The 72089-nt window shown below is 44.4% G+C and overlaps 1 long non-coding RNA gene and 1 pseudogene across 1 annotated transcript; both read left to right on the top strand.

Moving 5' to 3' along the window:
• Window positions 1–24687: 24687 nt before the first annotated feature.
• Window positions 24688–24893, top strand: LOC144684181 (small ribosomal subunit protein eS28 pseudogene; annotated as a pseudogene).
• Window positions 24894–38321: 13428 nt separating this feature from the next.
• On the top strand, window positions 38322–48631 carry LOC144684180 (uncharacterized). Its single transcript, XR_013577433.1, has 4 exons — window positions 38322–38464; window positions 42031–42090; window positions 47144–47230; window positions 47753–48631. It is a non-coding gene; the product is annotated as an uncharacterized LOC144684180 (long non-coding RNA).
• The last annotated feature ends 23458 nt before the right edge of the window (window positions 48632–72089 follow it).

The raw sequence follows: 72089 nt of genomic DNA, 5'->3' as shown, positions 1-72089 counted from the left end.
AATGCCATGACAACAAGGCTATGGGCCATGTGCTGGAAAATGGGATTAGAATAGTTAGGTACTTGTTTGACCGGTGCAGACTCGATGGGTGAAAGGGCCTTTTTTTGTGCTGTAGACCTCTATGACTCTCTAACTCTATAATCATGCAAGCCAATGTCATAATAGAGTGGTCCTAAATAGACAGATAGTAGGAAAATTACACACTCTTTGCTGTTAGGCTGTGAGGTTTTACCAGTATCGCAGTTCACAGTTGCTTAGTGATCTGAACCTATGCTTGTGGATCTGGGTAAGTGGGGATATGTGAATTCCACATCAGGCAAAAGAACCTGTAAAATTTACCCCTGCAATATTAAAGTGACAACATCTTCATCGACAATTTTATGTCTGTTTGCAATCATGCAATAATACACTGTCAGAAACACACAACCGTACCATTTTCTGCATTACATCAGCATAATGATATATGTGCAAATCTCTTGGGGCTTCCTCCCTTTGTAGAACAAAGGTTTCCTGCACTTTTATGTCTAGGATGATAGTGACAAATAAAACTGGACTGCGAGACACAGGCAGACCATTAATCAATCATTCTTAACACCAAGCAAGTTGCTTTGGCAACCTTGGTGGTCTAAAGAAGTAAACACTGATTTTTCTGCTTAGAGGAAGAAGAAACAGTCAAGAGAAGATGAAAACGCTAAAGTTGAGTGAATAATTTAATGAAGAGAATGGATTAAGTTGGTGTTTGGTTGGCTGCTTTCTCTGATATTTTCGTGCTGTTGTGGTTGGTTTCCTCAGAGAATTGGAATTTTTCTTTATATATAAATTTGCATAAATTCAATAAAACTAAGTTGTATCCTTTTTTCACATTTGGGACTAACTTTCAGTGCATCAGCATCAATCAATTTGAACCAAAATTGCATCAGTAGAGAATCTTTGTATTAATAACTAGTCACATCAGCCTTAAGTGCTTTGACAATCCAATAACTTTATCCAATCATTGTTAATTGCAACCAATTTTGGGAGACAAAGTCCAATTCATGTTGAATACCCAAAGCCACCGCAAGGAGTGAGTGAATCCTGCAATCCTTCTCAAAGCAATTATGTAAACTAAGCATGTTCTCAGTGGAAAAGAGACTGAGGTACTACGGCCGTTTTTAGGATTTTAAAGACACTATATAATGGAGACTGTGACAAGCTTGCTCACCTTGTCCAGAATAGTAGGGCCAGAGGACACAGTCTGTGCTTGAAGGATGACAGCTGGCAGGCTGGGGGGTGGTGGCAGGGACACTGAATTCAATTTCGAGATCTGTGGAAACATTATTTCAATGAGCAGGTTCGATTGGAAAGTGGTGTAAGCAGATATTCAATCAAATGCAAATGAAATAGATTTCTTCCAGAAAAAAATATTTTGTGATATGGGGAGGGGGTGGGTTAGTGGTATTGTCACTGACTGGGGTTTGAATCCCACCATGGCAGATGGTGAAATTTGAATTCAATAAAAATCTGAAATTAAAAGTCTGATGATGACCACAAAACCATTGCCGATTGTCATAGGAACCCATCTGGTTCGCTGTCATCCTTTCCTGGTCTGGCCTCCATGTGAATCCAGACCCACATAAATGCCCTCTGAACAAAGGCAATTAGGGATGGGCAGTAAATACTAGCAGTGATGCCCACATCCCATGAATAAAAAAAAAATGTAAGACATAGGTAATTTGAGACACATGACATGTGGTAAGTGTAGCTTAATTGCTTTGGAGAAAGGGTTACTGAACCGATAGTTCCAAAAGTTCTCCTGCATCACTGGTGTTTTCTTTATGTAATGTCGAGGTTTGTTGTAAATTAATTGATAGCTATAACGAGACAACTTCCTGTACTGCAGGATCATCAGGATGGTAGAAGGTCAATTAAATGGACCTCAGACATTCTTCATCTCGCAATTCACATGTCCCACTGGAATGTTCATTAGCTTCAGCTTTTGAAGGATTCCAGAAGTGCACACGTTGGCACATGTAAGATTATAACATTCAGTTTATTGTTACAGTCCTCCAGGTCATGCCATTATATCACTAGATATTGAACACTAATTATTGCAACAAATATGGGATCAATGTACATAAGATATCATTGACTAAGTAGAAAAATTAGAGAAGTTCTGAAACTCGTGACAGACAGACAGAGGATTGTTGAATATAATTAGAGACCTTACCTTGTACATGATGTTGGGCTCTGTCATAAAGTAAATAAGCCAATAGAAAAGGGAAATGCACCAAACAAATTGCACCATTTAAGATGTACATTGCCAAATATTCCAAAAGGGATGCCTGTCCTCGACATCCTAGAATATGAGGCCATTTCTTCATTTCTTGACTACCACACTCGGAGGCGGGGGAGGTGATCTTGCAGGAGCACCCCCTAACCCCCAAAATCCTTGAACTCATCCTGGACATCAGCAACCTTTGGTGTGCTCCAACAGCTTCGCAATACTCAAATGTGATCATGCTAACTTCTGTGCTGTGTATTGTGACACAAATAAACTTATGTGAATACATTTTTAAAAAAATCCATTTTCTGTTCATTCTTCGAGACTGTAGAGGAGCTCCAGCGGAGACAGTGCAAGTCTCATTTCCCCAGCTACTTTGAAGAACCAAACATGAAATTTGAATTGCAAAGTCCTAAGCTGTTTCTCACAGTGGTAAAGCTTAGTATGCTAAAATAGTAAACTATATTCTGTATAATAATAAACTTTATTGAGTATTCCCATCAATTACCTCCTTAGACTGACTTTAAAAGACTCAAACTTAAAATAAATGTCCTTTAAGTTCATTTTAGAGATCTTCTGAGAATATTTAGGAAAAGAAGGAATATTTAAAGGAAATTTCCCCAACATTTAAGTTTAAATAACACATTAAAGGTCAAAAGTAACAATGCGGAGAGATTACAGGCATGCTGGAAGTCTCCATGTCGGTACTGACCTCCAGTGTGAGCAGATCTCCAGGCTGCACTCCTCTAGTAACCTTCCTGGAGCCTGTAGTTGGGGGACTGGCCTGCAACCTCAAGGGTTATGGCCATCACAAATTATGATCTTACAAATCTCTTATGTAACTAATAACTCTTATGTAACTGGGGCTGAGTTGGTGGGTGATGGTGGGGAGGGAGAATGAAATTCCATGTCAACTGGGGGAACTTCATGAGATTGATATGCTGCCAAATCCAATGAACTCATGAATCGTTGTGAATACTGAGCATCTCTGCCACTTTGGATTTCACTATTCCACAAACTGAGTTTTAAACCAATCACAGCAGGACACAGCAGCGTATCATTTTGAGGGAGTCATTTGACATAGGTGAATTACCAGTAGACCAGAAACAGACTAAGGTGATATCCATATTCAAAAAAGGGTGATAAATAGACTATAAACCCATTAGCTTTTCTCGCTATGTAAATTATTCAATCAATCGCTATGTAAACAGCAGTCAGCATGGATTCAGCAGGAGATGCTGCTTGACCAATCTCTTCAACTTCTTTGAAGGGTGCATCAATCCAAGTTGACTGTAGGAAGCCCCATGACATGGCACATTTCAACTTTCAAAGGGTTTCAGACAAAATTCCACACAGAAGGTTATTAGTGCAACTCAGCTATATGGATTCAGGGTAAACCCTGGGAATGGATAAGATATTGGTTGAAGAGCAGAAAACTATGAGTTTCCATCAGAGGAGCTATGTCAAGGTTCGGGGGAAGGTGGGGTTGGGGGAGGTACAGAGTGGGGATTCCCAGGGCTCAGTATTGGGACAAATACAGCTTTTAATTTACATAAATGACTTGGATCCAGAAATTCAATTCGAAATAAACTAATTCACAAATGATACCAGATAAGATCAGATGGCTCAAATGAATCATCGAATCATAGAAGGATACAGTGCAGAAGGAGGCCATTTGGTACATTGTGTCCGTTCCAGCTGTTTGAAACATCTAGACAATTCCCTGCTCACTGTTCTTCCCCCATATTCATTCTCCTTCAAGTATTTATCAAACTTTCTTTTGAAAGTTATTATATTGAATTTGCTTCCACCATGCCTTCCAGATCATAACAGTGCCCAGTGTAATTCCTTTTCCTCATCTGGTTATTTTACCAATTACATTAAATTGGTGTCCACTGGATCCAGCTCTTTCTCTTTATTTACAGTATCAAAACCCTTCACAATTTTGAATATCTTTATCAAATCTTCCCTTAGCCTTCTCTGCTATAAGTAAAACAGCCCCAGTTTCCCATGTCTCTCCACACCACTGGATGGAATCTTGCATTCCTGCTGCCATTGTGGTAAATCTTTTCTGCTCTGTCTTCAAGGCCTTGACATCTTTTTTGAAGTCCAGTGCCCAGAATTGACCAGAATACTGCAGCCTGGCCTAACTGGTGTTTTATAAAAGTTTAGCATAACTTCTTTGCTTTTGTACTCTAAGCCTTGGATTAATAAAGCCAAGGATTCCGTGTGATTTTTTTTCAAGCAACCTTCTCAACTTGTTATGCCACCTTGAAAAATTTGTGCACAGACACCCCTAAGTCTGTCTGTTTCTGCACCCACTTTAAAATTATACCATTTTGTTAATATTGCTTCTTCTCACTCTTTCTAACAAAATGAATTACTCTGCATTAAATTTCATCTGCCATGTGTCTGCCCATTTCACCACTCCATGTCCTCTCTTTTTTAATTAGTTTATGGGACATGGGTGTCGCTGGCAAGCCCAGCATGTATTGTCCATCTTCAATTGCCCTTGAGAAGGTGGTGGGGAGCTGCCAACTTGAATCAATGCAGTTCATGTGGTGTTGGTACACCCACAGCGCTGTTAGGAATGTAGTTCCAGGCTTTTGACACAGCGACAGTGAAGTCAATACAGTCAATATAGTTCCAAGTCAGGATGGTAAATGGCTTGGAGGGGAACTTGCAGGTGGTGGCATTCCCATGCATCTGCTGCCCTTGTCCTTCTAGATGGCAGAGGCCACAGGTTCAGAAGATGGTACACGCTTTTGCCATTGTGTGCCAATGGTGGAGAGAATGAATGAAGGTGATTTGCGCATTCATTTTTTTTTTGAAAAATATACTTTATTCATAAAATATCTGAAAGAACATTACAAAACATTTCTAAATCGCCATCACAAAACGAGCAATCATATTCAACTTTTGCACATGGATCACGAGGTGTTTCAATACAATCAATGAAAATTACAGTCATTTCAATTTGGTCATTACAGACAGCCAGACAGTGCAATGGTATTGGAGTTATCAGCATACATCATGTTGCACTCTGAGATGCTTCAATAAATTATAATACAATTAGTATTCACTACATACATTTATTGTGAGCCGTACAGCCCGAGTCTATACCTTTCCCAGCCCCTCGGTGCACTATGGCAGAAAGGTCTTAGACAGCGACCTTTCCCCATTGCGCCTTTGTGGCGGCTACCCCAAGCTTTACTGCGTCCCTCAGCATATAGTCCTAGACCTTGGAATGTGCCAGTCTGCAACACTCGGTCGGTCGATTTGCGCATTCATTTGAAACCGAAGTGTTAACCTGTTTATTTTAAATGGATTAAAGCCTCATCCAAAAATGTTTAAATGTCAACCAATTGTTTGCACATTAGTGTCACAGTGTCATTTTAGTACCAATGAGATCAAACATACTGTATCGTCAGAGCTGGATGAGCTGGGTAATGTAGCCTTCCTGCTCGGTGTGGTGCTAAGATTCTTATACAAAAACTGATTGCACAGTAGCAATCATATCACAAAGAATAATTGACAGTCAATTGCATAGAACTGTTCCCAGTGCATGTTATAATTGATTCATTAATTTTATTCCAGTGTTGGCTGAACCAATTGCATCCTTGCCTTCTCAACAGTTTAACTTAACTCTTCTATGATCTCTCCTTCTCAATTTTCTTTCTTCCTCTTCCTCTCATCCCTGCAGTTTACCTGAAGAGTAATTATGCTCTCATTGTTCTGCATTATAAAGTAGCACAGTCTGTCTTGTGTAACTCTGTTCTGGTCAGATCTTCAGTGGCAGGGCATAGAGGAACTTACTTCCCAACACTCGAGTGTTCACCTAGCCTGATCCCATTGACAAAGCCCAACAATCCTGGCTAGAAGCTCTGTAGAACGCCAATAAATTTATAACACAATTTCTTATTTAAATTCCCTCAGCACCATACATATCAAAGAAGGCAAGCATCTCTCAGGAATCAGGATGCATGAGAGGAGATTTCTGTTCTCAATAGCAACTCTGACTTTAAACACAGGGTTAAAGAACTACTGAGAAAAGGAACATTTAATCAAGCTACAAGTGGTTTGCACAGTATTCTGTCACAGAACAAAGTGAAATCAGAATCCTCACTGAGGAAACTTGTCACATCTGGACTTTAAATAGAGAAAATTACCATAGGAATCCTTTTAAAAAAGATCAGAATCTCAGCACTTCCAATATTTAAAAAAATACCAAAACAGAAAGTTGCAGCTGAATTGAAAACTAGCAAGTGGGGAATTGCTTGTGTCTTTATCATTTGGATTGCATTCTAACTGCAGCAGCTACCTCTCTGTTTGACTTTTGAGAATAGTAGCGAAATTGGGAAAGAATACATTATTATTCAAACTTGGTGAGAGCTTCTGAATAAAAGTTACTAACTTAAAATATTTTGCCAAAAGAGTATTAAAGCAGAAGCTAAAGAATTATTGCAGAGATATTTGATCTTCACTATAAAGTACCAAACCCAAAACAGGTGACCCAAAGGTTAAAAAAAGTCGGTACTTTCATATTGCATGCAATGACATTTATTTACATACAAATGTAACATATGAGAGGATACTCTTCGTTTCTCAGTGATTAAGGTGATTACTTCCCAGGAACCAAACAAATGCATTTCACCACCTTTGGCAAGATTTTCTTGCAAGCTTCTCTCTGAATTCTTTCACTGATAATGTGTGCTCCTGTCCATTACTTTGATCTTTTATGTAGGCCCGCTCCCCACTCTTCCCTTTGCAAAGGGGCAACTACCAACTTACCATGATGCATAGCACAGGAAGTCTGCTAATGTACAATAAAATTTGAAATATTGGAGCCTTTTTCCTGTCAGGTCCTGGAGTTTAGACATTGGGCATGAAAGACTTTAGCCCAAAACCTGGGCTGGAGGATTTCTTGAGGCTGAAAGAAATATAAACGATTAATTTCCCTGGGAGCTCTCCCATTTGTCCATAGTAGCATCAATAGAAGGGCCATGGAAACCTCCGTAAAATAGCATAAATCGCATCTATACAACCTTGTGGAGTTTTCATACCTTTCCTGCTGAAGTTATGGTGGGTTAGAAAGGGGTGGAAGTAATCAGTTGTACAAATTCTCTCCACCGTGTGTATTAATTTCTGCAATTTACAGAATTTTGGCACTTGAAGAGTGCTTTAGAGGCTAGGCAACCTCTCCCAGTCAATAAGACCAAACTTTCAAACAGTCAGAGAGAGAAAGAAATATGACTCAGTAAGGCTCATGCATAAGTCACAAACTACCATACAGACTGTACATGACTGGAACATAAGGCAATACCTAATCAGTATCAACTTGCATTTGTATGGCATCCTTAATGTAATAAAATGACTCAAGGTGCTTCACAAAAGCATTACTAAACCGAGTTTGAGATACTGAGTCACTTGTGGAGATAGTAGGATTGGGACCAAAAGCTTGGCCAAAGAAGTAGGTTTTAAGAACAGAGGGTGGAATCACCTGCTCCCACTTCCAGCGAGTGTCAAGGCAAGCAGGAATGGAAAATATCGGGAGATCACAAAGATCGGTTTCACGTCATTATAAAACCAGTTTATGATTGTGTACTCTACCTGTCAATAGCAGGCCCTGTTTCCTGCTGCCACATATTGGAAACCTAATTTCAATAGCTCTGCTCGCCAGAATCATCCCCCTATGCTGGATCATCTGAGCACGTCAGCGTGAGTGTCTGTTGACGTGTTTCACAACTGTACATAAGTGAAGTGCACCTGGCGAGCTGCACTTCACTCAGAACTTTGAGGTTTTGTTGCCTACCTTGCTTCGGACAACACTCACGGTCATCAGTGCCAGGTTTCACAGGCAGCACCACATCACTTTTAGGGGGGGCTCATGGGCAGTTCTCTACCTACCAGACCAGCTGTAAGGCAGGGATGGCTCTTCATTGGGTGCAGGGCTAGGGCTTGCTTGGGGAAGGGGGAAGTGGCCTCAGACAAGGGAAGAGGCTGCAGGACGAAGGCTGTTCCGGAGAAGGGAGGTATCTGAGGATGTGTGTGGGGTATATGTTGACCTGTGCAAGTGGCCTCAAGATGGTGAGGGCTGAGGACACAGTCTCCAGAGGAGATGAGGCTGGATGTAGATGTGAGGGTGCATGTGAGAGAGTAAGTGGTGATATCCCTGGAGTTGGCAGTGAGTGAGATGCCAGTGAATGCGTGATGGGCTTGTGAGTGTGTGAGTTTAGAGTGATGAGATGGTTGTCTTACCCTGGCAGCACAGGTAAGATCATTCATCCTCTTTCTGTACTAGATAGCCAACCTCTTCTGTGCAGCATTGGCACTGACTACCACTGCCACCGCCTTCGAAGCTGGAGTGGTGAGATTGCTGGACCTATTGCGGCCAGAGTGGGGGTGGAGGACATCACGACGGGACTCCAAAAGGCATTCCAGTCACAGGTCACTGAACTTTTCTTGGCTTCCAGGGCCATGTCTTCACTGGGGCATTCCTGTGCTGTAAGCATTGAGAACTGCATGCATGGCTGCAGTTGAGATATGGCACCCAGAGTGATGGGCGATTCAGAGACTGGCCATCAGTGAGACAGCATGTTTCCTGTGGCTACATAATTAATGAAACGAGAAGCAGGCGATATGGCACGAAAACCCGTCATTGCAGCTAGCGGGTAAAATGCTTTTCATGCCTGCTACCGCACTTAATGCAAATCTGGGACAATTCCGCCCAGAGGTAAAGAGGTGGAGCGGACTATTCCATGCCCACTGGTGTCAGGCATCATGGGGGGTCTGAGTAGACAATATGGCAGGAAGGCTAAAAATCTGTTTCACGCTGCAGTGAAACATGTTTGCAGCTGTTCTCTTCGCCCGTCAATGGCGGACCATGTTTCCCATCATCAGACATTGGGAACTTCATTGTAATACATCTGCATATCATTATAAGCCCAGCTCACCGGAATCATCCCCCCCCATGTCAAATTTACTACCCACATCGGCGGGAAAACATGCTGTGCAGAACACGTCTTGACAAGTGTGACTTACAGTCAGGACTTACTGTTAGTGCCTTGCTCACATCGCGGATATTCGAGGAGCAGAAGATGCTGGAGCCCGACAGCAACCGGATCTTGGAGGAACATCCATCGCCTGCTGGGTGGATTCTCATGGACATGCTTCGCCACGAAGCAGCTCACGGAAGGTGGAAAATCACCATTGAAGGTCTGCTTTGGGACTTCAGTGTCTTGGCCTTCGTCTGTTACGAACAATCACCGAAGGTGTGGAGAGGAAGGTCCAGCTGTGAGCGGAAGAGGAAAATGTTCCAGGAGGTGGGAGAGGAAGGTCTAGGATCGACTGGGAGAGGAAGATGTGTCAGGGGGGATGAGGTTGGGAATGGGGGAATAAAGGTGTTGGGGGTTGAGTTTGGGAGGAGGGGATCAAAGGTGTCGGGAGTGAGGTTGGGAGGGGGGGGAGTACAGGGTGGGAGGAGGGTGTGACGGGGGAGAATACGGCAACTGGTGAGGTAAGTGTAAGGAGGAAGGAAGGTGCAAGGGAAGGAGTCTGGGGAAGAAAGGAGTCCAGGGGGAGTAAGGAGTCCGGTGGAGGGAAGGAGTAAGGGTGGAGGAAGAAGTAAGGGTGGAGGAAGGAGTCGAGAAAGGGGAAGGAATAAGACTGGAGGAAGAAGTAAGAGTGGAGGAAGGACTAAGGAAGGGAGAAGGAGTATGGGGGGGAAGGGGTTCCATTGAAGGAAGGAGTTCTGAGGGGAAGGAGTTCCAAGGGGGAAGGAGTCTGGAGTGGGGAAGGAGTCTGGAGGAGGTAAGGAGCAAGGGGGAGATGTCCAGGTGATCGTGCAAGGACGTTGGGGCCTATGGAGTTGATGACTGCCTCCTGGTGAGTGAAATGAGGGTGGGCATGGTAGGAGGGAATGGTGAGAATGAGAAAGGGCAGAGTGAGGTGGTAGGCTGGGAGGATGAGGGTGCGACAATATCAGTAGAAAGGATGGTGAGGGTTGTGGTGGGAGCTCGGAGGCAGACACGGACCCTGGAGGTGGAAGGGAGGAGGTTGGGAGGTCAACGTGGATGGGGATGAGAGTTTCAGAAAGGTAGGGAATGTCCACGTTCAACTGGACATCCCAGAAAGAAAAGGGTTGTGGCTGGTAGGTGACGGTGGGGAGGTGGAAGGTGATGCCAGGAGGGTCAACAGTGATGGGGGAAAGGAAATGAGTGACCGGGGGAGGGGGAACTATGGGGGAGCTGAAGAATAATGTTAAACGCACTGTGCTTGCAAATCCAAAAGTGAAAGGAGACTTGTGGTGGGAGGGAACAGCTGCTGCATGGGTGTGTGATCAGTGGGTGGGCGGAGATGTAGGGTCAGCTCAGATGGGCAACTGAAAGCGGACCCCAGCAGGCAGTATTGAAAATGCTCAGGACAGTAAGATGAGTGTGATGGAGGAAGGATCTGCGTGTGTGGGAGAGTGCTTGCACAAGGCTCCGAAAGCCCAGTCACACACACACTTCTCCCTCCAGAATCACTCATGGGCCGACTGCACGCAGCTGAACTGTTAGCGTGGGGGGAGGGGGAGGATACAGGGGGAGGATTCGGGAAGCCTGTCAATGAAACTGACAGACACTATTACACATTATTCAGAGAAAGTGAATATAGTTTCAGAATATAAAGTGTCAAAATGTATTCAACCGTGCAACCAATTCTGATCAGAATTTCTTAACTTTTCTAGGGTTAAAACTTTTAGGTGCTGCCCTGACATCAGCATCAGGAGTGGAGACAGCCTGTGCAATGGTTGGCCTTGTTGCCTCTTTTGGCTTCGGCTTGCACCCTCTGAAGAGCTGAGGCCTTGAGGGCCTCGGCTTGCTTTGGCTGTCCTCCTAGGGCCAGCTGCTCCCTTTGCAGTGATAGAGGATGAGGTTGAGGGGGTCACAGGCAAAGGGGACTCGGAGGGAGCAAGAGCCTGAGATTCCTGAACTGATGACCCAGGGGTATCCACCTGCCACTCCTCCTCCCTTCAGCTGCTTGAGCGCCCCGGCCTGACTCCTTGAGAGGAAGGAGCACCTAGGGAGAAGTGGAGGTGCCCCGTTTCCCTCTTGCATTGCTACTCCAGGAAGGCACCCATGGTGACTGCAATGGAGTGCAGGTTTGCTTGCATCTCCATGTTCTGCTGGACTAGGATCTCCATGACATCTACCATCCTTTCCATGGAGACCTCCATACACGCACATGTGGGCACCACTTCATCAAAGAGTAGGTGGATGCACTCCTCCAACTCACATGCCACTCTGTTGAGGGCTTCTAATAACTCTACATGATGTTCCCCCGCCTTCTGCTGACTCTCCACAAATGAGTTGGAAGGCTGAATCCAGAGGCTTGTCATCTGATTCGGACCTCACAGATGCCCCTTCCCTAACAGTCCTCCGAGTGCCGGGGAGCTCAGCTGAAGCGGCCTCCTGCTGCGGACACATGTCCGTGCGGTGACCACCAGATTGTGAACTTGAGCCTGCTCTAAATCTAGGTCCTACCAAGGTGTGTATCTCTGCGCTGGTGCAGGGTGTGGGTAAGCGCTGTGATGGGTCTTCCAGGCTGCTTATTTTCAGTTCTTCAATGGAGGAGATTTCCTCGTGGCTGGAGGTGAGGACCTGGATGGATCTGAGGGACTGACTGGCTGAGGGTGTCTGTCACTTGGTAGAGCTCCCTGTGAACCAAAGTAGAGATGATTAGTACATGGCAGCAGAGTCAAAAAAGGAGACAGAGCACTCACATTTGCATTGAGAGAGGAATGATTTGTGCAGGATCTTCACGTGGGTATTCACCGGCGACCTCACCGTTGCTGCAGGCACTGTCCACATCCTCACCTGTCAGTGAGATGGCATGCTCCTCAAAGTGAGGGGCCTAATGTGGGCCACTCCATCCCTGGTCTGTGACCTCACCCTGCTGCTGTGAGCCAGCTTCTCCTGCACGGAGACAGATAGAGTGTGAGCAGGGCGCATGGCACTGCGTGGAATGTTTGTGTGGTGAGTGGAGCTATGGACGGGAAGAGGACGTGAGCTCGAGAGGATATGAGCCTGATGGAGATGTGAGGGTGTGTGTGAGAGTTAGTGGTGTTGTCCCTTGAGGTGTGAGATCCCTGTGGATGGGTGATGGATTTGGGAGTGTATGAGTTGAGAGTGATAGGAAGAGTGATCTACCCTTGCAGAATGGATGAGACCATTCATCTGTTGGATGTCCTCTTTTTCAGGGCATTGGCGCTGATCACCAATGCCACTGCCTCCCATGCTGGATTGGTGACCATGCTTGCTGGTCTTGGCCCAGAGTGAGGGTAGAGGACATCTATGGTTCTATAGTGCTGTAAGCTGCAGGGCTATGGGCCGGATGCAGGAAGGTGGGATTAGGAAGGGCACCTGGGTGTCCTTGGGCTGGCATGGACAAGATGGGCCGAATGGCCTCCTTCTGTGCTGTAACTTTTCTATGGTTCTATCATGGCGGGCCTCCAAGGTGTCCTAAGGGTGTTCCAGAGACGCGTCACTGATTCAGGGGGCTGCAATCTTCTTGCCTTTCAGGGCCATGTCTTCTGTGCAGCAGACCTGGGCTGGAAGCACTGAGAGGTGTGCGCACAGTTGCACTTTAAACATGGCACCTGGCTTGAGGAAGCAGCAAGGTGACAGTGTGGGAAGTGAATGAGAGCCCGCCCACCATCAAAACGGCGTGTTTCCTAGGAATGCATAATTAATGAGGTGAGTTTGGGATGATACAGCACGAAAAATTGCCATTGCAGCTGGCGGGTAAACATTCTTTTTCTCGCCTGCTACTGCACTTAGTGCAGATCTGAGACGATTCCACTCATGGTAAGGTTTTTGGAGAAAGCTCAATTATCACTACCGTTGCGTGCCATTTTGCATCTATAATGGACCTCAGTTTGTCCCCTTTTAACCCTTCAGAATTTTGAAGTTAGTCAGCATCTTTATTTTCTGCCCCTCTTTTCCTCACTTGAGCCTTAGTGATGAGAATCTCATGAATTGCCTAAAGTCTGATACCTCTTATCAGTTTCACAGCATTGAGTACTGAGTACAGAGATCAATTTCAATTTGTTGAAATTGATGGACTACTGCACTATAAACTGCGGCAAACGGAGGCGTTTTGTACAGAAGGAATTACTGGAGTGCGGAGCAATGACACTTCATAGTAGCAAGATATCTAGTAATTTTATAAATGACTTTATAAATTATTGCTGTTGTTCTTTGGTTATAATGCAGTGCTATAAGTTCCATTTAGATATCGTGTACAGGGAAGCTTGTGGTTGTCAGTCAGCATTCTGTAACAATTGGCTCTGGAGAACAATTTCAGCAACTAGCTGTAGTTTTATGTCCCAGTGTATTTTAGTTGCACCACCAGAGTTTTGGGGATTGCTTATTTAGGGTGGGGTAGAATACCTTCCAGATGCTGGTTGTGTGAGCAACAGGGGGTGTTTGTACATGGTCAAAGTGCAATCAGCCATTATCAATTGCCCAGAACAAGTGCCAATTTTCAGAGCATTTCTCCTGGTTCAGCCTTTAAATGCCTGATATTTCTGAGCCTCGAATGGCATGTCAATCCATGTTGACTATGTAGAAGGAGAAGTGTTTCTCCTGTCACTAGTGTGGTATTAACAGACAATGCTCAAGAGAAATCCAGGTACCCTTCCATGTTGGAAATACAATGAGAAGAACCAGTAAGAAGTGTGTTGGAAATGGTTTAACCATGCACTTGGTGGGCTGAATTTTATTCAGTGGTCGCACTGACTTCACTGGAGGCAGGCGCCACTTTTCACATGAACGACATGTATGTGAATGAATGTGCTTGCATGGCAGCCGACCACTTGACAGAGACACGGGTCTCGTCCAACTGATGAATGGAGTTGGGCAACAAGGCGCCAATGGCAGTATCACCTGGCTGAAAGGTAGGCTCAGATGCCATCTTTAAATGGTTGCCAGCCCTGCTTGCTGTGCTGCCTTACTCATCAAGATTGTCTCAGTAACAATGCTGAAGACCACTCTGGCTGAAGGCCCAAGGAGTGGACTTTGAAGCTGCTGCCAGAATGGCAGAGGGAAGACGCTGGTTGGCTGCACAGTTCAGCGGTGCCTTCTTGCAGATGCCTCTCCAGCTGCAATAGCAAGTCAGCAGATTTTCTTCCCAAGGGATGGCACAAAAAGACCACCCTATCTGACCTAGAAAACCTGGATAGAGATTGCAGTTGTAGGGTCACCCCTCACTCCCTGCTGACCCCGAAACTAGGAAAACCTTAGTGACCATGGTCCACAACATAAAAATGCTTCCTATTTCATTAGTGTTGCCATTCACAGGCAAAAAGAAGCTGATGATTTATTTGGGAAATAAAAACGTCAGACTAGTAGTACTGTTTTGATTCAGTTAAACTTTTGGGGCAGACTGAAGGGTGTTTCACTCCAGCCATCTCAAATCGGCACTAAGAGTGCTTGATGCTAAATCTGTCTGCCTTCATTCTCTAGCACCTCCCACCTCAATTGATGCTATTGTGCAATTCAGAGCAGAAAAGACCAGGTTTGAATCTTGGCCTACACTAGGTTTGTTGATCTTGCCTGGAATTGTGTTGGGAGAATACATGTGGCTTTGGTATCCCTGAGCTAATAAGAAAAGCGATCAACCAGGATTTTACTAGTGCCTGTGATTCCTGCTTTGAGGTGTTCACATTTAAAAGATCCAGAGGGGAGATGAGAAAATAACTTTATGCAGCAAGTTGTAATGTGCTGGAATGCACTGTCTGAAAGAGCGGACAAAACAGACTCAGTTGTAACTTTCAAAAGGCAATGGAATATAGATTGAAAATGAAAAACATTTGCAGCTTTGGTTTTTGGGATGTGGGCATCGCTGGCTAAGTCAGCATTTATTGCCCATCCTTAATTGCCCTTGAGAAAGTGGTGGTGAGCTGCCTTCTTGAACCGCTGCAGTGGTACACCCACAGTGCTGTTAGGGAGGGAGTTCCAGGATTTTGACCCAGTGACAGTGAAGAAACAACAATATATTTCCAAGCCAAGATGGTGAGTGGCTTGGAGGGGAACTTGTTGGTAGTGGTGTTCCCATATGTCTGCTGCCCTTCTCCTTCCAGATGGTAGCGGGTGTGGGTTTGGAATGTTCTGCCTTAGGAGCTTTGGTGAGTTTCTGCAGTGCATCTTGTAAATAGTACACACTGCTGCTACTGTGCGTTGGTGGCAGATGGAGTGAATGTTTGTGGATGTGGTGCCAATCAATCAAGCTGCTTTGTCCTGGATGGTTTCAAGCTTCTTGAGTGCTGTGGGAGCTGCACTCATCCAGGCAAGTGGAGAGTATTGCATCACACTCCTGATTTGTGCCTTGTAGATGGTGGACAGGCTTTGGGGAGTCAGAAGGTGAGTTACTCGCCGCAGGATTCCTAGCTTCTGACCTGCTCTTGTAGCCATGGTATTCATATGGCCAGTCCAGTTCATCTTCTGCTCAATGGTAACCCCCAGGATATTGATAGTGGAGGATTCAATGATGTTAATGCCGTTGAATGTCAAGGGGCGATGGTTAGATTCTCCCTTGTTGGAGATTGTCATTGCCTGATACTTGTGTGGTGCGAATATTACTTGCCACTTGTCAGCCCAAGCCTGGATATTGTCCAGGGGTCTTGCTGCATTTGGACATGGACTACTTCAGTATCTGAGGAGTCGCAAATGGTGCTGAACGTTGTTAAATCATCAGCGAACATCCCCACTTCTGACCTTCTGATGGAAGGAAGGTCACTGATGAAGCAGCTGAAGATGGTTGGAACTAGGACACTACCCTGAGGAACTCCTGCGGTGATGTCCTGGAACTGAGATGACTCACCTCCAACAACCACAACCATCTTCCTTTGTGTGAAGTATGATTCTAACCAGTGGAGAGTTTTCTCCAATTCACATTGACTCCAGTTTTGCTCGGGGTCCTTGATGCCACACTCAGTCAAATGCTGTCTTGGTGCCAAGGGCAGTCACTCTCACCACACCTCGCCTCACATTGGTGGAGAAAGTGCAGTGGAGTGGGACTGATTGGATGCCTCTACCAAAGAACCAACACAGGCATAATGGGCTGAATGGCATCTTTCTGTGCTGTATGATTCTAAACATTGGGTGAGGAGAAAATCAGCTCTGCCTTTGATGCTGCCCCTCGCACCCTGTCAAATCAACTCGACTGTCAACGGCCACCAGAGAATGATATATTAAACGAGATACTTGTTATGAAACATGAACTCACCTTGTTCCTGGTGGAGGCCAAGAACTCCATTTCCCAGCAGGCCCAAGAGTTCCGATGCATGTATGGAGCACGGCGGGGTGACAGGCACACTCTGTTTTTTCTATTTTTGAAGTTGACGCGTTCGGCCATCAGGGACATCAGTAGGGCACCTGCTTGGTGTGAAAACCCAACCACAAGACATGTGGTGGTGGGAAAAGGTAAGTCCACATGATTGGTCATGCTAGGAGGCAGAAGAAGAGGCTCCAGGCAAAAAGGAGTGCTGCTGTTGGCAGGCCCCAGGTAGTGAGGCTCAGGAGAAGTCCTGTGGAGCCTAGAAGATGGAAAAAGGTCACTGGCTCCATGTTGGAAAGGATTTGGGCTCAAAAGAAGCCCTGGGAGCTGCTTAGCTGAGGGCAGCCGGGAGACTGGAGTTCAGAGAAACCTATTGGCAGTGCCAGCTCAGTGAAGCTGGAGATCTGCTAAGGAGCTGAAATTGTGCCAGTAATTAGATGCTGAAGTGCAGCTATGTGAACCCCTTGGAAGGTAGTCTCAGGAGAAGAGATTGAAACGTCGAGACAAAGTCCAATTTGGAGTGGCTTTTGAGGAAATTCAGAGGCTAGATCTTCAAAAGTAGAGGCTTCCAATCCCTTGTGAGGGAGTCAGAGTTCTTATGAGTGTGTAATTCACCATGGGCTCTGATATTTGGGTGTGTTGCTGAGAAATTGGTGGAATTTGGTCACATCTGCCATTTATTGTGCAGTGGGGTGTGTTCGACCACAGTTTGCCTGCTAATTCATATTTATCTCATGTTAATTCTGAATGTTAGAGTATAAGACAGCTATTGTACATTGTTTTACTTTCCTGACTTTGTATAATAAAGTTTATTTTATTTGTTTAAAACTGTGGAATTTTGAAGCCTTTTTTCTCTTGGTAAGTACCTGGGATTTCAAACTTTGTCTACTTTAAAGAAAAACCCTGGTCCCTAACTGGATCATACATACCTGAGAGCTGCCCATAACTCTATTCCTAAAACAGGAGAAAATTGGGATGAAAAATTACTGGAAACTCATACCAAATGCACAATAAGACAGCTTTCTACTATCAAATCACGAATGCTTTATTTTGATTATGACAGCCAAAGCCCTTAGTTAGAATTAGGCCTGTTATTGTTAACAAGGTGGATGTTCCTAGCTGTGTGTGATTTTATGAATGTTACACAACAGGTAATGTTGCAGGTTACTTCCTGTCATGCAACATTTTTCTTGCCAGGTGCATATACCCTTGAGGTAAAGTTGACCTTATATTACCCAAGAGATGTTCATTGCATAGTTGTCCTGGCCAACATTTATTCCTTAACCAAAATCAGTAAAACAGATTATCTGTTCATTATCTGATTGCTGTCTGCGGAGCCATAATGTGCGCAAAGTGGCTGCCATGTTTCCTGTATTAGTACGATGATTATTCTTCAAAATTATTCTATTAAACGCTTTGGGACTACTTGAGGTTGTGCAAGTCACTATATAAATTCAAATCTTTCTTTCCGCTAGCCTTTGCTCTAAATTTGCTTGTTCATGTTTTGGAAATGAAGTTTGTACTTTACTGTTTATTTGGCTTACCTTCACAAATTGACATATAGTCTGTGCCAACTATTTTGCTTTCTAAAGCTAAATCAAATTACATCAGAGGAACTCTTTACCCTTTCTAGAAATCAGCTGCTTATAACAATGCTATTTGCACACACATTACAATTACATTTTCATTGCTCTCAAGGACATAGGAACAGACAAATAATGTTGCTGGCTTAATTGCAAACATTAGCAGCTTGCACACGTCTGCCTCTCTCACTCAGTATCTCTATTTTGTATGAGAGTTGCTTGCCAGTGAACACATTGATGAAACACGTACAAACAGGGATTGGGTAAAATCCCAATGCATCTATATTCACAGGCTTTAGGAATTGTTAAATCAAACCTACTCAACATATCAAAGGCATTTAAGTGAGGCCTCAAAGATCTCAGTGTTACATTATGTCCCTTCCCATTTTTTGCCTGCCATTGAGAATTACTATAACATTTCACCAACATGAATAAAAGTGTCAGAATAACATGAATAAAAACAACATTTGTTTCTAATTTTAGAAACATTTGACATTTTTTTTAAAATTGAGAACACCAGAGAAGAGCCAAGAACAATATTCAGTGGCAAACATTAGGAATCTAATAGATAATACCATACTTTGGTTTTAAAAACCAATAGAAAGGAATTTCCACAGTGAAAATCCTGCGAAGGAACGATTTAGAGTAGAAGACCCTGTGACAAATCTAAATTGGAGTAGTTGTAGAATCTTACCACAAGGAAGGAGCCATTTGGCCCATCATGCATATACCAGCTATTTGGAGAACTGTACAATTTGATGCATGCTCCAGCTTTTTTCCCTAGATCCCTGCAAATTAGTCCTCTTCAAATATATGCCCACTTGCCTTTGCAAAGTTCATGAGGATGTAGGTAGAGAACATGGTGTATGCCAGCATTATGCCCACCATTGACAGCCAATGCTGACATCACTGGAGTTTGCAGTATTGGCACATCAATACTGTGGAACAGGTGGGTGCAGTTCTGGGACCTGCTTGTGATGGTGTGATAGAGAGTGATAGGTGGGATGAAGTGGTGGTTGGCTAGGCTTGCTCTCATTCCCCTACAACCATGATCCTTTCAGCCTCTACAGTTGGCCACCAAGATTGGTCACTTGCCAAGCCTGGATCTCACCTGAGGAGACTATGACATGTGTCCCTGTACATTGAATTTGACTTTTATTAAAATTCTCCTTATGGTGTTCATGGAGTTGTTTAGGACAGTGATGAAACAGCTGTGATTGCCTATTTGATTCATGGGTTTCCGGGATGTCGGGCGTAAGCAATACCCTTCACTATGGGCAAATGTCTCTAAGTCAAGCATTGAGAAATTGCACAGAGTTTTCAGTTCCCTGATACAGAGTGCATGCACTCACTCCATGTAGCCATGCACCTTACTCACTTAAGCAGATGGAATTCAGGTACATGTTTGCAACAACCATTAAAGAGTTTAGGCTCTCCAGGCATGGACACAGGTACTGTTGGATTTTAAACAACTAAAACCATGCAGATTCCCATCTGAGAATAGTGGTATGCTTTCCTGAACCCAAATACAGATGCATAAATGATGAGAAGTCATCCCATCAGTCTCCAAAGATCACTCTTATGAGTTTCTGGCCATTGATTGGATTTACATACCTGGGTGCAGGTCTCATTGCACATAACACAGTGAAAACTAATTGGGAAAACAAGCCCTGATGTCCAAGAGGCCTCCTCAGAAAGGATACAGTGACCTGGGAGAAGTTGCAGCACAGATTCACAGAATGATACTGGGGTTTACATTGTGAGGACATGTTGCATAAAGTTGACTTGTATTCCCTCAAATTTAGAAGATTGAGATGTGATCTTATTGAGGTGCTTAATATGTTAAAAGGATTTGTTAGGATAGATAATGAGAAATTATTTCCTCCGATGGGGGAAATCAAGAACAAATGGGTGTAATCTTAAATTTAGATCCAAGTCATTCAGGAATGAAATCACAACCGTTTTGTCTGTACTAGGGATAGTCAAAATCTGAAGTCCTTACTCCCAAAATGTTGTGAATGCTGTACATTTGGAATTTTCAAGACTGGCATTGATTGATTTTTGTTAGGTAAGGGTATCAAGGAATAAGGAACTAAGGTGGATAGTTGCTGAGGCACAGATCAATCATGATCTCATTGATCTGCAGAACAAGCTGGAGGGGTTAAATGGCCTACTGCTGTTCTGGTGAGGCATTTAGGTGCTGTGCAGCAAGATACCAACCGGATGGGGAAAGCGGATTCTCACATCTATTCTGATCTTTGTAAGGGAAAGTAACATTATTGCATAAAAAAAGGTACTTACCTAGTCTGTAGACAGAAGAATCAAGTAATTTGGTTTGCAATGTTCCCTGCTCCGAGCCTTTTCAGGTTTTCTCCACTTCCTTTCTTTTCTCTCTTTAATATTTACAGTCAAGTGGTCCTCATACAGTTACTCTAATCTCCAACTGAGCTTTAGCAATTCTTGTACACACGTCAATTGGACAAGAAAAGCATGCTCTGTGTTATTTAATGCGTTTAGACAAGGAAAGGCCAAACAGAGAGGGAGAGAGAGATAAACTCAATTTAATCCGAATGAATTTTTAATGCACATTTCCAATTCCATTATCTGATAGGCTGCACTAACCTAACCCAAGGCAAGATGGATGAATCCCTCTGTGAAGCCATCACAATTTTCAAGCACATTAATTTTCTACAAGAAAGAATGCCTTGGTCAAAATCCCTGCTTCCAATAAATCTATTAACAATCAAAAGCAGTTGCTGGCTTGAATCAGTCCAAGTTGTAAATCAGGTTGTTGCTGAGCCCTGTGTCAGGTATCCAACTGTAGCTTTCAGGACACAGAAGACATGTTCTTGACTGTGGGAGATTTATTGACCTTTATGATGCTACCTTGCAAGAATAAACCGAGGAATTACTGTTGATATTGGTGGATGAACGTTTAACTCTATCCACTATTCTAAAGGAGATAACTTATTTTGAAGGGAATAGTACTGAGTAAAGCATCTCTCAGTATTACAACCCCCATTATTTGGCATTTTTAGCATTGACTTGAATACAAGCTTAATGCAAATTGGCTGAATTGATGAATGCTGCTAAACTAGGGCACAATCAAGCCTGTGACTCAGCCAAGAACCTATGAATTTAGCTGGATAAAATCTGTTAGTGAGTGAAACAGTATCAGATGAAATTCAACACATCAGGAACAGGTGTGGGCTATTCAGCCCCTCAAGCCTGTTCCACCATTCAATTAGAAAATGCTGAACTACATCTTAATTTCATATACCAGTACTTTGGTTCCATATCCTTAATAAACTTGCCCAAAAAAATCTCTCAATTTGAATTTTGAAATTTTCAATTGACCTAAACTCAACAACTTATTGGGGAAAGAGAGTTCCAAGTTCCCACTACTCTTTGCATGATTATGTACTTCCTAACATCACCCCTGAATGGCCTTAAGGCTAATAATCTTAAGGCTATGGCCCCTTGTTCTGGAGTCTCCCACCAGAGGAAATTGTTTCTCCCTATCTATCCTATAACACCTCAAGAGAATATAAACATAATCTATGCAACCTGTCTTCATAATTTAACCCTTTTAGGAGTGAAAGTGTGCTTGGTGCTTAACATGTCCAAGCACTTTGTAAGAACAAAAGGAAGAAAGAACTTGCATTTATACCACACCTTTCATAAAGTCAGAACATCCCAAAGCACTTTACAGCATTTTTGAAGTGTAGACACATTGTTGTAGCAATCAATTTGCATACAGCAAGGTTCCTCAATCGAAAATGAGGTGACATTCTACCTTAGAGATGTAAGTCCAAGGATAAATATTGATGAGAACACCCCTATTTTTTGTCAAATAGTGCTATGGGAAGTTTGGCTTCCACCCAAGAGGGCAGATGTCTTACCTAGAAGGCAGCTCCTACTGACAGTGCAACACTGCCACTGGAGTGCTAACCTAGATTTTGTGCTTAAGTCTCTGGAATGGGACTTGAACTCACAACCTTCTGACAGTTATATGCAGGAGTACTACTTACCAAGCCACAACCATTGCTACTGAGCAAATGAGTCACAAATGCAAACGAAACAAAAAAAAAGTGTTGGAAATGCACATCAGGGGTGTCAGCACCTGTAAATAGGAAAGAAGGATGAATGTTTTGGAAATAAATCCTTTATCAGAATACAGCAAATTCACAGGTGAATTAACCTATATTTTTTACCTTATTGGAATCCATCCAATAAGATAAAATAATTGTGTATTTCCAGTACACTCTGCTTCGATTTCAGAAACTAGATTGGTTAATTAACAGAATGAGTTGGAGTGTGGCATGTGGAAAGCTGAGCACTTCCCTGCTTAGGCTGCAAATTCAGTACTGGGTCTTTGAGAAGTAAGAAGTGCAGGTCAAGTGAGAGAATTGGCCAGAGAAGAGCCCAGAGGGAGATTGAGAGTTCAAAGGGTTCAGTTAGGAAAAAAGAATGGAAACATTTTGGCTTTTCAGTCTTGAAAGGAGGAGCTACTCTAAAAAAGATTACCATCTCTAGGCGATTCTAAACCCTCACATTTACATGCACTGCCTGTGGCACCTGACTTTTTGTGTCAATATTTTCCACTAAAACATCCTACATCAATGTTTATAATGAGTTTTTCTTTTGTGTAACGTTATCACGCTGAATAATCTGGCCATCAGGTTCCAATGATCTTTTTCAGAATGCTTTATGAAATTTTTGTTCTTTTTTATCTCATCTTCAGAAACTAAAATTGTTATGTCCATAAGTAGAGTCTCAGCCTTTCACAAAACTCTGGGCTTGGGAGTTCTGAATTTGGGTCATACACTGTGAGCGTGTGCAATGTATGTCATTTTTACAGCTGTATTAATTTTCTTCAACTTTAGATTCTTGTTAGTTAAGTATTTTATGGTTAAATTGTTCTAATTATTTTGCAGAGGTGAGAGTGACTGCTCTTGACATCAAAGCAGCATTTGACCAAGTGTGGACCAAGGAACCCTGGCAAAATTGAAGTCAATGGGAACCAGAGCAAACTCTCCACTGGTTGGAGTTATACCTAGCACAAAGGAAGATGGTTGTGGTTGCTGGAGGCCAATCATCTCAGTCCCTGGGGATCTCTGCAGGAGTTCCTCAGCTTCGTATCTTAGGCCCAACCATCTTCAGCTGCTTCATCAATGACCTTCCTTCCATCAGAAGGTCAGAAGTGGGGATGTTCGCTGATGATTGGACAATGTTCAGCACCATTCATAAGTCTTCAGATTCTGAAGCAGTCCATGCCAACGTGTAGCAAGACCTTGTTATGACCACATGAGGAGGAGTAAAAATTGACTCCCCAGGTCTGCCCATAACTGAGTTTTGTTGTGAATTTAGTAAGGATGTGCTTTGCAAATAATGCAGGAATCCCACTATGTATGCTTTCAGATTATAAAGAAGTAATCAGACAGGTTAGAACAAAGAACAAGGTAAGTTTATTGACTCTACTTCCCGAATTTAAAAAAACTAGGTAAATTGCAACTACTATTCATGTGTCACACACATTCCCTGGTCCCCACAAACACACACTAGTGCAGATGGTAGAATACAAGGATTGAATTAATGATTTTTATTACAATTCTTGAAGAAAATAAACAATCAAAGAAATATATGATTAACTGTGCTTTGACTGGTCTTGATGCAGTGATTCCACATTGTAGCCATTTTGTTTAATTGCCTTCATGGGTGTAGTTGTACGGAACAGGTTTCCATAACTTATCTCCAAAAGATCTTGGTTGTCAGTAGATTTCTTTTCTCAGGATGGTTACTTTGCAATACCCATGCACTATACTCTCAAGAGAGAGAGAAAGAAAGAGAGAGAGAGACACGGCACTTCACAGCTTTCAGTATATCCTTCCGATCTCTGCTTTCTGGCTTGGTAAACCGTTCTTAAAAGTGTTGCTGGCTGGATATTCTAGAGGAATTCAATTACCATGTTTGCTGTAGTCATTGCTTTGTAAAACAGGTTTTGGATGTCTCACCTCAGAAACTTTTGAAGAGCAATTGTGTAAAAGCCAACAGAACATTTCATGCTCCCCAGGGCATTTTAGAATCTGTTTCTTTTCATCCCACTTGGGTGGAATGTAAGGTTGTATATTGGAGCTGGCTGGCAGTCCCACCACTGTCTTAATTGGATTACAGTTTATTAAAAATCCAGCGAGAAAACAGGCATTAGATGTTGTATCAGGATGGCCAAGTGGTCTAAACTGTTAGACTGAAAGAGTGTGATTCCTTGCCTTGCCAATGGCTTGGTGAATCCTGGTCCTTTTCTAGGGGTGCAGGTTCAAATCCCAATCCTAGCATTTGCTTAAAGAGTTAGTGGTTAGTATCCCTGCCTGTCACATGGGAGACTGGAGTTCAATTCCCCGATGAGGAGGATTTTTATTATGGTGGCTGGTTAGCTCAGATGGTTAGAGTGTGGTGCTAATAATACCACAGTCATGGGTTCAATCCCTGTACTAGCCAATGAGGCTTTTTTTTTCCACTGCCGCCGCCATCATGGAGAGTCCACGGACTCAGACCATCAAACTGGCCTGGATTACTAAAGTTCTTGGAAGGATAGGATCCCAGGGACAGTGTACTCAGGTCCGTGTGGAATTTATGGATGACAGCAACCGATCCATCATTTGAAATATGAAAGGACCAGTCCGTGAGAACTCATACTTCTGGAATTTGAGCATGAAGCCATAAGATTATGATAACTGATCGTCAAAACTGATGCCAGCTGAAGCAGCTTTCGAAGTAATTGGTTATAGACATTTTCACAAGGTTTTTTTGACAAAATGGGACAATGAACATTATAAATAAGTAATCTTTTTTAAAAAAACACATCCTCGTAACAACCTAGACAACATTCAGGCTTGGGCTGATAAGTGACAAGTAAAATTCACACCACACAATTGTCAGGCAATGGCCAGCTCAAACAAGATAGAGGACTGAATCATCCCAGATTTGCACTGTGAGGTAGTGGGTGGAAAAAAGAACATTTTACCTGCCGGCTGCAATAGCGACTTTTCGTGCCTTTTTGTCCCATTCCTGCCTCATTAATTTTGCAGCCACAGGAAACACGCAATCTCGCTGGTGGGCGGCCTCCAATTTGCCCGCACCACTGTTCCCTCGCTGCTTCCTCATGCAAGGCCCCATATTTAAACTGCAGCTGCGTGCACACTTCTCAATGCTTACAGGCCAGGAGGGCACGGGTGAAGTCATGGCCCCAAAAGCCAAGAAAAGTGCAGCCCCCCGATTCAGTGACACATCCCTGGGGCACCTTCTGGATACCGTTGGAGCCCACCATGATGTCCTCTACACCTGCTCTGGCTGCAGGAGACCTACCTGTGTCACCACTCCAGCTTAGGAGGCGGTGCCAATGCTGCACACAAGAGACTGGCCATCCAGTGCAGAAAGTCTCATCCGTGCTGCTAGGGTAAGGCAACCATCTCATCACTCTAAACTTACACACTCACAAGCCTATCACACATTCACTGGCATCTCACTCAAAGCGAGCTCAAGGGGCATCACCACTTACTCTCACACACACCCTCACATCTCTATCAGGCCTCATCTCCTCTGGAGACTGCCTCCTCAGCCCTCACCCTCTTGAGGCCACTTGCATAGATCAACATCACACACACCCTGGGATAGCCCCTTCCCCAATAAAGGCTTGGCCCTGCAGCCTCTTCCCTTGCCTGAGGCCACGTCTCCCCCTTCCCCAAGCGAGCCCTAACCCTGCAGTCGTTGAAAAGCCCCCCCTGCCTTACAGTTGGTCTCGTACATAAAGCCCCCTAAAAGTGATGCGGTGTTGCTTGCGAAGCCTAGCACTGGTGACCACGAGTGCTGCCTGAAGCAAAGTAGGCAAACAAGTCTCAAAGGCCTCAGCAAAGTGCAGCTCGCTAGGTGCACATTACTTATGTACAGTTGTGAAACACAACGCAAGCATGCCGATCTGCCCGGATGATCCAGCGTGGGGCGATGATTCCAGTAAGCAGGGCTTATAATGATATGTAGATGTGTTAAAATGACGTTCCCAACATCTGGTGGCGGGAAATGTGGCCCGCCATTAACGGGCAGAGCGGACAATCGCAAGCTGGTTTCCTGACGGTGTGAAACCGATTTTTGACCTTCCCACCATATTGTCTGCTCACGCCCGCCATGACGCTCGACACCAACAGGAGCGGAAAATTCCACCCAGAATCTAAGTATCTCCCTTTGATATTCAATGACATTACCATCACAAGAGTAGAGTACGAGCACTGCAATCTGAGTGGTGGCCGGACATCGCATAGGCTGTTCAAGGTTTCATCCTGTCCTGCCACACCTGCCACATTAACAGTCAGACATTCACAGAACCTCCTGGTGCCATCCAATCTTCCATGTGTGACAGAAGTTGAGGATCAAACTCTTTGACCATCAAGTCAAGACATACCTTGTTGCTGAAGATTATTACTCTAGATGGGCAGAAGCAGTTAAACTCCACGCAACTACAGAGGAGTCAGTGGTTAAGGTGCTACAGGCTATCTTCTATATCCATGGCTTCCCCGATGAAATAATTTTGGATAATAGTCCACAATTTGCTAATGACCACTTCTGGAAATTCACTGCGAACAATGTGATGGCCCGTCTTAGTAGCTCCCCTCTTCATCCTCACATCAATTGGGACACTGAGCGAGCAGTCAGGATCAGCAAGACTCTGATGTCTAAGAATCCAGACTGGCATTCACCCCTGTGGCATTATTGAGCCACGCCCTTGGCTAATGGATTCTCTCCAGTCCAATTGTTCATGGACGACATCTAAAATCGCATGTTCCTCTACTGCCTCAGAACCTCCAACTTAATGTTAGCCCTGCTGACCACCAGAGGGTGAGAGAGATGGCGTTGAGCCTCCATGAAAAACGTCAGTCGTATAATTCCTGACACAGGGTCAAAACCCTACCACCCTTAACTCTGGGCCAGAAGCCATTTGGATCCATGACTGCAAGTCAGAAGGTCTCATTCTTACCATAACAGAGCACTCCTGTTCATACTTGGTCCAGACCTTCTGGCACCTTTCAACAAAATTGGAGAGCCCTCATTGCATTGGTACCGGGTCTTTGACTACCACACTATGTGAGATGAAGATCCTAAGAATATTTTGAGTGCCACGAAAGTTGCTGACTCACCCCAGGATTCATTCCCAGACCACCACCCTGTGGGGCAGTCACAATAACACTGTTTGGAAGAGTAGTGAAGGTTCCACAGAGGCTTAAACTTTAACTGGGGGACTCTAGGTGAAGGGCAGTGGGGGGGGAGAAAGGAGGTGCCAGAGCCTACGTAATGTAAATAGCTTAAAAATAAATGTAATGTAAATAGCTTGGACATAGTTAACACTGTTATAAAAAAGATAAATCATATACTAGGGGGAGGTGTAGTGTAGTAGGTTAATAGAATAGATATGCTAATGAGTGATGTAGACAATGCTGTACCTATGATGTCAGTAGTCATGTGTTTGAGGCTCTGTATAGTAGACAGGCAGCGGATTTGTGCCTACTCAGTAACCCATCTTGTACATATCTTAAATAGTGTAAATGAACTAGTTTTAAGTAAATATCCGAGTCTGGCTACAATTCCTTTTCACATGATATATGGCCTAGCATGTCCATCAAACACAGATCACATATTACTATGTCTGGAAGATGGCAAGTGATTTGCAGCTTGAGTGATACATGAAGTTGCCCTGACTGGTAGATTTTGTATCCCTTGCTGAAGGGAAGTCCATTGTCTATTCTGGTCATTCTCTCTGTAGCAGGCTGGCTGAGGCCAGGAAGTGAGCCAATGTCCTCACCACTCCATAATAACCCAATCCATTACAACACTGGACCATCTGCTTCAAAGTTTATTTTTCCTTCATTAAAACCCTTTGCTCAAATTTATTTCTTTAGGATCATAGCTAGACTCGGGATTTCCAAGCTTCATTCTTTTGACGTTAGTTCTACATCCAAATTTCTCTCGTTGTACATCTTATTTAGTTCTCCCACAGGGGCTGTCCTTCTCCCACATCTAATCTCCAATCTTTCTTCATTACAGCCTACCTCTCTACTTCATTGGTAACGTTCCAGTCAATATTTCTCTGAATTTGCTTCTCTTGTTCCTCTCAGCCCCCAAACCATACTGTCTGTTCTTCCTGCTTACTTCATCTTCACTGTTAATACCATAATCTACTGTGGTGTACTTTCCTCCAACTCCATTCTTTCCCTGACCACCAAGGGACAGGGGAAGGAGTGTGAGAGGGTTTTTTATTTGGCCAGTTGCTGTCAGTCACACTATGATGATATAAACTCTCCCTGCATCGAACCTCACATTATTTCTGGGCTCATGAACTTTTATGTTGTTGGATGGCACAGGGACCAGGGGATACTTATTTAATGTTTTGAGCAAGAAATCCAGGAGAAAGATGAGCAAGAATTTTTTTAAGCACTGAAAGGTAATGACCTGGAACTCGCTGCCTATGAGGGCTGTGGAAGCAGAGATGATCAATGATTTCAAAAATCAATTGGATGGGAACTTCTGGGAGAAAACCTTTCATGGCTATGGGGATAGAGTGGTGGAATGGGGATGACTGGATTGTACTGCAGAGAGCCAGCATGGACTTGATGGGCTAAATGGCCTCCTCCTGTGCTGCACTGACTCTTTGACTCTATGACAAATACTGCAGGTGTGGGGTAAGGGGGCATTGTCTTCTGCAGCAAAGGACATTCTTTGTTAATTTTAACAAAGTCTTGGAGCAACCTTGAATCTTATTTATACCCTTTGCACTAAGAATCAAAACAGCCCAAGGACCATATGAGTGCATCACTGCTGCTGGCTCTTATGGTTCTCTAATTATTAAGTGTACAATATTTTAAATTCACCTAGCTTGAAACCTGCCAAGAGCACTAATAATGTATATAGAAGTTCCGCATTTATAACAATCCCTTCCCAATAATAAATATTTATAGATTTTCTCAAAGGTACGTGCCTAGAAATGACTGCTGGAGATATTACAAGGCAGGTGCCGAAATAATCTGTATAACACAATCCTCTGCCTATTTTAAATACATCTTCTCATGCACCTTTGCTTTATTAATGTCTTTTCCTGCTTTCTCTGCATCTTAGCCTGTTTCCCAGATTTTTGGTCTCTCCCTGCATGTGTTGTGTCTGAGCCAATCTTTCTCATCCACTTTCCTGCCTTCTGTGCCTGTGTATAGATCTTTTGAATTTTCTCCTGTGTCTTCCAGTTTCCTGTTGGTTGTCCTCCAAGAAAGCAATAAATTAAACCTTTTACATTTTTGTATGGTTGCAGAAAATTTATTTAAACCAATTTCCCCAGTAGCAATATCTATCTTCCTGAACCTGTAACAAGTCGACTTCCTGGTTATATGCTTTTCTCTTCAGACTAGTTCTAGTTAATGCGATTATCTCATTCATTGATAAACATGTCATTTGGCAGCAATTGCTGATTTCAGTGCCTATCGATATAGTGTTTCCCAGGGGATAATGAATGCTCAATTTTCCTTCAACTCCTTTGCGCTAATCTTGATGAGGGATGTCACCACTGCAGATTGCGATATAGCATCATAGAATCACAGAACAGCTACAACACAGAAGCAGGCCGTTTGGCCTGTATTGGCTGTGCCAGCTCTGCAATTCGCCTAGTGCCACTCCTATGCCTTTTTCCCTTAGCCTGAAATTTCTTCCTCTTAAGAGAATTATCGAATTCTCTTTTCAAAGCCATGAGTGATTCTGCTTCCACCACACCCTCAGCCCGTGCACTCCAGATCCTAACCACTCACTACATAAAAAAGATTTTCTTCCTGTCGCCGTTTCTTCTTTTGCCAATCACCTTAAACCTGTGACATCTCGTTCTTGATCCTTCTCACCGTGGGAACAGTTTCTCTTTATCTACTCTGTCCGGGCCCTTCATTATTTTGAACGCCTCTATCAAATCTGGTCTCAACTTCCTCTTCTCCAAGGAGAACAACCCCAGCTTCTTCAATTTGTCAACATAACTGAAGTTCCTCTTCCCTGAAACCATTCTCATGAATCTTTTCTGCACCTTTTCTACTGCCTTTACATCCTTCCTAAAGTGTGGTGCCGAGCACTGGGTGTAATGCCCCAGTTGAGGCTGAACCAGTATTTTATACAGGTTTTTCATAACTTCCTTGCTTTTGTATTCTATGCCTCTATATATAACACCCAGGATCCCATAAGCTTTATAAAGCACTCTCTCATCCTGCCCTACTACCTGCAATGGTTTGTGCATATATGCCCCCAGGTCCATCTGCTCCTGCACCTCTTTTAGAATTGTACCCTCCAGTCAATGTTGCCTCCCCCCCCATTCTTTCTACCAAAACAAATCACTTTCAGGCTCCTATTGCATTGCCTTTGAAACCTCGAGATCTATCAAAGGATTCTGGGTTACCTGTACCAACTCTAGATCACAAATGTTAAAGGCAGTTCCCCTGACCCTGCAGCGCAACCTCAATTGGCTGAAAGCCAAAACCAAGATAGCAGCCACTTCTGTAATGGAACTACACTATTCTGATGATGCACATTCTGAAGAAGGACAACAACAGATAGTGACATATTCACCGAAGCCTACAAGATCATGGGACTTGCCCTAATAACCAGGAAAACCAAAGTTGTCTATCAACCTACACCAAACATATCAAATCCAATGCATCCAGTTGAGATTCATGGTGAAATGTTGGAAAAGTCCCTTACTTTCCATAACTTGGAAGCTATCTATCCCACAAAAGCTGACATTGATGAAGAGGTACACCAGTGAATCAAATGTGCTTACTCAACTTATGGTCAATTATATACTTGAGTTTTCAAGAATCATGACATCAGATATGACACAAAACTCAAAGTCTATCAAGCTGTGTTTCTTCCCGTGCTTCTCTATGGTGCTAAAGCTTGAACAATTTATGGACGCCATATCAAGGCCCTAGACCAACATCATTAACGCTGTCTCAGAAGGATCTTGTGAATCGAGTGGGAGGACAAAAGAACAAACATGAGCATCCTCCAATATACAGACAAGCCAAGTATAGAAGCCATGATAGTCTCACTTCAACTGAGATGGATGGGACATGTTATTGGAATGACACAAGACTGCTCAAACAGGTGCTTTACTCAGAGCTATGCCAGGGAACCTATTCACACGGAGGGTGAGGGGTAGGGGGAGGCAAAGGAAACGTTTCAAACGCAATCCCAAAGCCTTTATGAAGGTCTGCTCTACATCAACAAATAGGAAGCAGATGCCCAATCATGACCAAAATTGTGATTCATCATCAAAAATGGTGTCAAGACTTTCCAAGCAACAAAAGCAGCCACTGGGAGAGAACAGCGGCAGAGATAAAGAGAGAGGGTAGCTTCTTGAGCCAGCAAACCGTCACCACCTCTATTGGCTGTCAATCAAGGTCTGCACTGCAGGAGAGCTAGTAAGGGTAAGATAGGGCTCATAAGTCATCTGCAAACACTCAGCCAACACTGATATCTCACTTCTACCCAGCTATCAGCAAGGAATCATTATTGACAGAAGGGATTGCCGATAGTTACAGTTTCTTAGCTCCACCCAAATTGATTCTACTTCCTTATTTTCTGAGCTAAGATCTTTTTTCTCTCCTGTCTTTATTCCATCCTTTATTAACTCTTCCTCCTTTTCCATTTTGTCTATCTCATAAAAGTTAAGTATCTTGGAAAGTTTACTTCCCCCCGGTCACTTTGAAACCATGGTTCTGTGATAGTTCTTAGATCAAAGCTATTAATTTCTAGCTGTGCTATTAATTCATCTACTTTGTTGTGAGTGTTTTACTGTTCAGATATAGGGCTTTTTGCTTCAACATTTTTCTAATTTTCTCTAATGCCACATTTGTCACAAATGCCCTATTATCTTTGTTACTCCCACTGTCCCTTCCTGACCCATTCTGCTGATTTTTACCCAATTTACTGCTCTTTTAGAACTTTGACATTTCCTTTGCTGCTTTTGAATTTACTCTCTCCTGAATCCTCTCATCACCCCCTCATTTGTTTAAAAGCCCTGTCTATTGCCTGAGTTATTCGATTTGCCAGGAAACTAGGTCCCAGCCTAGTTTAAGTGGAATCTGTTTCAACAGAACAGTTCTCTCTTTCCCCAGTACCATGCAGTGGCCCATGAAGGAAAATCCCTGCCTCCCACTATCACTCTTTCAGTTACACATTGAACCTTTTAATCTGTTCACCCCTGTGCGAAATGGTGTGTGGCTCAGATAGCAACCCATAGATTATTAACTTTGAGGTTCTGCTTTTTAATTTGGACCCTAACCTCTAAACTCTCTCAGGGGAACATCATTCCCAGTTCTGCCTATGTTGTTGGTTCTTACATGGACCATGACAACTGGATCATCCCCCAAGTTCTTCCCCAGCCACAAGGAGGTATATCTAACTCTGACACCAGGCAGATAACATGAACTTTGGAACCTCCACTCTTAACTGTCGAGAGCAGTATCCATTCCCCTGACCATGCTGCCCCCTATCACTACCACATTACATTTTACTCCCCTGCTTGAATTGCCTCCTGCATCTTGGTGCAACAGCCAGTTAGCTCATCCAGCTTGCAGTCCTTATTCTCATCCATACAGGTAGCAAGTATCTTGTATCAACTGGACAAGGTCAAGGTAACACGCGTGTCACACAAAGTGACATCTCCAATAAGAGAGGAATCAACCATTGCCCGTTGACTTTCAATGGCATTACCATCACTGAATACCCACTTTCAACATCCTGGGTTTACCATTGACCAGAAACTGAACCGGACTAGTCACATAAATACTGTGACTACAAGAGCAGGTCAGAGGCTGGGAGTCCTGCGAGAGTAACTCACCTGACTCCCCAAAGCCTGTCCAACATCCACAAGGTACAAATCAGGAATGTGATGTAATGCTCTTCACTTGCCTGGGTGAGTGCAGCTCAAATAACACTTAAGAAGCTCAATACCATCCAGGGCAAAGCAGCCTGCTTGATAGGCACCCCATCCACCACTTTCAACATCCACTCCTTCCACCACTGACGCACAGTGGCAGCAGCGTGTACCAGTGACAAGATGCACTGCAGAAACTCACCAGGGCTTCTTCGACAGCACCTTCCGAGCCGCAACATCTACTACCTAGAAGGCCAGGACAGCAGATGCATGGAAACACCACCACCTGCAAGTTCCCTTCCAAGCTACACATCATCTTGACTTGGAAATATAGCGCTGTTTCTTTACTGTCGCTGGGTCAAAATCCTGGAACTCCCTCCCTAACAGCACAGTGGGTGTATCTACACCACATGGACTGCAGCGGTTCAAAAAGGCAGCTCATCATCGCCTTCTCAAGGGCAATTAGGGATGGGCAATAAAAATGCTGGCCTTGTCAGTGATGTCCACATCCCATTAAAGAATAAAAAAAAGGGCTGAAGATCCTCCACCACTACATCCTGGATCCCCATACCTGGCTGATTCGGTGTCACAGCCTCCTATCCTGACCATTGACCAACTCTGAAGTTCTAGATGACGTAAGGCGTGTGACTGCCTTCTGGAACAAAATGTCCAAGTGATTCTTAACCTCCCCGCTGCCCCATAATGCCTGCATCTTGGACTCCAGCCAACATCTCTAAGCCAATCAAGATGCAGACACACTGCAGACATGGTTGTCCGAGACTACAATGCATACCACAAAATCCCACATGCTTTGTTACAGCACATCACCTGCCCTGCCACATCTACCTGGCCTTCATTTATTTGATTAGTTAGTTGGTTAATTTTAATTGAACCGATTGTTTTAGTTTTATCAATTAATTGGGTTGTCTAGTTTAAGATATTAATTTAGTAAAGTAATAACAAATTACAGTTTCTGGCTTAGAGGCAAAAAGAAAACACTCTCCAGTTACTGGGGATAAAAAAAATAAAGCTCAGGTGACTACATCCTAAAACACGAGTGTGACAGCTTCCCATTTCCAATACCACGTCATTCATCCTGTATCCTCTCTGACTGAGATTACCCATTTAGTGTTGAATTAGGGGTAGTTGTGTACTATCAATCCATGCTTCAGAGTTAAAAGAATCCTCAAACCTGTAACATAGGACCTTAAAGACAGCAAAGAGAGATAAATCTGACCTGAAACTTAAAAGTAATTCATCATTCAGTCCCTCAACTGTTGTTGCTTTAAAACTGATAAATAGAAAAGAAATACAAGGCTAGAACTAAATCCCAGGGAGGGTTTCAAATCAGAAAAAAAACCATTTAACTCAATCTATCTATGCCAGCTCCATGCAAGAGCAGTTTACTATGAATCTCATTCTACTACTCTCTCCTCGTAACCCTGGATCTTCCTCTCCTAATGGTCCTTCGATATATCTTTAAAAGAGGGTCTCAGGTGCTTCAATATAAAAGATAAATTCTACACTCTAACAGCTCTCTAAAGAATTTTATCCTATCTCTCTCTCTCTGTTTTATTGAGAATTTTAAACTGATGACCCCTTTCATATGCTGCACCAAAGGAAGTACTCTTTTCCTACTGAACACATGGCCTACCTGCTGCCTACCCATCCACCCCTGACCTCTCTCCCATTTTACAAGGGTTAGGTGGAGGCGTAAAAGTGGCCCACTTGCCCTTGGACTTATTGAGGCCCTCAAGTGGCCAATTAATATCCACTTAAGTATTTCATCCTGCCCCCTCTGCTATATTACCATGGCAGAGGGAAGCCCAGGCCAAGGGGTAGCCCAGGAGGTTTTACTGCTAGGGCTTATGTCGGACACAAGGGAGGGGGACCTCCTTTGGGGGTGCCCTGTGCCCATCGAAGGCACATCCTAAAGGCCATAACCCCCTCCTAAACCCTCCCACCCGGCCTCCCAAATCTAGACATTGACACCCCCACCCCCCACTCCCTTCCCCAACTCAGTGGGTCCTGCCAACCAGGCCCCACTGATATCCTGGACCTACCTGAAGTCTGGCTCCATAACATCCTTTTGTTCGGGGACTACCTGTAGTCCCAGCGGTAGCCACCACTCAAACCTGACGCTGCTGGGACTACAGAGCTGCTGGCCAAACCAATTGGCTGGCAGCCCACTAAGGCAGGACCTCCTCCCCAAGGTGGGGGCGGAAGTCTCAACCTTAGGCAATTAATGTCCATGGAGTGTTAAATGGCTTCGGAGCCATTTAACATATCACCATCAGTGGAAATATGTTCCCCGTGAACTCTTTGGGTGATAGGGTGGGAAACCCCACCATCCAAAAAATCCTTCCCCTAATGTTGGAATCCCACCAAACAGCCTTCTGAGCATAATGACTGTTATTCCTTCTTCACTGTGACCAACACCTTCACTCCCCAGTCAAAAGTTGCCCATTTTCTTTAACTGAACCTTTTGATTTCTGAGTGGGTTGGCTGAACATTGCCTGACATGGAAGCCAAACAATTTATGACTTTGCATTTATGATACAGTAACAAGCCATTTGGCCCAAGAGGTCTAAGCTGCTGTTTATGCTCCACACAAGCCTTCTCACACCCTTCATCTTACCCCATCAACATGTCCTTCTATTCCTTTCTCCCTCTTATCTAGCTTCCCGTTAAATCTTATTGCCCTCAACTACTCCTTGTGATAGAGATGTCCATAATATAACCACTTTCTGGGTAAAGTGGTTTCTTCTGAATTCCCTACTGAATTTAGATTAAGCCTCTTGGTTCGCAATCTTGATGTCACATTAGATCTCAAGATGACCTTCCGACCTTACACTTGCATCATTACTAAGGCCGCTTATTTCCCTCTCTTAATATTGCCCAACCTCACGCTTATCTCTGCTCAAGGTCAAGCAATGTCTTCATTTTAAAATTCTTATCCTTGTTTTCAATTCCGTCCATGGCCTCACCCCTCCCCCAGCCCCACAGCCCTCTGAGATACCTGAGCTCACTAATTTTGGCCTCTTGAGCAACATGATTTTAATTGCTCCACCATTGGCGGCTGTGCCTTCAGTTGCCTCGGCCTTAAGCTTTGGAGCTCAACGATAAAAGCCCGAGCCTGCTCAATCTTTCCTGATAGGTATAACAATCATGAAGGTTTCAGTAGCAGCTGAGCTGCTGTTAGCTGTGATTCCGTGATTGGGCAGCACTTGCTGAACAATCCTGAGTATGCTAATTGCTACACTAACAACCAATTTAAGATAATCAGTTGAGTTCATATTGTGGCTCATATGCACTTCTAGAAGCAACATACATCCATATACTGGGAGATATTCTCTGCAAACAAAAGCAATATGTTTAATCCTTGATCCTTTTTTGAATTAACCAAAGCTTGGGGAGCCTAGCGTTCCCCGTTGCCTTCTTCATGGTAATGCCTCAGCCAATCAGAGCTAATTTGCCAACAAATCAGCACCCTTTTCTCCTATGGTATAAATTCTTGTGATTGTTTGAAATTTAGCATTTTTGTATTTGTCCTGATGAGTGTAACATGAAAAGCTTTGGCAACATGACTCTCTTTTCAGCAATATTCAATGTTATGTACTACCAAGCGACTGTTTATTTTGCAAAGGTTCATCATAACTTCTTTGCTTTTGTACTCTGCCACTACTTATAAAGCCTTTTATTCTGAGACAGCCCCAGGTCCCTAAATTGTTCACTCCATTGGAAAGCTTTCATGGATGGATCTTGGGTGACAATAGCTGCTCACAGCAGTGACGAGCCACAGTACTGAGGTAGAAGAAACATACAACTGCAGTCATCTAACTACAAGGGCAGTCATTGAGCAGGCAATTGACCTTTTGAAAATGTGCTTCAACTGTTTAGATCTTGCTGGGGGTGCCCTCCAATGGATGCCCTGGTGGCCTGCAATGCCAAGCGAAAACAATATCATGGGCTCTGTGAGAACAAATGCATCATCCATCCTTGCCCTACAGTCATCGGTGACTCTTTCATGGGCTTCAGGTCCATGCCCCCACATCTGGTCAGACACCCCTGGGGGATTAAGAATCACTTGAGACATTGGAGTAAAGCATTAGCCATATGCTCAAGTGGAGGAATTAAACTAACAGTGCCATACAGGTATTAAAGGCAACTCTGTGAGACCCTTTGTGCAACTGGTTGCATTTACCTGTTCGTTTCAGGGTGCTTTTACACTATGCTTTCCCTGCGCCTGGAGCTGGTGTGGGGTCAGCTTGCTGGCCTTGCTGCTTTGGTGTATTAGATGCCCATGGCAGACGACCTCTAGGTTGTGGAGACCTTGAGAGGCAGTCTGTCATTAGTGCTGGAAGCAGCGTTCATGTCATGGTCAGAGGGGCTGAGCAGCCACTGTCACAGCCGGGGATACCTTGAACAGAGAACCCCCATTGCCTCCAGCTATCTTTAGCCCTTTCATGGCCCACCTGCACTTCCCTGCTTATGAGGAGCAGACAGACACCTGGCAATGGGTCGCTGCGGCTCTGGGCCATCACACCAACTCAGCGCTCATCATTGCTTAAGGTTGATGTGATACTGTGGAGTCCAGTACACGACTCCTGAATCCACATAGTGACCCATCTCATCTGGCTGTCCATGAGGGTCACCACTCTCTCAACGGAGGAAGTCATGTGCTCAAATGTAAGATTATCATGGATTAATTTGCTTACTAATCCTTTTACTCATTTAACTTGCCTGTGCTAATATGATGACTTACATAATTTTAGAAATGCAGATGTTTGAGTAATTCTTTTTAAAGCTTAAAACAGCTTGTCTGGACAAAAACTATTAAAATCCCATTGCCAAGGCAGATTGGTGATTTTCAGAGAAGTGTCGATGATCCATGATTGATTTAAACTTCTGAATTGCAAAAACAGCTGCTATTGCTTATAATGGAATTGCTAAGCTGAATTCATCAACGTTACTATGAGTGACTGTTAGACGTGACAGCTAAAACCACAAGGCACAAAAGGGCAGAAAAACAGGATGCCCAGGAAGGATATATGCTAGGAAGCAGGCAAGTGTGAAAAGTGAATGTGCAGAAGGGTGCAATGGAGAAAGGGGAAGAATGATTGGATCTATCAATTCAGATGGTAAAGAAACAGGGGTATAAGGGAGAGTGAATTTCTAATGAATGATGCAGAGATAGAAAGTAACGGAAAAAGTTCTGTAGTCTGAACAAATAAATACGGGCTGAAGCTTAACACTTTCTATGCATTTGAAATGAGGCCAGAGGGTAGAAAAGAAAGGAACAAGACATGACAAGAAGCCATTCAGTACCCTTATGGGTAATGTATGATCTGTTTGGTATGTAAATTGCTGCCTAAACACTGTAATATGTTAATCTCTGCTGTGTGACAATAAAAGAAAATTATTGCTTTTGATTGCCAGGTCTGAATCCCTTGTATGAGGTTAATCTTACATATAATCCAGAGTCATGGGGCTGGATTTTATGGGGTGCCTTGTCCCCCACCCACCCCAACTAAAAGCTTGGTTGGGAGCCCTCCCACAAAAAAGCTGGAGCTATTTTACACTCCACGGGGCCTGAATTGCCTCAGACTCAGACTTCAACCGTATTGAAGCACCTCAGAGTGCAACACGATGTATGCTGATAACTCCAATATCATTGCACTGTCTGACTGTCTGTAATGAACATATTGAAACTACTGTAATATTCATTGATTGTATTGAAACACCGGGTGATCCATGTGCAAAAGTTAAGTCTGATTGCGCTTTTTGTGATGGCGATTTAGAAATGTTTTGTAATGTTCTTTCAGATATTTTATGAATAAAGTATATTTTTCAACAAAAAAAAACTTGGGGAGGAAGTCCCATCTTGGAGAGCTGTAGTCCCAGGAGTGCCAGGTTCGGGCGATGACTACTTCAAACATGCCAGTGAAGGGCCATAAAATCCAGCCCATGGTGGAACTTATAGTATGAGGGACTCCCCCATCATGTGCGCATGGCAGCAAACAGTCTCTGAGAACTATGACAGATGATCACATATTTTCCTGCTGTTTGCTACCAGGGACTCACCCAATGAGTCCCTTCAAATTAGTTTATGGACATGAGGTGAGATGTCCTCTTAAACTCATCAAGGAGAGGTTTGTATAGTAATGGGAAGAGTCCTCCTTGTTAGATTATATATCAATGTTCCATGAACGGCTCACAAGAGCCTTTATATGGCTTAGGAGCACCTTAAAACCTCCCAGAGAACTATGAAACAGCAGGCAGATAGACATGCCAAGACTAGAACATTCATGCCAGGAGATTGTGTTTGTGCTACTACCAATACAGGGTGAAAGCCAAGTTCAGTGGCCCATAAAGTGTAGTAAAGAGGATTGGCAAGGTGAATTATTTGATTGACCCCCAGGCTATAGGAAAAGCAAAGGCTTCATGTCCATATGTTAAAGCACCACAGCCAGGAAGTAGACAAACCAGCACAGGTCTGTCAGGCACTGAGGAAAGGAAACTGAAGGGGACAGTGAGGATGAGTTAGAGGGGAAGGGAGGGCTGGACAATTCGCAAATTGAACCCCCTAATATCCAGCTAGCCAACACGGAAATGTTAGGGTGATTAGACACCATGCCCTCTTATTTAAATGCAGAGCAGTGTGGAAACCTGACAAAGCTGCTCACAGCATTTAAAGAGACCTGTAGGGACAAACCAGGCTACATGACCCGAGCCTACAAGATGTGGATGTAGAAGAGACCCTTCTCATAAAGCAAAATCCCAGTTGACTAGGGCCAGGATTTCCCGGCCCTGTTGCAGGCCAGGCGGCGCCCAAGCCGGAAGTCCATTGACTGGCGGTGGGATCGGAAGATCCCGATGGCAGGCGGATGCAGAAAATCCCGACCTAGGTCCAGAAAACTTGACCCGGTTTGGGAAGAAATTTAGTACTTGTGGGAACACAACCTGATTGAACCCAGCCAGAGCAGCTGGAGTTACCCAGCTTTGTTTGTGCCCAAGTCTGATGGCTCAGCAAGCCTCTGCATTGTTTACAGAAAGGCTAATGCAATGACCAGAGCTAACTCCTACCTGGTTCCTCGCCTGGAAGATTGTATCAATAGAGTAGGAAACACCACTTGCATAATGAAAATAGACTTGTTAGAAGGATACCGGCAAGTCCGCTTAACCACTTGAGCTAAAGAGACCTCTGCTTTCGTCATACCAGCTGGCTTATTCCAGAGCCAAGTTATGCCATTTGGGCTCAGGAATGCCCCAGTCACCTTCCAAAGGCTGATGAACCAGGTTGTGACCAGCCCACCCAACTGTGTAGTATACCTGGATGATCTGTCCATCCAGACACAGATAACACAGTGACACCTAGAGGGACCAACTAGGAGCCCTGAAGATTATAGTCTGCTGATTTAGTCGTAAACCTCACAAAGGGCGAGTTCACTAAAGCTCAGGTAATCTACCTAAGGCATGTTGTAGGTCAAGGGCGAGTGTTGCCCAGGGCAGTGAAGGTTCGGGCATTGGTGGATTTCCCTGTCCCTACAACCAAATGGGAAAGAATATGATTTTTGGGGATGTGTGGGTTCTACTGCAGGTTTGTCCCAAACTTCAGCACTATAGCCGCTGCACTGACAGACTTGTTACAGAAAAAAGCAAAGGCAATGTGGCCAGGGAGGTTCCAAACAGCTATTGAAAGGTTGAAAGCCATATTAACCAATGAACTGGTGCTGACAGCGTCAACCTTTTGCCAACAATTTAAAGTGGCAATCGATGCTGGTGACATAGGAGTAGGTGCTGTCATGCTCCAAGATGATGGATCAGGCATCGAGAGACCTGTTGGGTACTACTTAAAAAACTGAACAGACACCAAAAAAGATACTCCACTGTAGAGGAGGAAACACTGGGACCATTACTAGCTCTCAAGCACCTTGAAATATATGTCCAAAATGGGTAAAGAGAAATCTTAGTCTATACAGGTCACAACCCCTTAACATTGGTGGAGAAATTCAAAACCCACAATGGAAGGCTATTTTGATGGAGTCTACTTTTGCAACCATATCACCTAGAGATTACCCACACTTCAGTGAAAAGCAATGTGATAGCTGATGCTTTATCCAGAGTCTAGCTCAGCACAGAATCATCCCGATTCTGGATAACGGGAAGCCATTTCCAAACTTTATAAAATGTAGCCACTGTGTCTGATGTACACTTGAGTAAATATTTAAGTATGAACATGTATCCCTGTTTTTTTTTTAACAACCTTTTAATGAAACGCTAACATGGTAGCATTTCATTCCACATGGTGCGGGAGGTGCTGGAAAGCCATGCTTTATATTAAAAAATGATTTTTGAATTTATTGGTTAGAAATCCCAAACTGATTTTTTTTCAAAAAAAAGGCTAAAACCTCATTCTGGTGACTTAGGATCACAGTGAAAAGTGGCGGCACATTTGCGTCATTGTACATTTTGCATTCCAAAAAAACTATTGAAATGGAGGCAACCTGACTGCAAAGCCGCACCAAGAACAATTGCCTTGAAAGAGATGAATGGGGGCCATCTCCTATCCCTGAGCAAAGTATCCAGACAATCACCTGGGTAATCAACTGGGTGGAGACAAACCATTAGACATAATCACTTGGACCATGGGACCCTGGATGAGAGAAGAATTCCCAGCCATGATCTGATCATGGAATACATTAGCCACAACCATATTTGGGTCACTGGGCAGTTGGGGAGATAGTCATGTGACAAACCAACTCCTTGTGTGTTTTAGTACTTGTTTTCTCTGTAGAAGTGGGCAAGCAATTGAGATGCTGAAAGAACAAGACCCTGAGTGGGTTCCTCCCTCTCTCTCTCTCTCTCTTTCTATCCAGCTGGCAAGTTTTGAACTGTATATGCTGATTTTGACTACACAGGTGCTGCAGGCAGAGATTTTGAAAAGAATTCAACATGGCACTACTTCTCCAGAAGAACAGGTAAATCATCCATCTACACCTTCAAAATGCCTCGACGCCGAAAGCTGCAGTACCACTAATTGAAAACAGAAAGACCACTGAATTCAGTCTAAAGCCAGTCGCATCACCAACATTCAAGAGCCATATACCCCTTTAACTTGCCTGGACTCTAAATTACTTAATCTATCCTCCCTAGCTGTAATCTACGTGTGTGTGTGTGTGTGTGTGTGTGTGTACACATGTGTGTGTAAGTCAAAGTCTTTTTTATTATTTTACTTAGGTCTGGTTAAGTAAAATAAAAACTTTTCCCTTTTCCTTTTAAAACTCAAGAAAACCTGTCCAATCATATATTTTATGGTCACAGCACATAAACAGCTAAATACTCACAGAATTGGCAAATATATCCTTTTAAATAGAAAAATCTGTTGCGGTCAAAAGAGAGGGACAAGAGGGAGCCTTCGACTCCTGCTCATCTGATCATAACAACATAGATGCCAATTAATATGGTTGTCAATGAATTTTCTGTATTAATGAAGCAAACATCATGATTATGCCTCCTGCCCTTATTATATCCCCCTTTAGTTTTGAAATTGGCAGCTTTACCCTTCCTTCAGACAATGGACCTAGATTAGGAACTCTTCATATGTAGACGATTCCTCAGTCACAACCTAGCACTCCTACCTGCAGTGAACTGGTGCGACAATTCACTGTGCCACTCAACCAATCTCAGCCCAAGTCTTTTAAGTAGAATCTCATTCTTTTTCATTAGAGGCACCACTGATTTATAATTAGGCACCCTTCAGAGAATTTCTTTTACACCAAGTTGTGAGACACCTGTAGAAAGTTTTTGAAGTAAATGACCTAGTCTCCACAGTCCCTCTCAAACTAGCAAGATCAGAAATATCATCAACAGGTTTGCAGCACAGTCATGATACTTGAGAACTCACTGATAAACTTGAAATGAATAGTTCATTTTTAGTGTTTCGATCTAGCGCAATACATTGTCCATCACACCTATGAATGTAGCTTCCTACTTATCATCACATGCAATGCTGGGAAATTGGATGTGACAGAGAAAGGCTCTGGCTATAATTAGATAATCAATGTGCTGAACACGTGTCATTTTGAGCGGACCATTTGTGAGTGACAAAGATAGCTCATTGTACTGACCTTTGGCCTGCGCTGGATGAAATTCTGTATCCATTACAATGTGACAGTCTATTTGATAAAGCTATCCTATGTGACTAATGGACTTCTCTGGTCCATTAGCTGCAAAGTAACTAGACTTCAGGAAAAAGTAGTTTGTATTCAACAGAATAAAGCAGAGATAGTTATTTGGCCGCAACAAATTGATTGCATGAATAATTGTACACACCAGCAGAGCAGTAATGTGTTCATCCTAGCTAACATGACTTGGTGTTTGTATAAAGTGAATGCACATTCTGTTTCAGCCCATTTTTGGAAAGTATCTGCTTATGGTGGAGTGGGCTAGACTCATATCTGTGGCTTAGGTTTAAATTAAAGTACAGAATAATGAGATCTGCTGACTGTAAGGATCCTATGTAAAATGTGAGTATCAACCCAGTTGGGATATCCCAGTGAAATTGGTAAATTTTTTAGAGATACCATAGGATGGCTGCTGAATTGGAATGGAAAAATATCAGACTGTTGGAGTAGGGGGAGTTCTTTGTGAATCATGATTGAGAAGTTTTATTGGTTCCTTTACTTTGGGGCCAAATATCAGCCATAGTTGCCTTCTGGTTTTAAGTGACCAGAGGCCAGAGGAAGTTTGCTGCTCTCTCTACTCCAGATAGCGGTCACCAGTGTCTCGACAATCCCCTTTATAAGGTAGCTCAAACAGCAACAAAAAAAATCTTTTCTTCTCAGGAGATTCAGGCCAGTGATCCTGGCCTGGAATTCCAAGTGCTCTCCATGCCTGCCATTCAGAAGTTTCACCCTGAGTACCAGCCATCAATGGCCCACCCAGTATACCGAGGGCTATATGAGCATAGAAATTCCCAACATTAACAGCCCCTGCCCCCTCCTACATTAATGGCCTTGTTTAGGGAAGACAGCTCTCATCCAAGGCCGCTAGGGAAGTGTGGTGCAAAACTCGGATTATACACAGCCTAATTGGTGGCCAATCCACAACACTGCCATGAAAGATTTTTATCTGTTTCTAACTAGGCAATGATGAAGCAGGGCAAGCTCCAATATCCCCATGAGCAATCAAGGGCTGTTAGATTGTTTCGAGAGAATTGATTCTGACAACAATAAGTGAAGGCATTCGTGTATAATGTATTTTGTTTAAAATTGGACTTTTCAGCTAATTCCAAAAAAAATGTAGTTAAGCTCACTCATTAGCATCATTATTATTGGCCATTGATACTGAGGCATATATACAGTGGACACAAGAATTAACAGCTACAGCATCTAACACTTCCTTTGAAATAAGTCCGGGAAACCCTGCGAGTCAATGGTTAGTATGGCTCCTTTGGACATTGCAATATCTGAACAGAACTGGAATATCACACTCATTGATGCAGACATTATCCCTTAGCTTGGGGCAGAACACTAATAGCACAAACTCAATGAACTCCCTTTTAAAATGTATGATATCACACATTAAGAAGAGTTCCTGTGGTGCTTTACATACTGCTAATTTTCTAATTGTGCTGTTGCAGCAGCAGGTGACCCAAAGTGGTTACTTCTGACTTAAACCTGGCCTGCATCTTGTAAAAGTGCATTGTGGTTATTGGAGGTATTGAGATAATGGGAATAGCATGCTGTGCAACAATCAACAATGGGAGGGAGTGGGCACAAGTTTTTCAGATACTGTCTTGGCAGATGAGGTGAAAAGGAGAAGAAACGTCCTGTATCCACAGGGTGGCAGGAGGTCCACAAGATACGCGATCAGAACGCAGTGGGGACAATTAGTTATGGAGGCCAATGCCAGGAGTGCAGCACCACAAGCAACCTGACCTCATAAAAGTGGTCAAGATCAGTAAATGCATCTTCAAATACCATATCCTACCAATTGTACCACTATCCTCAGTGACTGTTTAATTCACCACACCCACATCACTCACCTAACAATCTCTATCAATCAGGACTTACACCTAACATTCATATGTTCACAAAAATGAACATTCATATTTACTTCTCTGTCACGAAATGTAGCACTGTTGGAAGCCTCATACCCACATCTCATAGCTTGCACACACTGGCTTGAATCTTGTGGAGGGGGCAGGGTCTTGCCTGCTGGCTAGAGATCAGGTGACAGCCCCATGTTGTCTCTTTTAGGGAAGACCCACCACATCTTGACCCATTCAGGCACTAGACAGGCCAGTGTCGGGCCTTCCCCATGGGATCAAGAACCTGGAAGATGGTTGTGGTTGTTGGAGGTCAATCGTTTCAGTTCCAGGACATCACTGCAGGAGCTCCTCAGGGAAGTGTCCTCGGCCCAACCATCTTCAACTGCTTCATCAATGACTTTCCTTCTATCATAAGGTCAGAAGTGATCGCTGATGATTACACAATGTTAAGCACCATTCATGATTCCTCAGATACTGAAGTAGTCCATGTCCAAATGCAGCAAGACCTGGACAATGTCCAGGCTTGGGCTGACAAGTGGCAAATAACAGGCATGCCATACAAGTGTCAGGCAATTACCATCTCCAACAAGAGAGAATCTAACCATCGCCCTTGACATTCAATAGCATTGTCATCACTGAATCCCCCACTGTCAACACCCTGGGGGTTATCATTGACCAGAAACTGAACTGGACTGGCCATATAAATACTATGGCTATAAGAGCGGGTCAGAGGCTGGGATCCTAAGACAAGAAACTCACCTCCTGACTCCACCATCTACAAGGCACAGGTTAGGAGTGTGATGCAATACTCTCCACTTGCCTGGATGAGTGCAGCTCCCACAACACTCAAGAAGCTTGACACCATCCAGGACAAAGCAGCCTGTTGGTTGGCACCACATCCAGAAACATTCACTCCCTCCACCATCAGCGCAGAATAGCAGCAGTACATACCATCTGCAAGATGCACTGCAGGAACTCACCAAGGCTCCTTAGGCAACACCTTCCAGACCCACTATCATCTAGGAGGACAAGGGTAGCAGATACATGGGAGCATCACCACCTGGCAGTTCCCCTCCAAGCCTGACTTGGAAATATATCACCATTCCTTCACTGTTGCTGGGTCAAAATCCTAAAACTCCCTCCCTAACAGTACCGTGTGTGTACCTACACCACATGGATTGTAGTGGTTCAAGGAGGCAGCTCACCACCACCTTCTCAAGGGCAATTAGGAATGGGCAATAAAATGCTGACCTAGCCAGCCATGCCCACATCTCATGAACGAATAAAAAAAAAGTCACACCCCTTATGAGCCAATCAGAGGCTGGCTGTTCTATTGGACAGTAGCGCCATCAGGAAGGTTGTGGTTCCTACTGGTATGACACCCTTTCAAGGCCGAAGATAGTTGCTCAATCCCAGGCCACAGGCCAGTGATGGCGGGAGGGAGCCACAGGGTGGTGTTTCTGGGGAGGGGATCTCAACAAGGCAGGGGGGTGGATCTCAGCAGGCTCCCCCTTCCTGATGATGGGTTCCTTGATCAGACACTGAGTGTCTTTGAAAAAGGTCTCCCCCCCCTACCTCTAGGAGAGGTCACAAGCAACCCTGCACGCGGGGTTTGCGTGGGTTTAGTTGTCGTGCTCCTCGCATAGTAGCCCCCCACCTGTTGCTGGGTTAATACCAATGATGGTAGGATGAGGCCCTTAAGTGGGCATTAATTGCCCACACAAGGGCCTCGATTAATTGCCCTTAAGGGCCATCTACTGCATCTACTGGCCTTCCTATCCCAGATTTAATCAGGGTGGAGGCAGGAAATGGAGGGGGTCCCCGCCCAGCACTTTCCCACCTGATTAAATCCCCTCGCCACCAAACCCCCACAGGGAAGGCACAAGATTCCACCCACTCTCAGCTATTCAACCATGACCAGTCGCATTACCCAAGCATATTGCAAGACACTCACTAACACACTTCCCTCTCTCTTGCAGGAAAAGATGGCGCAAAGCCAGAGGCAGCAGGGACGAATCAGAGGAGGAAAGTCATGCCTGCATGTTCTACGCTGCATGGATGAGAAGGTGCTGGCCATTATAGGAAAGGCCTTTGCTGAGGCCGTGGCCACCAGCAGGGCTGAATCTATTGAAGGAGACGGTATTCTCAAGCGGTATCATCTATCTCACATCCCACTTTCTCCTTATCACACAATCTTTTTTGATTTAAGGGACTAGTAATCCAGGGACCCAGGGTAATGGTCTGGGGAGCTGGGTTCAAATCCCACCACGTCAGATAATAGAATTTGAATTCAATAAAAATCTGGATAAATAAAATCTGATAACCATGAAACGATTGTTGTAAAAACCCATCTGGTTCACTAATGTCTTTTAGCAGAGGAAAACTGCTGTCCTTACCTGGTCTGGCATACATGTGACTCCAGACCCCTAGCAATGTGGTTGACTCTTAAGTGCCCTCTGAACAAGGGCAATTAGGAATGGGCAATAAATGTCCACATCCCATGAATGAATAAAAAAACCCAAGCTGCAGACTCTTCTTATCTTCCCTCACCTCACCACAACCCAACCCTTGTCTCTTATTCCTTTCAGATACCCAAGAACTGCAGTGGAGGACAAGCACGACTACATTACCACTGTCTCCCAGTAGTGATGGAGAAGCCAGCAGTGACTATCTCAGACAGATACAGCTACTGTGTAACAAACAGTTGTTGAGTGAAAATAATATGATTCATCAATGATATGAGCACTGTATACAACAACGTTTGAAACTCTCTTTGCTGGATTTATTCACAATAGTAAATCTCCTGTGGCATTATTCACAGAAACTCAGACATTCTGATTGTTTGGTGAGATGAGGAGCTGCCTGCAGCAGTGCTCAATCCCTTGAGTCAAACAATAGGAGCCAGAAACTAAAGTGAATCAGAAGTGAGCGCGAATACCAAGTGGGCGTGAATAGAGGTGGAAGGAAAAGCAGGGTGGCTTCAAGGGGGAAGGGAGAAGTGTGCTAGCTAGAACTGGAATGCAGGGAGAAAAATTTCAGCATTAAATTGGGGGAATTGGGAGAGAATGAGAGACCCAACAAATTTAAGGTGAAGTTAAGTAAAACAACCTCTCCAAATGGGGGATAGTGGCGAGAAAAAGAATGGTTCTGTTTGGAAGAGTACCTCACAAAATGGGAAGCAGGAAGAACTATATAGTTCCTCCACAGGGAATGAGAGAAATTCCCACAAATACAGTAGATTCCTGTTTAACATTGCCCTGTTTTACATTGTTTCACTTTTGCGTCAGTCAGATAAGGGGGCCTGTGTTCTCGCTTAACATTGTGAGATTCATTTTAAGGTCATTTCCCACCGGGTCTGATGTAAGACCACGTGACCCGATCAATGCCATTTTGGAATGGCCTCTCCAGCTCACTGACCCTTTCTCTTGCGGTCTCCCCGCTCCGACTCACCTCCTCACCGATCCTTACTCTCGCTGAACCTCTTACTCCCCCCTCTCCTGAACACTCACTGTGAGCATGAGTTCAGGAGGTGAGCGGCGAGAGGCAGGAGGAGCAGCTTCAACTTGCTGGAGTTAAGTTCTCTTCAATTGGGCTTGTGATCAGCTTCACCCCGGTAACTGATCCCTGATCCTGACAATGAGACAATTTACTTAAAAACGGATTGAAAATGTTCGGGACACCGGGCCAAGACACGACTCCTGTTCGCCACAGTAAAACCAGCCGGGCAGCAGCCTCACTTCTCTGCCCCTGACTGCTTTATGGATGTGGGAGCCACTATCAGTGGCTCTAAAACTCAGGCAGGGGCGGCAAGGGAGATTTCTAATCATAAAGGGGTGAAGCTGATCATAAATCCACTTGAAGAAAACTTGCCTCCTGCATCTCGAAGCTGCTCCTCCTACCCTCTCACCACTAATCTCCAGAATGCTCACTCACAGCAAGGGTTCAGGAGAGGGAAGTGGCAAACAGGAGAGTCAGGTGAGCGGGAGGATTGGTGAGAGCAAGGATCGACGAGAGGGTGAGTCAGGGAGTGGGAGAGGCCACAACTTGGAGGGCTGGCAGCAAGAGGGTGGGTTAGAGAACAGAAGAGGCCACAAGGCACAGAGTCGGTGAGAGGAAGGAACCGCAGTGACCAGGAGGATCAGGCAGTGGTATATGTGGCGAGCAGGGTCAGCAGCGATTGGGAGGTACTGTAAGTAGAAAGTTACCATATTTATTTTATAATTTTAAGTTTATTTTATTTTTAAAGTTATTTCATTCACCAGTGTAGGAATTTAGCAATGTAAAGTGTTTCAACTTAAAGGGTATAAAGTTTTAATACTTTTTTCTGATGAAGTAGGTCCTGCAGAATCTGACTCCAGGTTTTACATTGGTTTTAATGAGGAAATGTGATTCGCTTAAAGTCGTTTCAGTTAAAGTTGTGATTTTCAGGAACACAACTACAACATAAGTGAGGACTTACGGTTTTACCACAACCTTGGAGTGGCCCTGGCTATTGTTGGAAAATCTGGTGCAAGACTAGAACCAGATAAGGCTCAATTTGTGGCCATTCTGCCACAAAATAATTTTTGTCCCTTCTTTCTTCACAAGCCTAACCTTAGAACAAAGCTCATTACTTTTCCTGTTATTGATGTTGGCCTAATGAGTTTGTAACTGTTGGTTTTAGGCTTGCCATCCCTGTTAAATACGGTTACTCCATTTGTTTGCTTCCAGTCCTGTGCAAAGTCACAAAAACCCAATGACCTCACATAATAGTCAGTGCACCAGAAATTTCCTCCCTATTCAAGTTCAAAAAATTATGCTCTGCTAGGTTTAAACTAATGTTTGGCATGGCACAATGTGTCACATGTCAGATATAAACTAGAGTTCTCAAATCCTGCAACAAGTACTGAATCAAACCTTCATTTCCAGGACAGAGCCCACTGCTGTACAAAGCTGCAGTCCTATTTTTCACACTGAGCCTTATTCAATATGCAGCCCGTTGGCAACTGTTTGCTCTTAATGTTTCATGAGCAGACCTGGATGTTGGCTCGATCCAGTCCAGTTAGATATCCCAGTTAGATTAATCAAAAGCAGATGGTGTACTTCCTTAGAGCACAGACTTGATTTCAAGACATTTGGTGGCTTTTGTGCAGTTTGACGCATTAGGAAAATGCCAGGAGCCATGCACTATGTACAGAAGGTAACATGGATAACTATGTTTAAGCTTGTAAGTAAAGTTGCTAAAGTGAATTTAAATTTCCAGCAAAAACAAAAGTCCTGCCCTATATTTTGGCTAGTGTGGCATTTATTCTTGACAAATATGTTTCAAAGGAAATTTGGCATTTACGTCACTCATTATCTCCTTACCCCCATCTCAGTGTCTTCTCACTGTCTCCCTGTTTTTCCATTGTTTCTTTATTTTACCAAATAATCATCATCTCTCATCATTTCTTCACTATCTCCTTGTCATCATCTCTTTATCAATTCAACACCTCATCATCTTCCTGTCATTCTGTCATTTCTCAATTTCAGCATATTATCAAATCCTCACATCTCTTTAATATCTCCCCAACATCATCCAAATATTCCACTTCAGCTCCTCATTATTTCTCTAACATCTCATCATTACATCATCACCATCTCATCGACGCCTTGAAACCATCTCATTATGGTCGCCCGTGTCTTTCTACGATTCCCACTTGCAGCTCACAAGTTCACATATGATTTTGAGCTGGCTGCTGACATTGCAAAAATGAAGTACCTTATCTCAATCCATCAACTGATTCCCATCAACACCAACATTTCCTCAACATTTCCAAACGGTCTCATCAATTTTCAATTGCAATTCATAAGTAAATCTGGAGATAAACCAAACAAAGCTATTGGACTATAGCATGAAATCTTGTCATCTTATCACATTCTCAATGTCTCCCTTACATTCAACCATTATCTGATCCATGTCATCCACCCATCATCATCATTTTGCCTTAACCATTATCTCACCATCTCCTTATCACTATCACCTAAAGAACTGCTCATCAGCATCTCCCCTTCTCTCCTCCATCTGTGATGGAAAGTTTAGGGTTTCTCGAGTTCATAGTGTTAAATTTGTTTTTCTCACTGGGTGTGCTCATCTGTGTGTGCGGGAGAAATGTGATTATACAAAGAGGCAGAGGTGTGATTATACAAAGGGACACTTTCTCCTGAAACAGCTATATAAATAAATCTGTTGTAACTGAAAAATTTTGAGTGATTTCTGTTCATTGAAGGCTCTTCCCTGCATGCTTGTCAAAAAGACTTTCTGACTTCAGCTTACTCCAGACTCTATGGCTTTTGTCCTATAACACCATTTCATTTATTCTTGATCCCAGCTAATAAATTCAAACCTGGAAATAAATCAAAATCAACCTGCAGTCATTGTGAATCTGGAATGTGCTCAGTGTCTCCTCACCATCTTCTCAGTATCATTTTATTTAAACCAAACATGTTAACTGTCCCATTAATATTGCAAACAAAATAACTTCACACCAAAGCATTAAGAATTGCCAGCTATTTTGCACACATTAATTTCTTGCCTTTAATGATGTCTCAATGGTGTTGATCCTGCTTCACAAGATGGAGATTCTTGGGAAAAATTATACTCACAACAATAGGGAATTGGATAGGTCTGTGGTTACGAATAGTGAAACTTGTTGAATAGGGGTTGCTGCAGTCTCCTGAAGTTTTCCTGTCTTCTGTTTCCTGCTGCTGGTTGATCACTGAGAGCTACAGTTACTGACAATTAATATTCAGTGACGTGTCCAGTAGCTACTAAATGTAAATGTACAGAAGGCGTCGGTGAGGAAGATAGTCAGCATTCCTATCTCTAACTTTCACGCGTAATCTTGTCCAATTCTGCTGTCGTGTTGTGACATTTGTAATAAAGCTTTCAAAATCAAATTCATTTCTCTGTGGGGGTGCAGAACTTCCAGTTCTTGCACATTATAGAATAAATCGCCTTTAAATAATCGTTAGTACGACTCCAAGTTTTTTCAACCAGATTTGTCACTCCTGATTTATCTTTAATTCCTTTTGGCCATCTGGGCAGCTTCAGATCCTGGAAGTGCCTGATTTATGCTAATTTCCCCAAATAAATGACCATTTTACTTGTAGAGACGTTTACTGGTTCGAAATCTTCCATTTCTCTCCTCCTTTCCTGAATATCATTTTTCCCCCTGAGACACTCGTTGCCCTCCAGTACTTTGCCCAAGACATTATTATTCATGTTTTCCAGGCAAACACCCATGTTTTTTCTGAAATAAAAACAGAAAATGCTGGAAAAACTCAGGAGGTCTGGCAGCATCTGTGGAGAGAGAAACAGAGTTAATGTTTCGAGTCCATGTGACTTCTTCCGAGCTAAAGAGAGGTAGAAATGTGATGGATTTTGTACTGTTTAAGAGGGGGTGGAGCAGGTGGTTCTTTGGGGGATGGAAAAGGGTGAGGGCGGAGGTGCAGAGATGGGTTGGACATGGTTGAGGGCCCTGTCAGCTACAGTAGGCGGGGAGACCCCTGATTCAGGAAAAGGGGACACATGTCAGAAGTGCCGTTTTGGAAGGTGGCATAACTGGAACAGATGCAACGGTGGTGGAGGAGCTGGGAAAATGGGATGGAGTCCTTACAGAAAGCAGGGTGTGAGGAGCTGTAGTCGAGGTAGCTGTGGAAGTCGGTGGGCTTGTACTGAATATTGGTAGACAGTCTATCGCCAGAAATGGAGACAGAGAGGTCAAGGGAAGGAAGGGAAGTGTCGGAGATGGACCATGTGAAAGTGAGAGAGGGGTGGAAATTGGAAGCAAAATCGATAAACTTTTCTAGACAAGAGCTTTAAGCGGCACCGATACAGCCATCGATAGACCGGAAAATGTTTTGTTGGAGGGGGCCTGAGTTTAGGACTGGAACAAGGGACTGAAGTTCTGCAGCAGCATATACTCAAGGAACATATTTCCATTAGAGAGAGGGATTGGCTGATAAGGGAAGGGTGGGGGAAAACTATCAGCTTTTGCAGATGCTTCATGAATATTATGACCTGGTTCAAAGACACTCTCACACTGTGGGCTTCTGTCCATCTATGACGCTGTCAGCCCAATGGACACTACTAACAAAATACCTTGCTCACCAACTATTAATAATCAATACGTACAGTTCTTTACAATAAGGGACAGATTGAACTGGATTTTAACATGCAAATACAACGTGAGAATGAAGAGTCTGATAGTATGCGAGCAAATGAAAATATGTGAAGTGTTTTTTTTAACTCAAACACCTCATCACTTTCCCTTCAAGTTCCCCATCCAATCAGCAACAGCAAACATGATGCTGACTCCACATGACACAATCTTAACTCCAATATTTAAAGAGACAATCCAAAGATGCAAGGTGAAAGCATTGGTCGTCAGAGAACTGGAAATATTGCATTTCAGTCAAGACAAGCAAAAGCTGTTCCCTGTTTCAATGAATTTTTCTGGGATGTGCCACTGGAGGCTGGAAGGAGCTGGAGGGAGATGCTCTGCCCCAGCAATGGGAGGAAGAAGCCAGCTGTTGAGACAGAGAAGGCATTGATGGAGGTTCCCGAGGAGGTCAGCAGCAGGAGTGGGATGCATGTTCCTGTAATCAATGGAAGAAGTGGTTTAATGACCTAAACACGACAGGAAAGGTAAGTACAGTACCACGTTCACCTACATCAATTCTCAAACACACTTACCTGTCAGGTGCACCCAGCCTTCTCCTTGTATCCACTTGCCTGCATCCTGATCTATCCAGCCACCATGCCCAGTCAACCTCATTCTAATGCAATATCATGCCTCTTCCTCATAGTTCAGCCTCACCCAAATCTGTCATAAACACAGGCCTTTACACTCACTTCTACACCTCTGCTTTCCCTCTTTGCGGAAGAAGTGAGCACAGAGCATCAGTGAGAGAAAGAGAACAGGAGTGTGCCCTCCAAACATCACAGAACCGATAAGCACAAATGAAGAGGCAATGGAGAAGTGTGGAGTTATAGCATCCTGGCTGTTGGAGATGGGAAGATGGTGATCTCCCAGTTATCCAGTGACATATTAAATAAAAGCCATGTCAAACAGCATGTTTACTCATGTTGGTTTGGTTTTAACAATGAGTGAAATATGATCATTTTCATCATGATAACTTACATCATTCTAATCTTGCCAGGGCTAATTCATGTCTTTTATCCACCTTCATGCGTGCAGGTGGAGACAGTAGACATACATAGCAGGGGACGCTATGCCAGCAAAGTTGAGTCCTTCTGAGGGTGCAGTGTCACAGGACTCATATTGATGATGCACCAGCTCAGATTCTCACATTTCAGTTAGACCAGTAAGGTTGGGTTTTCACCTGGCGACTCACACTTCACAAGTGAGCAAGCACTCTTGGCGGAGTCGGGTGCTGCATTTAAGAGTCTGTGTCAGAGGCTGGAGCCCTCTCAAGCTCAGCTCAGCTGGACATAGATGCTGTACCTCAGAGGCCATCGATAAAGAGGAGAATCACTGAGCAGCAGCAGAAAATCTGTGATGGATGCAAAAACAGGCCTTCAAGGCACACTGCCACAACTGCAGAAAGACTGGATATGTCCGAGGGGCATAGGCTGAGGTAGGAAGTGACTCAGCTTAAAGTGGTGATTCCAAACATTAAAGCCTCATAGCCTCGGGGCAGAGGAGGCCACTCATTAATATGGAATTACATATCTGAGTCCCTAAGGGGAGGGTACTTCAGGAGCTGTCGTGGAAAAAAGGGAGAAGGTGTTGCACAATGGGAATCATTCACCCTGTACTCCTTCATCCAGGAGCACTAGAGTGGATTAGCGCTGCACAGGAACACCAGTCTACACAATAACACCAGTCTCCACAGGAACACCAATCTACACAGTAACACCAGTCTCCACAGGAACACCAGTCTACACAGTAACACCAGTCTCCACAGGAACACCAGTCTGCACAGGAACACCAGTCTACACAGTAACACCAGTCTCCACAGGAACACCAGTCTGCACAGGAACACCAGTCTACACAGTAACACCAGTCTCCACAGGAACACCAATCTACACAGTAACACCAGTCTCCACAGGAACACCAGTCTACACAATAACACCAGTCTCCACAGGAACACCAGTCTGCACAGGGACACCAGTCTACACAGTAACACCAGTCTACACAATAACACCAGTCTCCACAGGAACACCAGTCTGCACAATAACACCAGTCTACACAATAACACCAGTCTACACAATAACACCAGTCTCCACAGGAACACCAGTCTACACAGTAACACCAGTCTACACAATAACACCAGTCTCCACAGGAACACCAGTCTACACAGTAACACCAGTCTACACAATAACACCAGTCTACACAATAACACCAGTCTCCACAGGAACACCAATCTACACAGTAACACCAGTCTCCACAGGAACACCAGTCTACACAGTAACACCAGTCTCCACAGGAACACCAGTCTGCACAGGAACACCAGTCTACACAGTAACACCAGTCTCCACAGGAACACCAATCTACACAGTAACACCAGTCTCCACAGGAACACCAGTCTACACAATAACACCAGTCTCCACAGGAACACCAGTCTGCACAGGGACACCAGTCTACACAGTAACACCAGTCTACACAATAACACCAGTCTCCACAGGAACACCAGTCTGCACAGGAACACCAGTCTACACAGTAACACCAGTCTACACAATAACACCAGTCTACACAATAACACCAGTCTCCACAGGAACACCAATCTACACAGTAACACCAGTCTCCACAGGAACACCAGTCTACACAATAACACCAGTCTCCACAGGAACACCAGTCTGCACAGGGACAGCAGTCTACACAGTAACACCAGTCTACACAATAACACCAGTCCCCACAGGAACACCAGTCTGCACAGGGACACCAGTCTACACAGTAACACCAGTCTACACAATAACACCAGTCTCCACTGGAACACCAATCTACACAGTAACACCAGTCTCCACAGGAACACCAATCTACACAGTAACACCAGTCTACACAATAACACCAGTCTCCACAGGTACACCAGTCTACACAATAACACCAGTCTCCACAGGAACACCAGTCTGCACAGGGACACCAGTCTACACAGTAACACCAGTCTACACAATAATACCAGTCTCCACAGGAACACCAGTCTGCACAGGGACACCAGTTTACACAGTAACACCAGTCTCCACAGGAACACCAATCTACACAGTAACACCAGTCTACACAATAACACCAGTCTCCACAGGAACACCAATCTACACAGTAACACCAGTCTACACAATAACACCAGTCTGCACAGGAACACCAATCTACACAGTAACACCAGTCTACACAATAACACCAGTCTCCACAGGAACACCAATCTACACAGTAACACCAGTCAACACAATAACACCAGTCTGCACAGGAACACCAATCTACACAGTAACACCAGTCAACACAATAACACCAGTCTGCACAGGAACACCAATCTACACAGTAACACCAGTCTACACAATAACACCAGTCTCCACAGGAACACCAATCTACACAGTAACACCAGTCTACACAATAACACCAGTCTGCACAGGAACACCAGTCTACACAATAACACCAGTCTCCACAGGAACACCAATCTACACAGTAACACCAGTCTCCACAGGAACACCAGTCTGCACAGTAACACCAGTCTCCACAGGAACTCCAGTCTACACAATAACACCAGTCTCCACAGGAACACCAATCTACACAGTAACACCAGTCTCCACAGGAACACCAATCTACACAGTAACACCAGTCTCCACAGGAACACCAGTCTGCACAGGAACACCGATCTACACAGTAACACCAGTCTGCACAATAACACCAGTCTGCACAGGAACACCGGACTGCACAGGAACATGAGTCTACAGAGAAACACCAGTCTACACAGGAACACCAGTTTGCAAAGGAACACCTGTCTACTCAGGAACACCAGTCTTCACAGTAACACCAGTCTGCACAGTAATGCCAGTCTGCACAGGAACACTAGACTGCACAGGAACATCAGTATACAGAGAAACACCAGTCTACACAGGAACACCAGCTTGCACAGGAACACAAGTCAACACAGAAACACCAGTCTACACAGAAACACCAGTCTGCACAGGAACACCAGTCTACATAGAAGCACCGGTCTGCACAGGAACACCAGTCTACACGGTAACACCTGTCTACCCAGGAACACCAGTCTGCACAGGGACACCAGTCTACACAGTAACACCAGTCTACACAATAACACCAGTCTCCACAGGAACACCAGTCTGCACAGGGACACCAGTTTACACAGTAACACCAGTCTACACAATAACACCAGTCTCCACAGGAACACCAATCTACACAGTAACACCAGTCTACACAATAACACCAGTCTCCACAGGAACACCAATCTACACAGTAACACCAGTCTACACAATAACACCAGTCTCCACAGGAACACCAATCTATACAGTAACACCAGTCTACACAATAACACCAGTCTCCACAGGAACACCAATCTACACAGTAACACCAGTCTCCACAGTAACACCAGTCTACACAAGAACACCAGTCTCCACAGGAACACCAATCTACACAGTAACACCAGTCTCCACAGGAACACCAATCTACACAGTAACACCAGTCTCCACAGGAACACCAATCTACACAGTAACACCAGTCTCCACAGGAACACCAGTCTGCACAATAACACCAGTCTACACAGTAACACCAGTCTGCACTGTTACACCAGTCTGCACAGGAACACCGATCTACACAGTAACACCAGTCTGCACAGTAACACCAGTCTGCACAGGAACACCTGTCTACACAGTAATGCCAGTCTGCATAGGAACACCAGACTGCACAGGAACATGAGTCTACAGAGAAACACCAGTCTACACAGGAACACCAGTTTACAAAGGAACACCTGTCTACACAGGAACATCAGTCTACACAGTAACACCAGTCTGCACAGTAATGCCAGTCTGCACAGGAACACCAGACTGCACAGGAACATCAGTCTACAGAGAAACACCAGTCTACACAGGAACACCAGCTTGCACAGGAACACAAGTCAACACAGAAACACCAGTCTACACAGAAACACCAGTCTACACAGAAACACAAGTCAACACAGAAACACCAGTCTACACAGAAACACCAGTCTACACAGAAACACCAGTCTACACAGAAACACCAGTCTGCACTGTTACACCAGTCTGCACAGGAACACCAATCTACACAGTAACACCAGTCTGCACAGTAACACCAGTCTGCACAGGAACACCTGTCTACACAGTAATGCCAGTCTACACAGAAACACCAGTCTACACAGAAACACCAGTCTGCACAGAAACACCAGTCTACACAGAAACACCAGTCTACACAGAAACACCAGTCTGCACAGGAACACCAGTCTGCACAGGAACACCAGTCTCCACAGGAACACCAGTCTACATAGAAGCATCGGTCTGCACAGGAACACCAGTCTACACGGTAACACGAGTCTACCCAGGAACTCCAGTCTGCACAGGAACACCAGTCTACACGGTAACATCAGTCTACCCAGGAATTCCAGTCTGCACAGGAACACCAGTTTGCACAGGATCCCAGCAGCAGCAACAGCAACAGGAGGGAGCACAATGACAGGAGGCTGAGGTAGATGCAGGTTCCGGGCTCATCAGAGAGCTTGCGGGAACAGGATGATGTATCCTCACAGTGGGGCAGTTAAGAGGTTCAATGCCAATTGCAGCACAGCAAAGAACATCATAGAGCAAACCATTGGTCTGCTGAAGATATGTTCAACTGTATTACGATCCTGTTGGAAACTCTTCAGATTTAAACAGAGATCCAAATACTCCGTGAATAACTGACAGAACTAGGTCACACGATTTCACATTTTTAAACAAAAACAAACTTTATTGTGTTCAAAAAGAAATTAAACAAAGCAATCACCTCTGCCTTACCACTGTAGTTTATAAAAACTTAAGTTATAAACTCAGTTCTACTTGTCCCCCAAGCGTTCCTTTATCTTACAAAATTTTGAAGGTTCAGTCACTTCTTTAAGGACTAACCCAAAGGTATGACACAACACTCTGGAATTCACTTCCGTATTCCAGCTTTCCCCAAGTTACAAGTTTTCTGGGGATCCTTCCTTTAGCCTTTGGCTAAGCAACCCTCCAACTTTTCCTTAAAGACCTCAAGACTGTGGATGCCTTATCTCCTTTTTTGTGGTTGCTGGCAGATACCTAGCTGCCTTCTCATAGTCTTCCAAATTAATTCTGCTGATTGCTTTCTGCCACAAGGCTCTGTAAGGACCATTGTAGATTTCTTCCTCTAGCTTCAAAGTAGTCAAATGTTCTAGCTTCTTTCCCCTTTATCCAGAGTGAGCTCGAGCCCTACCTGCTTGATGAACAATAATATTAATATTTTCTCTGTTCAAGGTGCAAGCCTGACTAACATTCTCCTCCTTTTGGCTCTCTCAACTCAGTGAACTGCAACCCACACAAAACCAAAACTGCAACGGCCTTCTGTGAGAAAAACCCTGATAAAATAAACAAAAGAACCTTCTAACCCCAGCACATCACCATGACAATGTGACATACTTGGGATGTTCCAAACAGAAATGCAAATTAATTATTTTTACCTTCAACAGCACTCTTTAATCCTGTAACCCATATGAATAACTTATATCTCTAATGGATGTGAATACCCTCCCTCCAAATTTGCTGCATCCATCATGAAACCCCCTGTTTACAAACTGCCTCTAGCTTATTTTCATCTGGGAACTACATAGACAATTTAAGTCTTTTATTGAGACAATGTTAGACCTTCTGGTCCCATTACAAGCTTGGTCATTCATTGTTCAAAATTTTTTTCTCTGTCAACTCTGATCTTGTAAAATAAATGCAGTTTAATTAAACCTAGGCTTGCTTGATTTGACTTTACATTAGGGTTGTTTATCAGTTTCTTAACCAGATTTTTCCATTTATCTTACATTTAGCACTTTAATCTCCAACCTAGGAGCTATATATAAAATATTAATATAAACTATGAAACTAGATGATTATGACAGCTGCCTCAATCATTCTGAGGGTTCTTTCCAGGATGACCCCATAAGTGTCACAGATAGTCGTTGTGTGCTGTGCACTGCATAACATCAACATGCAAAGGGGTGCTTGCACCACCTTGAAGGAAGAAGACAAGGCAGAATCCTCATCTGATGAGCAGGATAGGAAGAGTGACATGGAAGGAGTCCATGTTACTGGGCTGCTGCCGATATGCATGCCATGGAATTTAACACACGGGTGGGAAGGGACCTCCTTATACTGACCTACCAGCATTAAGTGGCATAAAATCCAACAGCCTTACTTCTTTTCCATGGATGGCAAATATTGTTGCATTTGAGAACTCACAAGGCTTTTCCTTGTGTTATTTCCACAGCTAATGTTAATGCTGAGCAAGCCAGATCTCAGATTGAAACCCGATTCTGCTGATCATAATCTTTTTTTTGTATTGTAGAAACGTGGAGAGACAGTTACTGAACACAGAAGCATAAGGCTTCACTGATAGCTTTTAAAATTCAAAGAATTAAAATGCTTATTAAAAGAAAAGATAAAACTTAAACACACAAGCTAAAAGATACACAGTTAGAAAAGATCTTACAAAATAACACTGAAAAATGTTTCACCAAATGTACACAATGAAACTATCCTTTTGGCAACAAACCTTATAGATTCTTAGCTAAAAAATCCAAGAAATATTACCCAAATCAAGAAATTGCCTGTCACTGCAACCAGAAGTACAAACCATGATTTCCAAGGACAAAAACACACTAATGTGATTTTCCAAAAGCAGATTCAAAACAAACTGTTTCACAGGACAAACATACTCCTGGCCTAAGACTGAGTTGCTTTCTTCAATTAAAAACTTTTCACAGCCAAAGGAAAGGAGTTGGCCTTCAGTAGACATCCCCCACCGCAATTCACTCCAGCTGAAAATCTGTTCTCATAAATACTTTTTTTTCCTTCCATCTTTGTTCTCCATTGTCTTCACAAATCCCTTTAAACTTAGGTTCCTCAAATATTAAAACCTTTTATGTTCCTATATTACCTCTGGTGAGGCGGAACATGTTAGATTTCAATGTCCATGCTAGCCCTTAATCAGCCAGTGGCCCAGTTTTCTCACCCACCTTTCATTCATTTCTTGACAGCGTGAAACTCAAACTCGCCCTTGCAGTGTAGAGGAAGTAATTCACCCTTTTTTAGCACTGGGCCCAGTCCCTCAAATGGAGCCCACAGGTGGTCGCTTCCCTGGCTACCTCTGTTCAAACTGGTCTGCAGGGTCATGCTGACACCAGGCATTCCCACTGTGTGGTCTCCTGGGTCTGCCTCTCCATGGCAATCGCCACCTTCTCCATGGAACAAGTAATGTGCTTGTCTACCTGAGTCATAGCAGAGATCCAGCAGGTAATTTTTTTTATTCATTCATGGGGTGTGGGCTTCGCTGGCTGGACCAGTATTTATTGTCCATCCCTAGTTGTCCTTGAGAAGGTGATGGTGAGCTGCCTTCTTGAACCGCTGCAGTCCAGGTGGTGTAGGTACATCCAGTGCTGTTAGAGAGGGAGTTCCAGGATTTTGACCCAGCGGCAGTGAAGGAACAGCGATATATTTCCAAGTCAGAAAGGTGAATGATTTGGAGGCGAACTTCTAGGTGTGGTGTTCCCATCTATCAGCTGCACTTGTCCTTCTAGATGGTAGTGGTCGTGGGTTTGGAAGGTGCTGTCAAAGGAGCCTTGGCGAATTCCTGCAGTGCATCTTGTAGATGATACACACTGCTGCTACTGTGTGTCGGTGGTGGAGAGAGTGAATGTTTGTGGATCTGGTGCCAATCAAGTGGGCTGCTTTGTCCTAAACGGTGTCAAGCTTCTTGAGTGTTGTGGGTGCTGCACTCAACCAGGCAAGTGGGAAGTATTCCATCACACTCCTGACTTGTGCCTTGTAGATGGTGGAAAGGCTTTGGGGAGTCAGGAGGTGAGTTACACATTGCAGGGTTCCTAGCCTCTGACCTGCTCTGGTTGCCATAGTATTTATATGGCTAGTCCAGTTCAGTTTCTGGTCAATGGTAACCCCCAGGAAGTTGACAGTGGGGGATTCCGTGATGGTAATGCCATTGAACATCAAGGGGTGATGATTGGATTCTCTCTTGTTGGAGCTGATCATTGCCTGACACTTGTGTGGCGCGAATGTTACTTGCCACTTGTCAGCCCAAGCCTGGATATTATCCAGGTCTTGCTGCATTTGTATCAGTATCTGAGGAGTATCTGAGCTTCAGTATCTGAGAAGTCACGAATGGTGCTGAACATTGTGCAATCATCAATGAACACCCCCCACTTCTGACCTTATGATGGAAGGGAGGTCATTGATGAAGCAGCTGAGGATGGTTGGGCCGAGCGCACTAACCTGAGGAACTCCTCCTGCAATGATGTCCTGCAATTGAGATGACTGACCTCCAACAAACACAAACATCTTTCTTTGTGCTAGGTATGACTCCAACCAGCAGAGAGTTTTCCCCCTGATTCCCATTGACTCCAGTTTTGCTGGGCTCCTTGATGCCACACTCGGTCAAATGCTGCCTTGATGTCAAGGGCAGTCACTCTCACCTCATCTCGGGAGTTCAGCTCTTTTGTCCATGTTTGTACCAAGGCTGTAATGAGGTCAGGAGCTGAGTGGCCCTGGCGGAACTCAAACTGGATGTCAGTGAGTAGGTTATTACTAAGCAAGTGCCGCTTCATAGCACTGTTGATGACCCCTTCCATTACTTTACTGATGATCGAGAGTTGATTCATGAGGCGGTAATTGGCTAGTTTGGATTTGTCATGCTTTTTGTGTGCAGGACATACCTGGGCAATATTCCACATAGCTGGGTAGGCTATGTGGAGACAGCTGCAGAAAGGAGTGCAAGTTTTGTTTGATTGACCACTTCAGTATCTTTGAAGAGTTTTTTCAATGCCTTTGTGCTTATTTACACAAGATTAAGAGGTGTGAAATGGATAAAAGCTTTTTGTCCTTGATCCTATGAACGGCTATGGTTGATTGACACCTTCTTGAAGTTGGAAGCTGCGCAGCTATTTTCAGGGGTGATTTTCAAAGCCTCTTTGCTTATTGTGTCATTTTCATGAGCATTTCAAAGACTTGCTAGACATGCAAATAGCTCACTTGTTCTGTACATAGTGGACACTGGGAGAGTGGGTATGGAGGATTCACGGGGCCTTGGGACAGGAAGGGGGCATGTGAGATATGAGGTGACATGGGGGACATGGGGTGGGTGGGGAATGAGGGGTGTGAGGGGCGAGGGCTTGGGGGCCTCACATTCACAATTAATACTGGGCCAATTTCCCAGTAAGCTGAAGCAGGATTTTTAGCCTGCTATAAAAACAAAAAGCTAAAAGCTACTGCGGATGCTGGAAATCCAAAACAAAAACAGAATTACCTGGAAAAACTCAGCAGGTCTGGCAGCATCGGTGGAGAAGAAATCAGTTAACGTTTTGAGTCTTCATGACCCTTCGGCAGAACTGAGTATAGTTAGGAGAAAGGTGAAATATAAGCTGGTCTAAGATGGGGGGTGCGGGGTAGAGAGAAGTTGAGGGTGTGGTGATTGTGGAGATAAGCAAGCAGTGATAGGAGCAGATAATCAAAAGATATCACAGACAAAAGGATCAAAGAGGTGTTGAAGGTGGTGATATGAGCCCAACGCAAACTGGAGGAACAGCACCTCATCTTCCGACTAGGCACTTTACAGCCTTCCGGGCTGAATATTGAATTCAACAACTTTAGATCTTAAACTCCCCCTCCCCCCATCCCCACCCCGTTTCTCCCCCCTCCCTTTTTTTTCAATAATTTATATAGATTCTTCTTTTCCCACCTATTTCCATTATTTTTAAATCTAAAACTAAAACTTTGTTAGTCTTTCCACCCCACCCCCACTAGAGCTGTACCTTGAGTATCCTGTCTTCCATTCTTAATTAGCACTTTTCTTAGACAATATCACCACCTTCAACACCTCTTTGATCCTTTTGTCTGTGACATCTTTTGATTATCTGCTCCTATCACTGCTTGCTTATCTCCACAATCACCACACCCTCAACTTCTCTCTCTCCCCGCCCTCCCACCTTAGACCAGCTTATATTTCACCTTTCTCCTAACTATACTCAGTTCTGCCGAAGGATCATGAAGACTCGAAACATTAACTGATTTCTTCTCCACCGATGCTGCCAGACCTGCTGAGTTTTTCCAGGTAATTCTGTTTTTGTTTTTAGCCTGCTAGCCTTGCAAATTCCCTGAAATATCCTTCACTGTTGCTGGGTCAAAATCCTGAAATTCCCTTCCTAACAGCATTGTGGGTGTACTTTCACCACATGGACTGCAGTGGTCAAGAAGGCTGCTCACCACCATCTTCTCAAGGGCAACTAAGGATGGGCAATAAAAATGCTGGCCCAGCCAGTGAAGCCCACATCCCGTGAATGAAAAAAAAATCCTCCTCATCAGAGGAGACATGCAGCTCCTCCATCTCCTCCTCAGCCAGCTCCTCAGCCCGTTGCAGCGCCAGGTTGTAAAGGGCACAGCAGATGACAACGATATGTGACACCCTCTGCAGACTGTATTTCAGGGCTCCACCAGACCTGTCCAGGCACTGGAACCTCATCTTCAGCATCCCGATGGTCTGCTCCACCAAGTTGCGAGCTGCAGCATGAGCCTTATTATAGCGTCGCTCTGCTGCAACCTGAGGCCACCACACGGGTGTCATCAGCCACGGCCTCTGCAGGTAGCCCTTGTCCCCAAGGAGCCAATCCTGCAGCCTCTGTGAACCCTGGAAGACTGCAGGGATCTGTGAGCGACTCAGGATGTAGGCGCTGTGCACACTCCCAGGAAACTGCGCATATCTGCAAGATGCGTTTCTGGTGGTCGCATACCAGCGAGTTCAGTGAGTGGAAGCACTTGCAGTTGATGAAATCCACTGAGTGTAGCGCTGGAGACCTGAGCACCACATGAGTGCAGTCAATCGCACGTACACCTGTGGGAATCCCGAGATCAGGACGAATCCAATGGCCCTTGCATCCTGGCTGTCCCAGTCCCGGGCGAAATGCACAAAGTTGTGTGCCATGGAGAAGATGGCATCAGTGACCCCATGGATACATTTGTGGGTGACAGATTGTGAAATCCCACAGAGGTCACCTGTGCAGCCCTGAAAGGAGCCACTGGCATAGAAATTGAGCTCCACAGTCACTTTCACAGCCACTGGCAGTGGATGCCCTCCATGTCCTCTTGGCACGAAGTCCTGCAGTAAGTGGCAAATGTGAGCGACCAGGTTCCTAGACATGCGCAGTCATCAGCGACACTGGTTCTCAGTCATCTGCAGGAATGGCAGGTGGTGTCTATAGACCCTGGGTGTCGCTAGGCATCGAGCAGCCACGGCTCGCTCTCATTCCTGGACAGCATGTGCGGGAACCTCTGCTGCCCCTTCTTTGTGACGTTGCTGCTCCTGCTTTTGCACAGCCAGGAACTCTCTCCTCAGTCTTCTACGATCTCTGTAGGCCATCAGGCATACAGCTAGGTCACCAGGATCCATGATCCTGATGTGGTCCTTCTGCAACATGAAAGAGAGAGAGACGTGGTTATCATGGCTGCACTTAGCACCTTTCCTGGCCCTGTGTGACCACCCCTTAATCCTCCCGGAGAGTGCTGGTCACCCCTCGGATGGCCAGAGATGAGTGCGCTGCATGGCTGCCCTGTCAACCTGCGGCACGGGTGACACTGGTCCAAACTGGGATGCTGAGACTGCAAGGGGTTGTGAGCGCCTCCAGCAGTGACTGCTACATGGCCAGTGTTGGCGAGGAGATTGTACAACATGTGCAGTCCAACTGCTCCACTGTCCAATAAAGTGGTGGCAGGCTCGAAGTCTGTGCAGGGTGGGTGGGGCGGGGGGGATCGGGGAGGGTAAGGCATGGAGCACTTGGTGGCCTTTTAGTGTCTCCGCGATGCTTGCATGGGCGGGCAGGCCAGGAGACTGACCCCAGTCATATCACTGTGACTGCGCTTAATCTGTCTTAGTTGCAGAGGCATGGGCAGCTTATACAGGTGTCCCTAATATGTGGCCACTTCCTTCGCTTACCCTGTGTGTGGGATGCAGCACCAGGGCAGCACTTGACCCCCCCCCTCCACCTCATCAGTCATCTCTGAGGCTTGCGCACTTGCCCCCCGACACCCCCAGCCCCTCAGCAGTTGCCTCCGAGACTGGCCAGCGCTTGGCCCCGGACACCTCCCACCCCTCAGCAGTCGCCTGCAGGACCAGGCATCAATCCCCTCCACCCATTCCCCCCCCCCCCCCCCCCCCCACCCCTCCTCCCGGTGCCCCTGAGGCCTGTAAACAACAGGCAAGCCCTGGAGAACGCTGCTGCTCACTCACCTCAGTTGCTCCAAAGTGAAGGTCGCCAAGTGCACGTTGCCTGCGTGCTGTTGTGGAACACGTCAGCGTGCTTTTCCGCTGATGTGGACGGACAATACGACAGGGTTCCAAGACCCTGGTGGGATGGCTGTCGGTGGGCCGGGCGGAAGATCGTGACCTGCCTTCATGCCATCGTAAAGTGGGTCCCGCCATATTTTCCGGGCACACTACCTATCACGCCCGCCGCCAGCAAGCTCAGAAAATTCCGCCCTTGGTCATCACGTCACATCTGCATGACAACAGGAGCTTTACACATATTGTAAAGGAGAAGATAGTCCATGACACATGGAAATGCACAAAAGCAGTAAGAGTACTTCCCAAATGTAGGTCCATTAAACCAATATGATGATAAAGCTCTGTAAATCCTTAAAAGGGTCGGTAGAGTGTGTCGGAGATTAGGAAGTTGGAAAAGTGAACCAACTTCAAGACTCTCTTCTCATCCTTATCGCTTTTTCACTCATCTATGCCAAGATATATACTAAATTATTTTGTCATGTTACTCCCTCTACTGAAAGCCAAATGGGATTGCTGCTCATAAGCATACTGTTGTAACCTCAATTCCTCACACCTTCATTGGATTTTGGAGAACCAGAGCCCAGTGCATCCAACAATACCAGCTCTTTACATCACGCATTGCCACTCACTTTACCACAAGCAGCGACCCAGACATATTCATCCCAAGAGCTTTGGGGGAGAGTAAACTGGGTGAGGCAAAAAGCACATTTGAGCAGCAGTGGTGGCAGGAGCTTGTTATCTGAAGGGCTAGTTTTAAATTCACTATGCCTGCTGATGTTGGGGATATGAATCTTATGGGACTTATGGCTTTCTGAGCATTGAGCATTGGTTTGTTTATTGGGCATCCGATCAAGAAACACATTGCAGATTGTGATGTCAGTGTGAGAGCTCAGTACCCATGTGTGCAAAGCTTTGAATGATGGATTCACAGCATTGCCATTTACTGTGGAGCATGTGACAACTCCAGGGACAACTGCAGCAAGGCATCATACCAAAAGCCCAAGGGCAATTTGCACTCCTCCTACACTGACTCAAGATGCTGCCCTAGAAGCCAGAATTGGAATGGTGCTATGTCTTCTCGTTCCCATAAGTTAGAAATAATCACACTTTAGACTCAAAATGCTGGAGCTTCATCGAGTATATTTCTTGCTGCTCTCCGTGTGGCTGGTGGGCTGATTGATTGATACAATATTACTCGGCACATGACTGAAGTGTGACAGTGAATGTGGGACCCCGGGACATATATTCACAAAACAAGTAGTTCCTAGCTTTTTATGAGTAATATAACAATATAACATTCCTCTTTCTTTAAAAAATATAAATAATGCCCCTAAATCAATATAGCTGTTCCAATCATTAGCTTGCTTTTCTGAAACTAAGGAAGGTTAACGGTTGACTTTTATATAATAAACTGAACCCCTTTAGAGTCTGTTACAGTTTGTTTTCTTTTCTAAAAATATTATTCACAGTATCACGGATGTTGTGCCTCCATCTTGTAGATTTGGCATTCATCGCTCTCAGTAGTGAGTTGGCACGCTGCACAGGTGATGTGCATGTTGCTCCTAGTGTTGTAGGATGTTGATGAAGCAGCATTTCACTTGCACTTCCCTTAATTTAGTCTACTGCATTCGCTGCTCCCAATGCGGTTTCCTCTACATTGGAGAGACCAAACGCAGACTGGGTGACCGCTTTGCAGAACACCTTCAGTCTGTCCACAAATATGACCCAGACCTCCCTATTGCTTGCCATTTCAACACCCCACCCTGCTCTCACGCCCACATGTCCGTCTTTGGCCTGCTGCAATGTTCCATTGAAGCTCAACGCAAACTGGAGGAACAGCACCTCATCTTCCAACTAGGCACTTTACAGCCTTCCGGACTGAATATTGAGTTCAACAATTTTAGATCATGAACTCTCTCCTCCAACCCCACCCCCTTTCCGATCCCCCCTTTTCCAATAATTTATATAGATTTTTCTTTTCCCACCTATTTCCATTATTTTTAAATGTATTTCCATCCATTGTTTTATCTCTACCTTTTAGCCTATTTCGATCCCTTCCCCCGTCCCCACCCCCACTAGGGCTATCTGTACCTTGCTCGCCCTGCTTTCTACCCTTAATGTCACCTATTAGCACATTCCTTAGATAATATCACCACCGTCAACACCTCTTTGTCCTTTTGCCTGTGACATCTTTGGGCAATCTCTACCTATCACTGGCCCTCTATCCAGCTCTACTTGTCCCACCCCCCCTTAAACCAGTTTATATTTCACCTCTCTTCTATTTTTCCTTAGTTCTGTTGAAGAGTCATACTCGAAACGTTAACTGTGTTCCTCTCCGCAGATGCTGTCAGACCTGCTGAGTTTTTCCAGGTATTTTTATTTTTGTTTTTGTTTTGGATTTCCAGCATCTGCAGTTTTTTGCTTTTATCTTGATGTTGCTAATGTTGTGCTACTTGCTGCTGACATTGTTGACATTGCACTGCTTGTCGGTGATGCTGTTGATGTTGACTCGCTGGTTTATGGTGTTGCTGGCGTTGATGATCTTATTTTCTTCTATTAAACAGCTCTGCAGGTGATATCATGTCAACCTTGAGGGATGTAGGTCGTAGTGACAATCAGCAAAGTTTGGATCTTCCTTTGACTTTTGGCATTTTGTAAGGGTTCTCTTGACATGTCTTTTTGTAAACATGTGTATCTTTGGCTAAAGTGATGATGATGTTGAGCCCAAACTGTTCACTGCATTTCCTAAATCCTCCGGCGGTGAATTGGTTTCCATCATCATATTTTTTTTAGGAATCCCTTGCTCAGAAAACAGACCTTTTACTTCTGAGGTAATTATAGTAGCTTTCAAATCATTCATGTTTCAGATAAAAAGGAACTTTGAGTAGCAGTCTGCATCAATGAGATACCATTCTTGATTTTGTGTGAATAAATCGACTCTGACAGTATGCCAGGTCTGGGTGGTACTCCAATAGCTACCATCTCCTCTTTCCTCTGTGTATCTCTGTAGTTCAGGTGTACATTGCATGTAGACACCATTCTTTCAATGTCTTTGTAGATGCCTATCCAGTATACAGCTGATCTAGCTTTGAGCTTACGCCTCTATTCCCATGTGGTCTTCATGTATCTTTTGGAGAAGTTCTTCCTGTATTGTTTTTGGTATGGTTATTCTAGATCTGGCTAACAGAATGCCATCTTCCAATGAGATGGCATCTATGTTGACCCTGTATTGCTGTATTGCTGGCTGTGTTTGCTGTATCTTATCAGGCCATCCCTGGATCACTTGCTGAGAGAGCATCTGTAACTCTTCATTTTTGCTGGTCCCATCTCTAATTTGACTCAGTTTCAGTGGTGTTACATTTTGCTAGGTGATGGATCTTTATACTTAGATCACCAAGAGGAAGCATTGGAGACTCAAACAGTAGGTTCTCAAGCACGCCACGCAAAGGGTTGTACACAGCTGGTGACACTGCAATTGGACTGTATACGGGCAATGTTTTTCTAAGGTTTCACGTCATGTTTCAGCAGCTGGCAGCAATTGAAGTTTTGAGAGTTGAGCTGATGAGTTAAGGTGCTGCTGGTGAAAGCCGCCTTGTGGAAGACTTGGGGAAAGTATAGGCAGAGCTGCACAATGGATAGATTTTCACATTGTGAGATGTCCATTCGAAAAGCTTGCTGAATAGCTTTCATAGCCAAAAGGATTCTCTTCTACAGTCTCTTTATGGAAAAATGTCACACCAATGAAAACAGGAACATCCTTCTGAGGGTGGGACTAAATCATGTTGCTCAGGGAGCTTTACTAGATAACCAACCATCTTCCCTGATGCTGACAATGAAGGCATACCTGAATTTCTAATACGTGTGCCCCTGACTAGGAGCTAAATGTCAAAAATGTAACATTTCATCATGCTATTCCATGACACTAAGAATCTTATTTGATCAGCACATAAGTTCATTTGCGAGAATGTTTAAGAAAAACCTTCATAAAACCAAGCTCTTACTCATATTCTCTCTCTCAGTGTGTCTATATTGGAAAACAGCAAGCCGTGTCTTTGAGGTTGATGACTGGGGATGACATTTTGGTTGGTTGCCAACAGGAATCAATTTGTAAAATGGATTTAGAGCAATATGAATAGAGAGTACAGCAGTGATCACCTGCTGTTTGTGCTGTGCTTCTAAGACAATACTGGAACTTGTGTAATGTACTTTATTTGAAGGGGTAGACTGAGACCAGTCTGGTGAGGGCTAAATGCCATATTTTAGATTACATTGAATGCACAAATACCATCACCAGGGTTCTAGTCCTGTACTAGCTGACACAGGTTTTCATTTAATCACAGCCAAGAAATTGACGTACAAAAATTCGAATCTCTAGATTCCTGTTTCCTCTCACAATATGTTATTTTGGAGAATGTGCTGGAAATAATGGGCCAAACATTCCAAGAAGTGGCAATCACCACTCCCATATTTTTACCGAAAGCTGAAGCTCTACGTTTCTGGCCTGGACTTCTGAACTGGGCCTCTTCAGGAATGCAGGGTGTAGCTGTTCTGAGAGTCCATCCTCATAGTGCAGGGTCATTGGGGAAGCCAAGCCACGCCCCTTTTTTATGGCTGGCTGCTGTATTATGGTAAGTCTTCATTCACTGACACACTAAAAAGCTTTGGGACATTTAAATAGCTTTTAAGTGTGTTAATGAATGAGAGTGAGTGAGATTAATGGGTAAGTGGGTAGGGTGACAGAGTGGCAGGGTAGTAGGGTGGGTAGGGTGCCAGCTGGGTAGCATGGCAGCTGGGTAGCATGGCAGCTGGGTAGGATGGCAGCTGAGCGGGTTGCCAGCTGGGTAGGGTAGCAGGATGGGGAGGGTGTCGGGGGTAAGGTGGCAGGGGGTAAGGTGGTAGGGGGATAGGCTTGTAGGTGGCAGGGTGGGTAGGATGGTGTGATCAGATCAGGGGGGAGTTGAGGGTCAGGGTGCTTGGAGAGTTGGTGGGGAGTCAGTGGGTCAGGGGGGAGTTTGAGTGTTGGGAGAGGGTCAGCAGGAGTCGGTGGGTTGGTGGGGAGCCGGAGGGTCAGGGAGAGTTGCAGGGTCAAGGGGGAGTCAGAGGGTTGGGAATGTGTCGAAAGGTTGAAGGGGAGTTGGAGAGCGGGAGGTTTGGAGGGTCAGGGGGAGCAGAGGAGAGTCGGAGGGTCTGAGGAATTGGAGGGGCAGGGGGAGTCGGAAGGTTGGAAGGGAGTCGGAGAGTCGGGGTGAGTTGCAGGATCTGGGGCATCAGAGGGTTAGGAGGGCGCCAAAGGTTTGGGGCAGAGTTGGATGGCAGGGGTTTGGAGAGTCAGAGGAATCGGAGGAGAGTCAGAGGGTCTGGGAAGTCAGAG

Source organism: Cetorhinus maximus, chromosome 9, assembly GCF_964194155.1.
Source record: "Cetorhinus maximus chromosome 9, sCetMax3.hap1.1, whole genome shotgun sequence".
Lineage (NCBI taxonomy): Eukaryota > Metazoa > Chordata > Chondrichthyes > Lamniformes > Cetorhinidae > Cetorhinus > Cetorhinus maximus.
Note: the sequence above shows the minus strand (reverse complement) of the source record. Positions and strands in the feature narration are given on the sequence as shown.